Source organism: Colias eurytheme, chromosome 11 (genome assembly GCF_061535395.1).
Source record: "Colias eurytheme isolate Ceu_HAF_F1 chromosome 11, ilColEury1 Martin Lab GWU primary, whole genome shotgun sequence".
NCBI lineage: Eukaryota > Metazoa > Arthropoda > Insecta > Lepidoptera > Pieridae > Colias > Colias eurytheme.
Window position 1 is genome coordinate 10,112,129 of NC_142990.1, and position 72,089 is coordinate 10,184,217.

General features: G+C 34.7%; 5 protein-coding genes across 5 annotated transcripts in view; 3 read left to right on the forward strand and 2 right to left on the reverse strand.

Moving 5' to 3' along the window:
- Nucleotides 1–3,031, forward strand: part of Lk6 (MAPK interacting serine/threonine Lk6 kinase) — a 20,276-nt gene extending 17,245 nt beyond the window's left edge. Inside the window, exons 5-8 of the mRNA XM_090106768.1 lie at nt 974–1,195; nt 1,469–1,659; nt 2,191–2,357; nt 2,880–3,031. Coding sequence (XP_089962894.1) covers nt 974–1,195; nt 1,469–1,659; nt 2,191–2,357; nt 2,880–3,001 — 702 coding nt within the window. The 3' untranslated portion in view covers nt 3,002–3,031. The remainder of the gene's footprint in view (nt 1–973; nt 1,196–1,468; nt 1,660–2,190; nt 2,358–2,879) is intronic.
- A 4,207-nt stretch (nt 3,032–7,238) lies between these two features.
- Sec24AB (Protein transport protein Sec24AB) lies at nt 7,239–22,243 on the forward strand. Its single transcript, XM_090106828.1, has 16 exons — nt 7,239–7,406; nt 7,575–8,892; nt 10,896–10,998; nt 11,878–12,004; nt 12,345–12,532; nt 13,536–13,689; nt 14,023–14,180; nt 14,577–14,650; nt 14,963–15,114; nt 15,487–15,640; nt 16,173–16,348; nt 16,814–16,924; nt 17,357–17,535; nt 18,299–18,498; nt 19,588–19,824; nt 20,429–22,243. Exons 2-16 carry the CDS (start codon nt 7,586–7,588, stop codon nt 20,538–20,540), a joined length of 3,432 nt encoding a protein of 1,143 aa, XP_089962954.1. The 5' UTR covers nt 7,239–7,406; nt 7,575–7,585; the 3' UTR covers nt 20,541–22,243.
- A 1,233-nt stretch (nt 22,244–23,476) lies between these two features.
- On the reverse strand, nt 23,477–26,059 carry LOC149904828 (UPF0728 protein C10orf53 homolog). Its single transcript, XM_090107098.1, has 3 exons — nt 25,920–26,059; nt 24,809–24,894; nt 23,477–23,701 (listed from the first exon to the last, which is right to left on the reverse strand). The coding sequence occupies exons 1-3, from the start codon at nt 26,002–26,004 to the stop codon at nt 23,477–23,479; spliced, it is 396 nt and encodes a 131-aa protein (XP_089963224.1). The 5' UTR covers nt 26,005–26,059.
- A 1,207-nt stretch (nt 26,060–27,266) lies between these two features.
- Nucleotides 27,267–30,269, reverse strand: LOC149904829 (cytochrome P450 6a2-like). The gene is made up of 3 exons (XM_090106876.1): nt 29,178–30,269; nt 28,679–28,990; nt 27,267–27,512 (listed from the first exon to the last, which is right to left on the reverse strand). The coding sequence occupies exons 1-3, from the start codon at nt 30,217–30,219 to the stop codon at nt 27,337–27,339; spliced, it is 1,530 nt and encodes a 509-aa protein (XP_089963002.1). The 5' UTR covers nt 30,220–30,269; the 3' UTR covers nt 27,267–27,336.
- Nucleotides 30,270–38,934: 8,665 nt separating this feature from the next.
- LOC149904830 (dual specificity protein phosphatase 14-like) lies at nt 38,935–42,820 on the forward strand. Its single transcript, XM_090107029.1, has 4 exons — nt 38,935–39,196; nt 40,372–40,600; nt 41,614–41,750; nt 42,345–42,820. The coding sequence occupies exons 1-4, from the start codon at nt 39,093–39,095 to the stop codon at nt 42,532–42,534; spliced, it is 660 nt and encodes a 219-aa protein (XP_089963155.1). The 5' UTR covers nt 38,935–39,092; the 3' UTR covers nt 42,535–42,820.
- Nucleotides 42,821–72,089: the final 29,269 nt, after the last annotated feature.

Consider the following 72,089-nt stretch of genomic DNA (forward strand, 5'->3'; position numbering starts at 1 on the left):
ATATAAGTAAAATTTATTATATTTAAATAAACTTAAAACGTCTAAATGTCTGTTAGGTCCACATTTCATAAGTACAAACCCTTAATTATTTTTGAAGTGAAAACGTTTTTAGCGGCGTTGAGCACTTTTTCTGTAATGGGTATAAAATCTTAAACTCGCGTCTGGACACGTGACCTGATCGAAAAAGCGTAAGACGGATGGATATCAAACATGCTCAACGTTAATAATCAAGTTTTCACTTCTGCCGGCACTCCCGGAGTGCGTGCAACCCGTCTTTTTAGGGTTCCGTAGCCAAAATGGCAAAAACGGAACCCTTATAGTTTCGTCATGTCCGTCTGTCCGTCTGTCCGTCTGTCCGTCTGTCACAGCCGATTTACTCGGAAACTATAAGTACTACAGTGATGAAATTTGATGGGAATATGTGTTGTATGAACCGCTACAAAAATATGACACTAAATAGTAAAAAAAAGAATTGGGGGTGGGGCCCCCCATACATGTAACTGAGGGATGAAATTTTTTTTTTCGATGTACATACCCGTGTGGGGTATCAATGGAAAGGTCTTTTAAAATGATATAAAGTTTTCTAAAAAACATTTTTCTTAAAGTGAACGGTTTTTGAGATATCAGCTCTCAAAGTCGTAAAAAGTATGTCCCCCCCCCTCTATTTTTATAACTACGGGGTATAAAATTCTAAAAAAAATAGAGGTGATGCATGCTAATTAACTCTTTCAACGATTTTTGGTTTGATCAAAGTATCTCTTATAGTTTTTGAGATAGGTTGATTTAACTGTAATTTATTATATTTGCTGCTACGGAACCCTTTGTGCGCGAGCCCGACTCGCACTTGGCCGGTTTTTTTTAATATATGTATTCCAATGCAACCAGTTCTCAAGTCTTCAAAAGTTAAAGTCTACATTTCATCTAGAATTTGCGATAATTATGCAAATGTAAATAATTTTGTCCGTTGTCACAGGTCGGCAGCGCGGAGTTCATGGCGCCGGAGGTGGTGTCGCTGTTCGCGGGCTCCGCGGCGACGCACTACGACAAGCGCTGCGACCTGTGGTCGCTGGGCGTCATCGCGTACATCCTGCTGTGCGGCTACCCGCCCTTCCGCGCCAACTGCGGCGCCGACTGCGGCTGGGAGCGCGGCGAGAACTGCCGCGCCTGCCAGGACCTGCTCTTCACTTCTATACAGGTACTGTGTATGCAGGTGCAACATGTGGCAGTTAAAAGTTCTAACTAGCTTTCTGCCCGTGGCTTTGCTCGCTTTGTTTAAAACCTATTGAATTATATATTAAAAGCTTCCTCGATGATCACAATCTAGGAAAACGCGTTCAAACCTGTTGCGTTTTGTTTAATATAGGGACAGTAAGACAGCGACAGCGACTTTGCTTTCTACTATATATTGATATAATTTTTGTTTCTCTGAAAATCTTAACATATAATAATTTCAATGTTTTGTCCACAGGAGGGCAGATATACATTCCCGGACGAGGAGTGGGCGGGCATATCGCACGAGGCGAAGGACCTGATCCGGCAGCTGCTGGTGCGCGAGGCGTCGCACCGGCTGAGCGCCGAGCGCGTGCTGCAGCACGGCTGGCTGCGCGCCGCGCGCACCGCGCCCGCCGGCCCGCTGCAGACGCCGCTCAACATTAAGCGGTGAGTGTGCACCCGACTTTGGAGTAGCTGTAGCTATAAAGCCTTGTATCCACCTGAGCATGCTCAGGCGAATGAGCGGCTCATTTGGCCCTCATTCGCCTGAGCATGCTCAAGTGGATACAAGGCTTAATGCGAACGCGCGGCGGTGAGTCTGCATGGTGCACCCGCCCTTACAGACCTAGCGAGCTATGCGGACGTGCTGATATGACAACGATATTGGATTTCGATATATACACGTTAGATGCACGTTAGTGATACGGTCACGCGCTGTCTGCAGACGATGGTTGTATTAAGCCGTAGCTATACGGCAATATCAATGTACATATGATAGATGTAATGCAATCACGTCATGTACAGCCCCTGCAGACGTTAATGAAGTTTAGACAAACAACCCATTAATCAGTTATTGCAAAGTCACACTTATCGTCAAGTGTTTAGTATACAGCGGGTTCTTTACGTAAAGACAACAAGGCATTTTTAATGCATACTTATGTATCTATAATTAATAATTATCGTAAAACCGTCCAACAGGAACATGTCGGCGCGAAACTTATCGAACTTCGCGGAGTCAGCGATGGCGGTGAACCGAGTGATACAGCAGCACTTCTCGATGAACTACTCGTATATGGAGCGGCCGCCGCTGCGCTGCACTAAGTCGTGCCAGCCAGACCGGCTCATTGAGGAGATTGAGCGGGCAGGTGCGTTGTGAATTATGACTTTATTAAAGTAGTTTCATAGACTGTGAAACTTTGACAAAGATAAAAATAATTTCCTAATTGGGTCCAATATAAAATCATTTCCTTTGAAGTGAAACTTCTTTATTGGGGTTGGAAAAAAATTTAGTGTAACATTTTTCCGTTACGCGCCATCTTGTTTTTATCCCTACCACGCGTGATTGACGTATTTCTGTAAAGTTGCATAAAGTAAATTATTTTTTGAAAAATAAGGTCATAAAGAAGTTTCACTTCTTACGTGTGTACACTAGTATGTACACGCACACATTTTTTTGAAGTTTAGTTTACAGTCAAGTCAGGTCCTTATTATAGTAAGCAGTACAGATTGTTATTAGTTTTGCTAAAAAAGTATTACAAGAAACCAAATTTACAATGTCGAGATCTTTCTTGTAATTTTATCATTTATTTTTTGTATATACATATATTGTTTTTAATAATGTTAAAAATAAGTTGGGACATTATTTTGATACAAGTTTGTCTTTCTAGGTGTGGCCTTGCAAACCATGGCGGTGAGCGGCGACTACTGCGCGCCGCTGGGGCTGTCGCCGCCCACCGAGTCGCAGCTGCTGCGGCGCCGCCTGCAGGACAAGCCGCTGCCCGTGCACTAGCCGCCGGCTGCGTGCTGGCTGCTAGCCGCTAGCCACCGGGCACGTGCTACTAGCCGCCAGCTGCCGGCTAGCCACCGGGCACGTGCTGCTCGCTGCCGGCTAGCCACCGGGCACGTGCTGCTCGCTGCCGGCTAGCCACCGGGCACGTATTGTTAGCCGCCGGCTAGCCACCGGGCACGTACTACTGGCTGCTAGACGCCAGCTGCTGGACACCGGCGGCCCGCTAGCTGCAAGCTGCTAGCCGCTAGCCGCCACCCATCGGCCATGTGCCACCAGCCGCCAGCTGCTAACCGCTAGCCACTTGTCGTTAGCCGCCTTCCGCTAGCAGTCAGCCAGCAGTCAGCCGCCGTACTAGCCAGCTGCTCCCGCGACGCCCTAGCTTCACTGAACATTGATGATAATAACTAGTGTCTGGACAGATGAAAAAATATTCATTGATTTAAACTGTTCTATGTAGACGGTGAATTGAAAATAGAAATATTATTCACTACATAATATGTAACAGTTGAAAAACTAACTGTACCTGAAATAAAAGTTCATGTGCCTTTAATCTTCTGACTTGTACCTAAACAAATAGAATGGTACTTCTACACACTGATTTTGAACACAGAAAATTTTATCCGTGATGACGCTGCAGAATAGTGAAGCTAGGGTTCTATGTATAAATGCGTCAACATCGCTACGTTGTTAGAGCGAATCTTAACTGTAGAGCATCTACCGTCGCAAGATTACCGACTAGCCCGACACCGGGCGGCCGTCAGCGCTCATGTTGGTTAATATGAAAGACTAAAAATATACTAGATCACCGATTTTATGGCCAATACTGAGCGTCTGATCCAAATTCACCCTGTAAGCCGAGTGTGCGCAGTATTCGGCGAATGTTGAAGCGATGCGGCGAGACGCGGCTGTGCCCGTCACATTCCATCGAGCACACGTCCAATGTGATATCGAGTGACTTGCGATCCATCGCGCCACGTGACGCGATCCATCGTGCCACGTGACGCGATCCATCGTGCCACGTGACGCGATCCATCGTGCCACGTGACGCGATCCATCGTGCCACGTGACGCGATCCATCGTGAAACTAATCGACACGCGACGCGCCAGTCGCACTCCGGTCGCACGGCTGTGGAGTCGCATGTAGACTGTGCCAATGGTTATATCCACCAGTGATAGATCCGATCGCAATTCTACTGTGAACGGTACTTAGAACTGTAACAGTTTTATTTGAGCCTTTTAAAGATATATTTTTATGAATAAATAAAAACGACTGAATAGTTTTTATCGATGTAGAGTATTTTGTGAGTTTATGTTGAGGCGGCCCGCCGCCGAGACCGTCCCCGGTCGATAAAATCGTATTATATTGAGATAGTTGTGCTGATCTACATACTTTATTACTGCTACAGATAAATATTTTTTTTTTGGATTTATGAAATCCGTTATGAAATTGAGCTTGTGTGATTGCCTTTTGTTCGTGGCCTATCCAGCAATAAAATTAAATTTTTGTTTACTACGATAGCGTTTTCGGATACTAGTCTGTATATGTGATTGTTTTTGCATTTTTACCAACGATGGAAAAACCACATCTCATTAAGTAAGATTCAATCAATCTAAGTTTTTTATATGAGAGTTATAAGGACAATAAGTGACATTGATGCCTTCGTCAAATATTGTATGTCGTGTTTTGGTGCAATACTGCATTGCTTTATACATTAGAATATTAGTCCCCGGGCGTACTAACACTCGAATATGTAAAGGAATGTACGACGATCAAATAGTGGTTGTATATTTGGCGGAGTTTACGGAAATTCAGAGTGTAATTGTGCAAAGATCTTGTGACGTGTTTCGTTTACTTTGGGCACTGAAGGGCTGTAGAGATGTCATATGTTATTGACTTATACTGTGTTGGTTAAGTGTTGCATGGGGTTCCATGGGACTGCCATAATATTGTGATCAGTTTGAATACTTTTATATTGCTGAAAGAATGAAATGTTAAGCTAATGTTAAGATAGACATGCTAGATTGTAATCCTGCGTACACTGATTGGAAAAAGTAACACGTAGCGATATATTGTTGATATTGTTTTATATAAAATTATTGTCATTATTTTTCTCAAGTAAAATTTATTTACCCAACCCGGTGGCTTTATCCAATCAAATCTAATTATTTACGCAGAACTTGTTAAATTTTTTGTTTACAACTAAAATTTTGATTTAAAACTGTCATTGAAATACAAAATGTTTGAATTTCATCCTGTTTTTTATTTTAACTGTATTATTCCTATCATAAGTAGGTAGAAGTTTATCATACCATTTTTCTCGCATGATATACATTTCGATAATAAGTTACATACAACGCGGTAGTGCGTGGTACTTGTATACAGGGTGTGTCGTAATTAATTGATCATACTAGCTATGGTAGCTGCATGTTGAGTGTTTTTTATTTGGTTACTTTTCAGGTCACTTTGATGAATTTTAATTTTTAATTTATTAGCATAAAAAAAAACGAAATGATTATAAATATTTCTTGGAATAAAATTAATGAATAGAAGAAAAACAATAATGAATCTGCGTTCGAATCTACGTAGGTAGGTACTTCGCCGTACCACAATCACAGAACATATATTATATACTCTGACCACAATAGATAGATGGCCGCTCCGTGGCGACGCCTGACTTAGCTCTGCCACCCATGATCCCTGATGATAAAAATTTCAAAATTAAGCAATAAACCAAATCAACCATCTAATTATCATAAAATAATAGGTATATAAAAATAATTAATCCATAATAGTTAACCACCTACTAATGAGAAGGCAGAAGGTAAAACTTGTTCTATCTTATTATTTACTTATTAGTTACTAGCTTTCCACCCGCAGCTTCGCCCGCGCAGTCAAAGAAAAACCAGCATAGTTCCCGTTTCCGTGGGATTTCCGGGATAAAACCTATCCTATTTCCCGGGGTAAAAAGTAGCCTATGTCCTTTCTCGGGTATCAAAATATCTCTATACCAAATTTCATGCTAATTGGTTCAGTAGTTAAGGCGTGATTGAGTAACAGACAGACAGACAGAGTTACTTTCGCTTTTATAATATTAGTATGGATTGTCTCTTGGTTTTCCTTTTGCTACCATTTTAAAGCAGTATATTAAAAAAAGGTTTTTTGGGCACTTGATTGTAATTGATTACAGCTAATTTTTAAGAAATAATAAGCAAGCAACAATAATTAGGTATGGATTACTAGCTGTTGTGTGGGTTTCACCCACGGACGAACCCGCGGCATTAGCATGTATTAATTCTGTGTTACGAAAGTCGAAAGATAAACAAACTTATAGTAATTAGTAATTACGCAGTACGTGCCACGAAAAAAGTATACAAGTTGGCGTCTAAAATATATTGCCAGTATTATGTTTGTATTTTTTTATTTTATTCAAATACCCTCATTCTGAGGGGAGCACGAGGGGAGAATATTCGAGAAAAGGGTTATAGAATTTATTTATAGAATTTTTATTTATTATTTATAGAATTTTTATATTTTACTCAAGAGTAGAAAATATTAAGATTATAAATTTACTCTATTATGTATTATATTAGAAGGTTTATCAGTTTCCATAGTTTAGTTAATAGTGGTGGTTTCTTGTATATACAGTATTATCTATGGCGGTGTTGGTGTGTGAAGTGTGAATTAGTAGTATAGAATCTACTAGTTTTACACACATTTATTTAAGCATTTTAGTGCAATCGTTCGTTATAAAGAGCCCATTTTTACAATAGACACAGAATACATAATAGTAGCTAAACGCCACGAAGTATAAAATATATATTTGGTATATAATAATAATATATATATTTCCATGCTAAACGCTAAAGCTATAGACACAGAATAGTTAATGTCTTGTTAATATAGAGTCATTAGATCATTAACTAAGTATAGAGTTCAACTTGGAAGACTGGATATAATATTATACTGGTTAAATCAAAATAAAGAAGTCATCATGATCTCACGAAAGATATAAGAATTAATGGTAAAATATGGAAGAGTTACGATAAATATTATTAAGCATACGATTACGAATTACTAAATAAGACATAAAACTCAAAAAAATTTAATAATATTAAAATACTTTACTATAATATTATATGTCGGGTTGTTGTTGCGCCAGGCAACACATTTGTGAAACGAAACGCAATTGACATGACAACCTAAAAAGTAAAATCCTCGTAAAATCAATCTCGACCTCCGGTAGAGGGCGTTTTCATTCGCTCGGCCACGTAAGTCAGGGTCGAATTTCCTTCGTATTACAGATTTATCGCTTTATTTTTACGTGCTGTGGTAATATGTGAGAATGGTATAGCAGCAGAAAAAGTGTAACAAGTTTTTGTGTTTTTTCACCTCATCCCGTCAGTGGTAAGTTGGTCAGATTACATACACTTCTGTCATCCTTAGTGAATTAGCGTTAATTAAACATCCTTGTCGATATCGGATTCATTATCTAAATACAAATAAATTCATCGTCATAAATAGCGCGTACTGTCGTTTTGCGAGGTTCATCACTGATTTTTGGTTACTTTTCAGATCAACAAACCATGTCTAACATACCGACGTCTTACAATAGTAATTCGGGACCACAAAATACAAATTTAGGACCCTATCAATTCAATCAAATACCTCCTGGTCAATTGCCTGGATCATTGAAGCAGGATGCTAACTCAAATAATCCAGTGCCCCAACCTGGGTTCAACAATCAACCTAATCATTACAATCAGAGTGCAAATAGCTCGCCAGCCTTCAATAATTCGATGATGATGCCTCCACCCCAGCCTAGCTTGCAATCTTCGCCTATAAGACCTCCTATGAAAGCAATAAGTAACCAAAATCCAATTCAAAATATGCAGAATATCCCATCAAGCTCCACCTACCCAATGTATACCACTTCACCGTATCCTCCTAACCAGCCACCACGTCAAATAAATGACAATGCTCCACCTCTCATAGCATCTAGTCAATATCAACCTGTTATGAATGGCCCACCTCCAACCTCTAGGCCGCCAATTAATCAATATCCACCATCCAGTGCATTTGGACCTCCACCTCAGAATATGCTACCACCAGTAAACCCAAACAACCAAAGACCACCTTTTCCATTGACTTCTATGTCACCTGCACCTTTAACAAGTCAAGCTAATGTTCCATTCAGTAGCTCTGCAGCGGGGCCTCCTAGAAACAGTCCGTTAATACCTCCCTTGAATGCTTCCATGACTGGACCGAATATAGTTGGCCCGCCTTTAGGGCCACCTAGGAGCAATGCAGTTAATGGACCACCTATGCCTGGTCCGCCTGCAACTGCAATGCCTGGTCAAGAGCAACCAAAAAATCAAATGAGTGGGCCATCTTCATTGCCGCCTATGGTGCAACAAATACGGCCACCTGTGAGCCAGCCTATGCCACCACCACCTGCTGTGGGATATACAGCAGCACCACCACCAGTCAATAATATGAGCGGGCCACAGAGTTTACCACCTGGTCCTTTGCCTCCAATGGCACAGACAATGCCTGGCCCGCCAGGTGCGAGGAGTAATATGCAAAACAGATATCCACAAATGCCACCTAGTAATTTCCAGCAGCAAAGCATGGCACAAGGAATGCCACAACCAGGAATGCCACCTCAGGGAATGCCACCTCAAGGTCCTCAGATGCAAGCACAGAACAGAATGCCTGGGTTGACACAACAAATGGGTCAGTTGAGTGTGACTCAGCAAGGTTTCGATCAGATGTGGGGTCATCAAATGGTTGATCTGATGCAATGTAAACATATTTTGTCTGAATACCCCGAGGACCCACCAGAAATTAGATTGGGACCTCAGTTTGCGGATGCTCCGAATTGTAGTCATGAGTGAGTACCAAATATTATTATAAATCATATTATAGAATAGGTAAGGAATGTAATAAATAAATGTTTATTGCTAGTAATAGTCAATACAGGAAATTCTTCTAATAATTTTTGAAAAATAATAAATCTCTTTAGTCTATATAATTAATTTAGGTACCTACTTAACCGTATATTATCAACCTAGATGAAATGAATATTTAACAAGCAATTAAACTAAATACTGTAAATAAAGGTTAATGTATATCTTTATTATTTTGCTTTTAATTTGCTGTTCTCATATCTCAGTCCAATGAGTTGTCATAATTTATTTTTAGTGACTGTTGATTCAAATTGTATTGCTTATTTACAACTTCATATTGTATTTTATACTGAAACTTGTATGTTATCTCATTATGGATGCTGTTCATTATATTGATTTATTATTATAAATAAAAATATTAAATTTAAAAAAAGGAGTAATTTAAAGGTTACAAAAAGTAACATAAAAGAATTACATTAACTGGTATCCATGCACCATGCTACAGAATAAGTTAATTGTAGGTTTTTTTAATTCATTGGATTCGTTTTTCTTTTCACATTTCTTAAATATTATAATACAGGTACATTCTTGGTCTAATTATCTACGCAAATTGCTGTTATTATTATATTCCAAATGAGTTTTTGTGACACTTTCGCCATGATTTAGTAAGAATATGTTTTTTTTTACAAAGCAAATTATATTGAATCAATGACTGCAATAATTCTTTACTTAAATTACACTATTTTTCATGAAGCAGATGGAAAAGTTATTGAAACAGGTGCTTTGCCATTACCATTACACAATACATAAGTATATTTTATCTTTTAACTGGATGATAAAAATCTGTCGCTTTGATACAAGTTTGTTTATCTGACCATGAAGTGATTTTCGATTAACAAAATTATGGTAATAATGTGAAATTGAATTATAGCATGTTTTTGTGTGTTCTTTTCAATCACTACATAGTATAAAACAAAGTCGCTTTTTCTGTCCCTATGTATGCTTAAATCTTTAAAACTACGGAATGGATTTTGATGCGATTTTTTATAATAGATAAAGTGATTCAAGAGGAAGGTTTTAGAATATAATTTATTAGGTTTTAGATTTTAGGCAGAAAGCTAGTAAATAATAAAAAAAAAACTGAAATCAATGTGTAATTTTTGTTGATAACATATAAGTTATGTTCTATGAAATTGGATAAATAATAAATTTAGATAATGTATCAGATCAACATTGATCAGATCTTGATGGCATTTAAAAACTAGATATATTATTCATTTATTTATTTGTTGAATACAATAATAAACTGTCTTTTATGTAATAAAACTAAGCTTAGAATTATTAAAGTAAACAGTAGTCATACTTTACTTTATCTAAATCAGTAGGAATATTTTTTTAATATGATAGAACAACAAAAGTAATATTTAAGAAAAAAAAATTGACGTAAATATCAAAATTTGACTAGCAAATAACGACTAAAATCCCGATAATTATAGTTCATGCATCAAATTTATTCTGTTTTAATTTCGTAGTATACCTTTGTTAAGGTATTAATAACCTTCTAGATACATTGTCTCGCGTTACCTTCCGTTCATGTATTTCCCGTATTATTTGTCCTTAAATTCAACTAGTGTCCATGGTTACCAAGGTAGCTATTGGATATAGATATATAATTTTAAATTTTAATGTTGAAAAGAAAGATAATATTGGTTCATTACGTTTTAACTGAAGTGTGTAATTGCGTTTATATTTAATTATTTCAGTTTTACTGACTATATTTTCATACTATATTACTATAGTTCAAGTATAAAATTATACCAATTTTTGCACACAAATTAACATTAAAAGACAATCATATATATCAAATATGTACAAATTGCGATCTTATCACTTTCACACTGTCAAATGTGTTTAATTAGAACAAGATATTTAGAAAATAATATTATATTATGTATATGTAATATTTACATGTCTCTTTATTTTACAGAATATTCCGGTGTACCATAAATCGGATACCAGAGAACAATTCACTGCTACAGAAATCGAGATTACCTTTAGGAATTTTAATACATCCTTTCAAGGATTTGAATGTGAGTATATTTAGAAATCTATTCTAGATCTTATTATGTTTGAATATAAGCATTGTTGGCAAATGTTGGCTTGAATAAAATTTATATAGGATTCAAATAATAATTGATGTAGAATGGAATTTCTTCTCTAAAAATACTTATTTATAATTGAGAGAGAATATAGAGCTCAATACAAAACAGTGCAAAAAAGTATATACGTATTCAAACAGCTCTTTCAATTTCCTTTGTTAAAAACTTAAATAATAATTTACAACTGTTTTAAGTATGTATGTTTTTGTCAATAAACAATTTAAATGATGTGAAACTGGACAGTAGAATGCTTCTAATGGCATGTATATAGCAATTACAAAGCATAATGTTTGAAATTTTTTAACAAAAGACTATGTACTTATGTAATTTTGAGCTCATTTGATGATGAATGTTTGATGTCGAGTGCATTAGAATATGGAAAATTATTCGTCATTATTTTTTTATTATTTTATGCTTCTACGCAATCTTCAATATTTTTGATGTTATAAACATTCTTAGTGTTTATTATGTGTATGTTTGTGAAAAAAATTACTTTTTTCTGATGTAACATAACTAGGTAGTTGTATAAATTTGAAAGGAGATTATAGCATTTATTTATGCATTGCATTAGCAGTTATATGATTATTTAATTAAATAAATTATATAAACGGAGATAACTAATGTTTTATTAGTAATATTTATCAGAGCATTATATTTTTTAAATAAATATGGTAAATATGTAAAATACTTGTCACTGCCTTTTTTATCAATCTTTCAAAGTTTGCTTAAATTTATCGATAGACTTTCTAATCTATTTTTCAACCACATTTTGGTTCTTTTTCATAATAAATAACGCAATTATTATTTTAGCACCTGCCCGTGATCCAATGTACGACGATAGTGCGGTGCCGTGCATGCCGTACGTACATTAACCCGTTCGTGTACTTTGTCGACGCGAAGCGGTGGAAATGTAACCTGTGCTATAGGGTTAATGATTGTGAGTACACGATGTATAGTAATTAATTAATTTTTGTTGTTGTTGCTTAGAATGTAAGGGTGTTTTTCAATGATGTTATAATTAGTGTGTGTCGCTGTTCATCAAATTAAATTGTGTATCAGTCGTTCTAGTTTAATCCTTTAGTCTCAAGTTCAATCCTTTAGTAATATGTGCTGATTATTGCTGATTATTTTAATAATATTATTTTTAAAATGAATAAAGATGTGAGTCACTTCCCAGTCAATCGGCCTGCCAATTTTCATTCCTAATTTCACCACATTCGTTCGTTCCTTCGGTCTTATTTTTCCACAATAAACAACCAAATTTGCCACTATTCCAGTGCCCGAAGAGTTCCAATACGACCCGGTGAGCAAGTCATACGGCGACCCGACCCGCCGGCCGGAAATCAAATCCGCGACCATCGAGTTCATAGCGCCCAGCGAGTACATGCTGCGGCCGCCGCAACCGGCCGTGTATCTGTTCCTGTTCGACGTGTCGCAGATCGCGAGGGAGTCGGGGTACTTACGTGTAAGTGTCTTGTGTAAGTGTAACACTACACTTTAGATGTCACATTAAGTCAAATGTGTCAAAATAATGACTTTGTCTTTGTGAACAAAGACTGTTTCATAACTCTTATTAAATTTATGATTACACTTTACTTTAACGATTGAATTTATTACCCGTTACAGATTTTTTATCAGTGTATTATTACAGCCACAGATAAACTGCTAAATGTAGTCGCAATAGGCATGACGAAAGATTTTGAAATCCTCTTCCATAATGTGTGTATACGTTTACTATACAAGAAAAACCCTATATTTCGGTAATATACTTAAATTTAACGAAGATTAAAGCCATTTTTCAAAAAATATTTAATATCTGTGCCAAAACAGCTCGCAGGTGTCATGGCGTAGGCGTGACGTCAAACTTTGGTAAATACGTAATTATTTGTACGCATTGTGAAGAAAATTAAAAAAGTCTTTATTTAATATGTGTTATATAAACGAAATTCAAAGTTTATGAGTGGTGTGCAGCATTGCAGTATGAATCCACATAAAAATAATGCTCAAAAATGTGTTAGTAATTATTTCAAGCGAGAAATAATAAGAAATGATTGTATAAAGTTGGTGCGGAGAACCCCGAACCACGTATTCGTGAATTCCCAATTGTATTTATGTTCTGAGTCGATAAAGCATACGTGAAACAATAGAAAATAAATAAAAATGCGTATTCTCAACATATTCATAACATCAAAACACATATGACGCGAGTTGTTTACTTATGCGTGACGTCACGCGTGTTTTAGTCAAAATGGCTAACTGCAGAATTTCAATGTTTTATTTTATTGATAATCTCATTAATCTTAATGGTTTTAAGATTTCTAAGTCACTATATTGAATTTATTTATTGTACATTTTCCCTTAAAAACACTAATACGATCATTTATGGATACTGTCGTCATGCCTATTAACATAGTTTTTGAGTAAGTAAAAATTGTGTACAAAATTTAATCTATTTGTTTTCTTTCCAGATCGTGTGCGACGTACTAAAATCGAACCTGGACCAATTGCCCGGCGATGCGCGCACGCAGATCGGTTTCATTTGCTACGATGCGCACATACACTACTATCTGATGAGCGACGGTCTCACTAAGCCTAAAGAAATGACGGTGTTGGACATTGACGGTATGGGCTTCAGATTTTTAGACTGGAATAATAAGGAAGGGAAAATTTGTAGAAACATTTTTTTTGATATATATTTTTTTCTGTTTTAAATATTACTATTATTATTCGTGCTTACTTTTTGAGTCCGCGAAAAAAATATATTTATAATTAAGCTACTGCCATTCAAATGTGCTAATTTTTGATTAAGAACATTTTTCTTGACTCATTTTACGCTCATTAGAAAACTCTGCCTAATATATGCGGAGGCAGAGTTTTGCCCATACAATTTTTGTGAGATTTATTGTAAGTCAATATTAATATTGTACGTCAATATTAACCACATATATGTCACAGAGGTGTTCCTCCCGTCCCCCGAGGCGCTGCTGGTGAACCTGGGCGAGCACCGCGAGATGGTGCGCGAGCTGCTCTCAATACTGCCCGACCGGTTCTCTGCCCCCGGAGCCCCGGCTTCTGCGCTCGGAGCCGCGCTACAGGCAGCTTATAAGCTCATGGTAAGCCGATTTGTGCCTTCTGTCTATAGATATAGAGTTCATAGTTAATACTGACCGGTTCCCAGCCTTATGGCTAAGCGGCTTACGAGCTCATGGTAAGGCATTTTGTGCCTTATGTCTAAGAAAATAGTGTTCATAGTTACCGTCGACCGTACATCCTATATAAGTCAATATTGTAATAGATCAGACGTTATAACACTTTGTCTCGTTGTTTTACTGCGATAAAACAAAATCTGTCACAGTGAGTGTAAGCCGTTTTGAACCTTATTCCTGTGGACATTCCGATTATTATTGGGATCTAAAGCCCATTTTTTACCTATTGAAACATCCGCTAATAGCCAATGTGCAATTATTAATCTTTCACAAATTAAATTTATTACATATTTACATTTTTAGGCTCCTACGGGTGGCAGAATAACAGTATTCCAGACATGTCTACCAAATATTGGACCAGGAGCTCTCCAATCTAGGTAATTATTATCATTATATAAAATTATGTCATCTTCATATTCAAGCTATGTTTAGCAATATATACGATACTGCCTACTGAGCCGACGGTCCCGGGTTCGATCCCCGGTCAAGGCAAATATTTGTGTGATGAACTCAATTATTTGTTCTTGGGTCTGGGTGTTATTATCTATATATGTATTTATTAAATATTATATTTATCGTCGCCTAGTACCCACAACACAAGCCTTAATTGAGCTTACTGTGGGACTAGGTGGATTTTTGTAATAATGTCCTATAATATTTATTTATTTATTGTATCGTTTTACCAACAGAGAGGACCCGAACGCGCGTTCGTCTAAAGACGTTCAGCACTTAAGCCCAGCGACGGATTTCTACAAGCGGCTTGCTCTTGACTGTAGCGGCGCACAAGTGGCCGTCGATTTGTTCCTGCTTAGTTCCCAATACTGCGATCTGGCTACCTTGAGTAAGTAACATTTGAAGTATGGGGTCGATTTAATGATTATCATTGGATACGTTTTTATGTAAAAATGTAAAGAAAAGTTTTTGGTGTGGAATGGAACAAATTCAATATGTTATTTGATGTTATACGCATACGCAATAAGCGTATAGTCCACATGATAAATTCCATAGAAAACATAATTGAGTTTTTTTGCTCAATTGAACACAGTTTCATATGTTTTATTTCAAATGATTTCAGTTAACTTGAATTTCAGATTTTTTGAGTTATTTCAGTCAGTTTAATTTATCCCATCTTATTTATATCTTAAAGATAAGTCCTATATAACGAAAAAAATATATAATAGTTCAATGAAATCACATTGCTTTTACCTCGCAGGCGGCATGAGCAAGTTCAGCGCGGGCACAGTATACCACATGCCTGTATTCCTGGGTGCTCGAGCTTGGCAAGCGGCTAAACTTACCAACATGTTCACAAGATATCTAACAAGGAAGATCGGCTTTGAAGCGGTCATGCGTGTGCGCTGCACTAGGTATGGTTAATTTGAAGATTTAAGGATAAAAAAAGACATTAAAAAACATAGAGGGCCGGTTTCAAAGGCGATTTGGGTTTATATACTGATGATTGTATAATTTTGAGTAATGCTAAATGGGTAGTTTTGCAAAATACACCACTTAATTTTTGAAGTAATGTAACTGGTATTGCCACTATTGGGTGAGATAGAGTGTTGAGGACTGTTGACTATTTCTGTCCAATTGTTACACTATTCCACTATTGATACCTTCTATTTTTGACGTGACAACGTCTTATAAATTGGTTTGCCGGGTGACACTTCAAGAAACTGCGTTACGCTCCGCTCACGTTATGCGCTCACAATGAGAGCGAGTGAGAGGCACGCGGGCATGGTTAGCCCGCCTAAGAGCGAGAGAGACAGACATAAAAAGTCGTTGTCACGTAAAACTTTCGCCCGTATACCGACTTTACAGGCAACCAATTTTTTCTACTAGCTTTTCAAATATTAAGAAGTTAGTCTTTTATAAAATACATATTATCTTTAATTACAGAGGCATATCGATCCACACGTTCCACGGCAACTTCTTCGTGCGTTCCACCGACCTGCTATCTCTACCGAATGTATCGCCAGACGCAGGTTTCGGTATGCAGCTGGCGATCGACGAATCGCTTGGTGATTTGCAACACGCGTGCTTCCAGGCGGCTCTGCTGTATACTAGTAGTAAGGGTGAGTAGGCCTGCCTTTGGAATTATTCGTATTTTCATGTAATAAGTCACGTATAAGTACAGATTATATGAAAAGCAAGAATAGAATAGAATAGTGTATTGTGTGAATAATTTTATCTAAAAATATTTCTTTTATAGCATTACAATGCTTTTAAATATTAAAAAAATTGGTTGTCTGTAAAGTCGGTGTACTGACGATAGTTGATTGTGCTTCTTTGTCGCTCGTTCCGCGCTCTCGCTTGCACTTCAAGCCTCGGAACGCCTTTGAGCGAGGTAACGCCGCGTGAGTCATGTTTTTTCGTGCGTGCAGCCGGCTCTATCGAATTATAAGACGTTGTCACGTCAAAAAATTATAGATTAGAAAAAATCGGTGCCCGAGAGGTCAGGCGTAGCCGGCAGCTTATCATTGAATTTATTCTATTTCATAAGAATTTCTCAAGTTGACTAATTAATGTTTATTGTGCAGGCGAGCGGCGGATACGCGTGCACACGATGGCGATCCCGATAGCGAGCACGCTGCCCGACGTGCTGCACGCCGCCGACCAGCAGGCTATCGTCGGCCTGCTTAGCAAAATGGGTGAGGAATAAGGGATTTATCTTTAAAATAATACGGTGCGGTCGCGTCGGTTTTGACTGTCGAAACGTATGAAATCTATGAAGCGGTTTAGCGTGCTCGGCCGCTTACAAATTAGCGCACCACCCGCGACGGTCCGCGTGCAATCAACGTGACTCTACAACCTTTAGAGAAAGTGTTTGTTATTTATTTTATTTATAAATGGTTTACAAATTGTTCATACATTAATCTATTATGATGGGGGTAATGAGTCACAAACACTGATTACTTCCAAATTAACTTTATTTCTAAGTAAAAATACCGGGAACACATACAGTCGCTATAATGTCACGGAGCAGAGAGAGACCATAGATTATACACCGCGGAAGGCACGCAATTTAGAATAACACAGATAATAAATAAATTTACTTTAACATATTATATTGTACCTTCCAGCGGTGGACCGTTGCGTATCCGCATCTATGTCGGAAGCGCGCGAGGCGCTGATGACGGTGGCGGTGGACGTGCTGGGCGCGGCGCGGCTGGCGCACTCGCTGCCCGGCGCGGCCCCCGCGCTGCACGCGCCGCACGCGCTGCGCCTGCTGCCGCTCTACCTGCTCGCGCTGCTTAAAACTGTGAGTGTGTTGTACTCTACATGTTGTATGTAGAGTCGCTCTATCATTAATGATAAGCTGTGCGCGTAGGGACGCACTACCTGCTCGCGCTGCTTAAGACGGTACGTGTGTTCAGGGCTCTATACGAGAGAGATAGAGTCGCTCTACGTGCTAGCGCTGCTCGACCTCTTTAGCACAAGTTGAATGTAGAGTCGCTCTACCTACTCGCGCTGCTCAAAAGAGTGAGTGTGCTCAGCGCTCTATACGGGAGAGGTAGAGTCGCTCTACCTGCTCGCACTGTTCAAGACGGTACGTGTGCTATAGACGTTAAATGTAGAGTCGCTCTTCTTGAAATTGTACGTTTGTTCTACGACTTTAATATCACCTACATAAATAATGTAGAGTCGGTGTACCTGCCATTGATAATTTTATTTATAACTAGCGGTCCGCCCCGGCTCGTGGTACATGTTTACGTTTTCTCTACATAAGAACCATCCTCGTACTTCAAGGAATATAATAAAAAAAGAATTATCGAAATCGGTTCAGCCGTTCTCGAGTTATGCGCTTACCAACACATTTTGCGATTCATTTTTATATACATATAAGAAGATAAGAAGATAGAATGTGTCTTCTCCAAATTAACTGCTCAAAAAGGTACGTGTGCTCTAAATCTGGAATGATAAGTAGAATGCATTTGATGTTTAATCAATGGTAAGCTTGATGAGGACACTCTACTTATAAAAATCTAGTAATTTTTTATTTAATTTTAAATGATATATTGCAGAAAGCGCTCCGCACCGGCACGTCGACCCGGCTCGACGAGCGCGTGGCGGCCATGTGCGAGCTCAAGTGCCTGCCGCTGGCCCAGCTGCTGCGGCTCGTGTACCCCGAGCTGTACCCCGTGCATGCGCTCGCGCACCACGTGCCGCGCGACGAGCCCGAGCCAACGCCCGACCCGCCGCGCTTGCAGCTCACGTCCGAGAGGTAGCTCTGCTCTACACACACGCTCTTTAACATAAGTCTCTACCACCGGCTCTACACACACGCTCTTTAACATAAGTCTCTACCACCGGCTCTACACACACGCTCTTTAGCTCTACACACACGCTCTTTAACATAAGTCTCTACTACCGGCTCTATACACGCTCTTTAACACAAGTATCTACCACCGGCTCTACCTCCGCCAACAGTCGTCTCCTTGCTGCCGCCTCTACATCCGCGAACAGTAGGCCTCCTTGCTGTGTACGCGCATCTCTATCGCCGCTCTATCTCCGGCAACACAGCTCTACTCTATATTATAAGCTCTTGTTCACATGTCTCTACCGCCGGCTCTACCTCCGCCAACAGTCGCCTCATTGCTGCCGGCTCTACATCCGCGAACAGTCGCCTCCTTGCTGCCGACACTATCTATGCAAACAGTCTTCTCCTTAATGCCGACTCCACCTCTGCCTACTGTCGACTTATTACTGCCGGCTCTACATCCGCAAATAGTCACCTCTTTACTGCGGCCTCTACCTCTACAAACAGTCGCTTCGTTACTGCCTACTCTACCATAAAGGACAGTTTACACGTCATGTCTCTAGCGCCGGGTCTATTGTTGTTTGTAACTAATATGTCTGCCATTAGTTGTTATAGTGTATCTATCTTATTTCAAACACTGTTGCGTTGGGAACAGCAATGTATTTCATTCCATTTGCGATATAATCTTACGTAACATGTTCACTATACTATTATATATACAGGTTTTTCTATATACAATTACAGTATGAGTAGAATGTATACTTTAACCTTAACAAGTCATTCTATTAAATTAATTTTATGTAAACTACAAAAACAGTGATGTACTTTGAACCTTGACTCATCATACTCGTGGAAGACCTTGACGCAATAACTTTAATTACATCATGCGGACTTTGTACTCTGAACTCAACATGCAGTTAAATTTTCAAAAATTGCAAATCATACTGACAACATAGATTTTTATAAAAACCCACTTAATTTTTTCCACTTCGAGAATCTTTTATTATACCAAAAAAATTGTACTTTAAAATAACTTTAAACAATTTGTTCTAGGATCAACCTAAACGGCGCCTATCTCCTAGACGACGGAGAAACAATGATAATATATATTTGCAACGCGGTTAGTCCCGCTTTCCTCTCAGAGGTGTTTGGTGTGACGGCATTTTCACAACTACCCGACGAAGCAACAAGCTTACCCAAGTTAGAAAATGAGGGAAATGCGTTATTACACGCGTTTATAGAGAAGCTTAACGACGATCGTCCGTACCCATCGAATATTGTTATACTCAGGTATGTAATGTAGTATGATTTAGTTGGATATAAGTATTTATATTTAAAATTAGTATGAAAATGCTCACATTCATTTGAAACATTTAAAGAATAAGAGATAGTAGAAGATAACTGTTTTCCGCTTACAATTATTTATCTTGCATGTACCAGTTTTTGTAGTAAAATAACATCAATCATTGAGTTTACCACAAAAACTACTTTGTGGCTTTGCAAGGCAAAGCATTAACTAAGTTGCAATAACATAGTATGGGCTGAAACCACAGCTGAAACATATTTTTAGTTTTACATTCAAAACTTATTATTCATATAACATAAGGAACAATTATCTATGAAATTAATAAAGTCATCAAAATCAGTTCACTCTGTCGAAAATTCTGTCAGACTCAAAAAAAACGAGCGAGTGTGTGCCGAGCACGTGTCAGAAGTGAAGCTTCTTTGGCAAGATTCAAAGATACCAAAAACGTCGCCTTATTCCATGACGTGATGGTTTTGCCATTACGCGACCTTGAAATTTTATTCTCAACGCCCGAAAATTTCAAAATGATAATTTTTTTTAAGTTGGTCGAAAATTATATCTAAGTAAATGTACAATTTATATTCACAGGGATAACTCGCCAACAAGAACACGATTCACGGAACGTCTTGTAGAGGACAGAGTCGAGTCTGCGTTCTCTTACTATGAGTTCTTACAACACATCAAGACGCAAGTGAAATAATATAGTGTACAGTGAACAATTGTATGAACTTAGTGAAATGTGTTGTGATTTGGTGGCATCAAGATTTTATTATATAGAGATGGTGAGTTTTGTCGCTACAAATTAGAGTTAACCCATTGAGCCCCGAACGGCCCGATCAGTCCACGACACAATAGATTTTCTATTGTATCTGTGATTCCGGGGCCTGAGTTATTACTGCTCTAGTTATAAAATACATACAAATTTCTAACACTATTGTTTGACCTCCGTTTATAAACTATTGTGTGGAAATTTTCTATATTTGATCAGCTGTTAATTTGTGAATGTGTAATGGATTAGAATCTATTATCACATCATAAATTTATTTATCTATTTTCACATTTAGAACCCTCAGTTTATCAATTTTCAAGTGAGATTTACTTTTTTGTCGGTAAATGTACTAAATGTAATTGTTTTTGGGAGAAAGGAAAGAATTACCAGCAATAATTATGATATTCACCATTACATTGAATTACATAAATATTGGTTATTCATTTTATTGCTCTTTATCGGATTTAACACAATTTTGAACCTCTCAGCCTGGGATCACACACATTTATTATGAAAACAGTAAAAAAACTCAATTAAAACCTAGTTTTATAGAAAGAAAATTCCAAAAAATAAAGTATAAGTTTGTTATAAGATATCTCTATTTATAATAAAAACTTGATGTGTTCTAGCCAAGATTAACTGATTTCGAGTTGACAGAGTTAACTATATGATATAAACATAAAGACTCCTTAGTTTGTAAACTACCCTTTATACATTAATTGAAAAAGGGAATAGACTGAGTATTAGATAGGTACCTATCGAATTTTAACATATTTATTTAGCAATAGAAATGTTATTTAGATTAAATACAAGTTCAATTTTATATTCGGGACTTTTTAGTTTTAAAGTTACTTACTGTTTTGTATCAGTCTTTGTTAAATAGTGAAATACATAAAACACATAAAATTCTCTAAAAATAAAATATAAATGATTGTTTAGTAGCTAGCTTTTCACATTGAGATGTGCTTGGGAAAATTATTATTTTATTAATTCTGTTTTTATTATACACAATTTTTATCTCCTTGTAATGTAATTATTTATACTTGTATTGTGATCACTCACCTTTGAGTAAGCAACTCGGTCTATTCTCTTATATTGTAAAATATTTGTATGTATTTGGTTGGTTTATAATACAAAAATGTGCTTAACTATTCAAAAGTTAATGATTTGGTCGCAGCTCATGTAAATTTCAAGGTGATGTATGTGTTTTTTGGTGATTTGTTACTATTTATTTATTTTTAATTGGTACTATAAAAAATCGAATGAATATTTGCTAGGATTGTCTATGTATTGATTTTTTTAAACCACAGATATTCTATGAGTTCTTTCCAATATAGTTGTTTAAATGGTAATTTTAATGGAGTATTCCTTGTAAATTTATTATCATGTTACAGTTTAGGTAATTGTTAATTAGGGGGTCTATCAACCTGAATCTGTAGTAGTTAATTCATATTTAAGTATATTGTAATCATGTAAATTGGCTGTATTAGAATTGTCAAGTACAGTATTGGTCGACAGACACCCTAATGCACTGTTCGTATATTATAATACTTATGAGTATGGATATTTTATCTTAGAGGTGGAATATATTGTACAGATTTAATGCCGTACCTAATAAATGGTCTATTTATATACATTTACGTTTTATTTCATACCTACCTTTAGAATAATTCCTTTTTGGGATAAAATCATTATTTTTTTATGCAACTATAGAAATAGTTGTAACCAACATGATGGTTGCTTATAGGTGTTTCAACATATTTCATGGAAAATTCTCGATACAATTCTATAGAATGATTCACTGCAATCAAAATGTTATTAAATAAAATGACTATACAAGTTTATATTCCGACTAATAGTAACAAAAAATAAAATATTTCAAAAATTTCTGCTTGTCATGCCTGATTTGCAAATATTTTAGGATTAAGGCCTGAGTCCCAAACCTTAATGTTGGAATCTACCGGTACCTACGTATAGAGATCAAAATTAATAGAAAGATCGATCAGTGAAACAGTTAAAACATAATATCATTTGATAATAGTACCTGTTCTATCATACCACTGACTCATAAAGCATTTTGAGCATTGGCCATTGCATATAAAAATTGGATAATATGTTTGGAAACGGAGCTTTTACCTGTGGGTATATCACCTACAGAGTAATGCTTCAGGAATCTAAGAGCTAGCGCGCAAGAGCAACTTTTTTTTGTCTCTCCCATCAACTCTATGGGGAGTTGCGTCGCTACGTACGCGCACCTTATTGATGGGAGAGACAAAATAGTTGCGGTGACAAAAGTTGCTCTTGCGCGCTAGCTCTAAGCATCTTCTTGTATTTCAACATTCAGTATAATTTGCTCAAAAAAATGACTTGTGTACCTAGTACCTACTCATAAGTGTCTTGATAATCTTTTAATTACTGGCTTTGATAAAAATGTCTGACGGGCTTAGTACGTAGTAGTCGGAGCACGTCGTAGTATATATATATATTATCAAATGGTGTCAAATGACCGACAATTTTCAAGTACTTAGGTACTATTGTTTGTCGTGTTTACAAGATAATGGGTTCAAACAATAAGTACCTATTGTTAGCTGTCTGCCCTTACTTTAAATTTAATTATAATTGCTTCTTACTCCGATGACCTCGTGATGAAAGGAACAGCTGTAGAAAAGAATAGCAATTCTTTTCATTGAAACTGATTTTCTATCATATTAATTTATGATAATTAAAACAATAAAAAATGTATTTTACTTGCCAAACAAGATACCTTAGATATCTGATAGGTATCTTAAAAAAGAACTAAACTAAAAGAAGTCTGTAAAAATTGTAAACAAATAAAACTAAAGCTGGAAATGTATATTCATAAAAAATCATTTAACATTTAAATTGTCATCAAGAGCAAACGGCCAATATTCTTTTGGCGCGAATTCGCTTTTAAACACAGAGTCGTCAATGTAAGCCCATAACCACATGTATGTGCGAGCTCGAAGGAACTTTCCAGAAGATTCTACGACCGCGTTGATCGCGCGCCGGCACACGGGATCTTGTTCTGAGGGCGTGTTGAAACAGAGGTTTTTGATGTTGCACCTGAATACCTAAAACATATCTTATAAATACTAACCATATCATTACCTGAATGTTAAACGTACTAAAAGATTTATAACATTTTGATTTGTTAGTCGCTAACTCGTCAGTAGCCTTCTAATCATTTTATAATTAGGTACCTACCTAGGTATGTACTAGAAAAATTATTCCGTGCTACATGACATGATTCAACATTTTAGTGATAAGTAGGATATTAATACTGTGATAAACAATAGGTATCTAATTTGAATAGAAGCAAATATCTGTTCTATAGATATATAGATATATCAACGTATTATAGATATATAGACATCATAATTACGTATCTATTGTGTTATACCCTTCAATAACACATATAAACACCATTACCATTATATATAACTTTTAATACAAATACTATATGAATTTATATTTTAGGGCTCAAGATAGAATTATTATTTATGCTTTATTTTCAGAATACGTAGTACCTATAGGAATTACCGAATTAGAATCAGTAATATAATTTTATTTTTCGTAAATTATTCATCATAATTCATACATTGTTTCAAGTAGGTATTGTGTGAAACACATATGATATCATATCGCATATAATTGCTTTTTAAACAAAGGAAATTTCCTGATTTACAATTTGCACAGTGCACACTTTAAATCTAGATATCAATTATCACATCTAAATGTTCACAATCTCTACAATATATTATAATGGGCACATATTTGTTTATATTATGCATATTATGATAGTCTAATCTGTTACCACTACCAATTTCGCGAGATAATGCAGTACCTTCTACCTACCGATCTACATTTAAATAAAATTTACTTTTATTTTTATTGTGGAGTAAGAAAATAATATTGTTTCCATATTATGTAATTCGCAAATTATTTATATACGACAACGATAAGTGCACTGTGTTTGTAATCACAAACATTACTAATTAATTACGAATTAACTTAGTTAGGTACCTATATTTAAATTATAAGGAGTCAATTCTTACAATCTTTACGCCCGCTTGAAATGTAGGCATATCACATATTTTAGCTAGCTTAAAAGGCTGTAACTACTTTAAAAAGGTCAAAGAGAAGAAAATTCATCATTTTCATAAGAAAGGCGATTTTACCTCATGACCACACATTTCTATCATGCAGTAGTTCACGAAGTCCACGGGTATCAAGTCCACACGAAATCCCAATGTTTGCAGATATTCTATTTAAAATAAAGTATTTTTAATATCATAGCTTAATCAGTAACTTAGAGGTAGGATATATTTTCATTATAAACCTGAGTAGGTTTTATAGAAATCGTTACATTTTTCTATTCCTATACTGTATGTACATCATACCTTCATAGTTCATACATACTTCATATACATACACATAGACATTTTTAATACTTTGATAATTACAAACTACGCAATTTCTCATAGTAATCTATTCACACGTCGCTCTATTTCGAATCATCACACCGTTATAGGTAGGTGTAGACAAGATATTATGCATGCATTACATGCATTGATGCGCATGTATGCAAATTATGGTCTTCCACATAATCATACATTGATTAGTAGAATTCAAAGGATTGGGTAATTTACGGCAGGATAAACAGCATGTGAATATTAGAATAATTATTGAAAGCTAAAGAGAGGGCTTTTCCTCCGGCCTGCTCTATTTCTAAAACTACTACAGACAATAATTACTTCAACGGAGAATCATGTAGATACTGTAGAGAAGCATGTACTGTACTTGTGTATTTAAATGTACATACTTAGTAGAAAACGTTACGTGGTTACCCAGGAATGATGGGCATTGCACATTAGAATTATCTAATCTATTTAATATTTAATTATTAAATGAAATAAAAATAGCATTTCTACACTCTGCAGTATAATAATATGTATAAAGCGCGTCACACACGGTGAAGATGCTAAAATATTTTATGTTAAGATTCTCTACTATAAAATATTACAGTATCTTAAGGTATCCGGTATCAGCGTTCTACAAATGACCCGAAATTTTGTGTCAGTGTTTCGGGTCATTTGTAACAGGATGGCGGTTCTACAGGGGTCTTAGTACGCAATGACAAAAAGAAAAATGATGGTCAGAACGCTGAAACCGGATACCTTAAGATACTGTAATATTTTATAGTAGAGAATCTTAACAAAATATTATAGTATCTTCACCGTGTGTGACGCGCTTTACAAGATAATAATATTATTATCTTTGCTCTCGTACCTCTCAGGCCTCGCAGTTTTTGTGGTTTATGTGACAACGTGAAAAATGTATCACAAGGTCCGTAATATATTCGTACATATTGCATTGAGATAAATTATTTGGTTGTAAATGTTTATAAAAAGATTAAGAAAAACTTTATAAAATCGCTCTATCGCGAGATGGAATTGAAAGATGTCATATTTCGTAGATAGAGCGAATAATTTATGTATAGATAAACAATATAATATAATTATGGGCTTGGGAATATTTATTAATTTTGAATGCATTTTTTATTGTACTCTAATAAACAATACTGAAATTTTCAACTGATAACATTAACCTTCACATAGAGAAAGTCAAAGACGAATAAGAAACGAGAAAAAGTTATCCATGCGCGCTCATTTACCTAATAATTAATTAGTCATTACATAGGTAAATTTGACCTAAGGTTGCCTGGAAGAGGTCGTATATAAGTACCTAAATAAATAGCGCTCTAGGTGCGAGAGTATGCTCTGGCATAATTTGTTGTCCACCCAATGATTTGCCGTGTAGTTTATGACCTCAAGTTACTTTATGAATCAGGCATTAGATTTAATTTTTAATATAATTGGTATTGCTAAACAGTTGTAAGTAAATTACAGACATTCTCGCGCTTATTAGTGTTGTTTAAGATACAAAGTAAATATTTTGAGAAGTTTTAAAACAAAAAGTAGCCCATATCACTCCTAGGCTTTTTTTATATTGGTAATAGGGAAGCGCTTGACCACAATCTCGCATGATTTTTACTCCACAGTGAAAGATAAACAAACATACTTCCGCATTTTCAATATTAGTAAGGACCTTTCCTTTTCCACTTTGGGTACCAACATACATTTTTTATCTGTGTAGGTATTATCATTTTATCAGTTTGAAGACTTGTTTGATTGCTGTTGTTATCACACTGTTATTTTTATATTTTATAAAATGTAATTAAGATAATAATTTTTCTGTCTTAAGCCTTTTATGGCAATAGAATTTGTTTTGTTTACCCTTGTATTGTAACTGTGATTGTAACCTTTTGAGAAACAAAGAAAAAAATATGATTAATAATTCGATTTAAGAGCTTAGGTTTAATTATTAAATGATTTAATGTTTTTTGCCTTGAAATGCAAGTTAATATGTAAATGTTTTAAAGGCTAAATATTACCTACTTTGACTTAGAAACAAAACAAATTGTGAAGAGTTTAAACTTTTGAGAAATATAATAATACCTAGGTAGGTATATAATACAGGGATAGTTTAGATTTTTAGCAAATACAACACAACCCAAAAACTACGGTTATCGGTTATCGCTAACTAACATAACATACATGAAAAATAAAATAAAAATTAATAAATAAAAATCATTTATTCCTTATTAACAGCAAAAACTAGTGTTCGTCAAAAATTATGATAAAACTTATTCCTTTTTTCTTAAAGTCAATTTAAGGGGTATCCCCCCCTTTATGCCTTGAACGACATTCATCCAAGGGTTAAGTGGTAGTTCCAGGGGGGTATTCTCTGCTGGTTCAACGGAGAATCTTTGAAGAATTGCTGCCAGACCAGCTAAGGACTGCATCTGGCCCAAACGCGCACCTGTAAGGAATATACATTATTTTGGCAAACTTATTGTTATTTCGTAACTCGGGATATATCTTCTTTACCTTAATCGTAATGGAGAAAAATATGTCAGAGTATTTTTATTTTCTAAGACATTTTCTTAAAAATTCAAACAAATAGAGCTTATGCTCTAGGGTCTACCTGATGTATTTTTTGAATATAAGCCTAAAGTTAAAATTATGGTTAAAATAAATAACGTCTTCTTAAGAATTTTATGATGTATCAAATTATTATATACCTACCTAGCATATGATTTATGCTGATGTTGCATCAAGGTTATTACTATTAGGCTTTACAACTAATTTTTGACGATCTTAAATACATCGTAATTTTTTATACTTCACTACATAGTATAAAACAAAGTCGCTTTCTCTGTCCCTATGTCCCTATGTATGCTTAAATCTGCGGTTTTTTAATAGATAGAGTGATTCAAGAGGAAGGTTTTAGTATATAATTTATTATGTTTTAGACAAAGCGGGCGAAGCCGCGGGCGGAAAGCTAGTATGATATAATGATAAATTATGATATTGTACTCAACGTAAACAGTGACATTGACCATTATTGTCCTTTATATTATCATTTAAGTTATCATTATCATATATTAACAAAAATTTTACTCCTGGCTTAATGATTATCTTCTTTTTTGTTGAATGATATGAATGAAGCACAGACAATGAAGTAAATACATAATAGGTAATTATTGAAGATTTATAAATTATTCGATGTGTCATTAATTATAGTCTGAATCTAAATGTATTTTATTTATTGTTCGAGTTAATTCTATTTAAATTTTTAGTAATTATACTTGAGCTTTTTTGTTAATATTAATTTTAATAGAGCGTAACCTTTGAGCTTGTAGGAATGAAGTTATTGCACCTGCAATCTACATGTTAAATTTTCATGAATTGATGATTTTGATGGCATAATCTGATAACATGAGCCTTTTTTTGTCTTCAATTTAACATACAATAATATTATGTAATCTGTATATTTAGGTTCAATAACCTTAAATAAACATATCACTCGCGATACCATGATAAAACTTGTCTGTAATTTATAATTTCAAGCCTATATTGTATTTAATTTGAGTTAGTTTCGCGTAAAATTGAATTTACTTAAAAATTACATGTAAATTAACTCACCGATACAATTCCTCGGACCAGAACCGAACGGTAAATATGTGAATTTGTTGAGATCTTTTATTTCTGTTGCGAATCTTTCCGGCCAAAACTCATTGGGCCTATCGAAGTATTTCGCATCCTTTTGTATTGCTTGTATCGGGATGATCACTCTCACACCAGGATCTATTGTAATTCCTAACTGGGAGATTGTATAACTTTTAGTGCAAACCCGATTTAATATTCCCAAAGAAGGGAACAATCGCATGCCCTCTTTGAATGCCATATCTAGAAGGGTCATTTCTGCGATAGCGTCATAACATAGTTTATTATTATACTAGTGGTCCGCCCCGGCTTCGCCCGTGGTACATATTTCGCAATAAAAGGTAGCCTATGTCCTTTCTCGGGTATCAAAATATCTCCATACCAAATTTCATGCAAATTGGTTCAGTAGTTTAGGCGTGATTGAGTAACAGACAGACAGACAGACAGAGTTACTTTCGCATTTATAATATTAGTATGGATTTCGATAGAACTTGATCAATTTCGTTTTGGATTTTGACCTGTATGTCTGGATTGAAAGCAAGTTGGTGTAGCGTGAAACTGGTGGCCGAGGATGAAGTTTCGAAGCCAGCGGCGAAGAACACAAAAACTTGGGCAACAAGAATACGGATATCCATATCTAGCTCCGCAGGTTTCGGCGCACCGTTCTCATCGAAGTTCTCAATAGAATCTCCATAAATTTTACTTTTCTCAGACAACTCCAATAGAAGGTCTATGAAATCGTGTCTGCCTGACGGTTTGTAATTCCTCTGTTCAAATATCGATACAACAATATTAGTTATAGCTTCTTCTATATCCTTGTCCGAAAGATATAATTTGCTTCCTAGTTTTGGAAACAATTCCCAAAGACCTAATACGAGAATGTTGCGTATGGATCGCGTAAACATTTTTTTCCCTAAAGCTCTAAACGCGGAATGTTCGTTGTTAATGCTGTCCATTTCAATGCCGAAACCGCAAGCTCCAATGAATTCGGTCGTAAACCGCGCCATCAATTCTCTAACATCGCAAATTCCGCCATTTTTCACAGCATTATCACCTGCAACGTGCAGTTTCTCTGCACAATTCACAATTAAAGGAAACATAGCCTTTAATTTGGCCGTAGTGAAAGCCGGAGTCAACCTTTGACGCAGTAATTTCCACGCATCTCCTTCGATATGAAACAGACTTTTTGATAGAGTTTCTTTATCTTGATTTTTGCCAATACCTCTCACATAAAAGTGATTGAAATCGACATTGAGGATGTCTCGTGCGATTTCCAAATCTCGTATGATCAATTCCGGAGCAGAACCTCTGTAGTAGCCGACCACTTTCTCGTTTGGATATTTGTTGTACAACTCTCCAGATATTTGCGTTAAACTTTTGTATCCGAAGAGATTGTTGAAATGATTTCCAAATATCGGCAACGGTGGCTCATGTTTCACGTTTCTTTTACTCCAGTATCGATAATTTTGTGTTAAATATAATAAAGCAACCGCGATAAACAATAACACGAATATAAACATAATTAGACCGGTCGGCCTCGAGGCTGGTTCTACACTGCACGATTCTCATTTATGTTAGCTCTACCTCAGCTACAGATAAGTTGCGATCACAGATTGAATCATGTCGCAGTGAAATAATATAATTTGCCGTATGGTAAAACGTCTTTTATAATTTACTACTACATACCACATAGGTACTATATTATAATAAGTCCTGCCTGTCTGTCTAATCAAGCAATGATTCTCATTCTATTTTCACTAATGGTTAGCATGGTTCTCCAAGAAGTACAATTTGTTAAGTTTTAGAGCGTATACGCACTATGCGGGTAGCCGCATTGCGGGTAGCCGTCCGGCTGACCGCAAGCACAATTATGTACGGAATATTCATTTCTATGCGCACTGTGCGGTCTGCGGTAGCCGCATCGCACAGTGCGCATAGAAATGAATATTCGTAGCCGGACTACGGTCGGTACCTACCTTTAAATTAATATCATATGTTGCTCGACTCCTACACAGATATTATTGTTGTAAGGTTATTACTATAGTCAGTTTGCTGTTGTTTCTTTTTTGTATTTTTGTTTATGTAAAAACTGGGTTTAGATTAGCAGTTTTAAAGGATGACTCCATGATAATGAATGCAAGAATTAATAATAAATAAAAACAAAACACAAAGGATGCAGCATACAATTTTTATGGGCATCGAGATTACTCCCACTTGTTGTGGGAAAAAATGGTCTCTATGAAAAATGTAAATACCTACCTAACTATTTTCTCCTATAAATGATTATTTTGAATAGTTAGCATATGATAATAACTATCAACATTTATTGATGTTTGATTTTAAGTAAGTATAATATACCTCCTCCTCAAACCTATGGAAAATTTCAATTTTTAAAGTCTTATTTAAAATAGTAAAATAAAGTTTTATTATATTGTATATAAATAATTTTCAGATAATTAATGGAAAAGACAATTTATTTTTTGTACCTACTTACGTTCGTTTGGTGAGGAACCGCCGACTTTTTGAGTAATATGTGACCTCTGTTCCAAATTAAGTTAGGTTACGAAATATTTACACATGCTAAACATTAACATGGCATTGATGTAGTTATATCGGGGCCACCCGCAGTACATGCGAGCGATGTCATATTTGTTAACGCAGCAAACTATGGCCACCCTGCATCGCCTTAATGCATACGTATTGTATTTCTTCAAACGCTGCATTTTTGTTTAGAGATAAGTTTATTAGTTTAAGTATTATTTTATTTCATTCTGAATGTAGAAAGCACTAATTAAAGACGTGTAAATTAAATCTTGTGTTTTTAAAAATCGTCCTTCGGTCCGTCGAAATTTGAGTGGCGCAGCCGGTAGGATACTCGATAATATCCTGCTGCCGAGCTATCAGTAAAGCCATAATTAAGGACCTGTGATAGTGCGGTACAGACGAGTATCCTCGAACTAAATAAATAACTCCCGCGACGCGTACGCGTAAAAAACTGAATCGCTGCAGTGAAGCGCGTACGGAGACCTCAAGGACGAGCATTCAGGATCATAAGTGAAGGACATGGGAGCGAGCAGACTGTGAGTAGACCTCTTCACTCCTGTTTTTCATAGTCCCTGTTTTTCACGAAATCCCCGACCCAAAATAGTCGGCCTAATCATTACGTTTATTTGATTTTGTTCATTACAAGTATCGTGATAAGTCGTAATTTTTAGTGTTTAATTTTAATTGTTAGTTATTTAAGTTAGTGATTTCAAGTGTTATTTTAATTATTTCGTGTTTTAATCGATAAAACTACGCAAAATGGAAGAGATTAAGCTCATTCCTAGGGAAATACTATGTATCATCCCCAAATTTGATGGGGATGAAAAACTGTTAAACCTATTTATCAATAAAAGTGAATATATTATAAGGTCATTCCAAGATGCGAGTAATAACGCACAAAACTTATATGTATACCATGCCATAACGAGCAGGCTTATCGGTAAGGCAGCTTCACTGCTTAGTGATTACCAAAATATAACTTCATGGACTGAATTGAAAGAAATACTTACCCAACATTTCGGAGACCCGCGATCGGAAGAGTGTATAGCATTAGAGTTGGAAGGGTTAAAAATAAAACAAGGTGAAAGTTACATACAGTTTTGCCACAGAATACAAAACGTAAAAAGTTCCCTATTTTCAAAGGTGAACCGCTTCACGGATGAAGGGGTCAAAGCCGCGAAAATGATCATATACAATAATACTGCGTTAAATGTTTTTCTGTACAACCTCCCGGAGGACATGATCCGGATTGTTAGATTAAGGGGTTGTAAAAACTTAGAAAATGCACTTAGCGTAGTTACGGAAGAAGTAAATTTTATACAACAATATAATGCAAAGACTAGTAAGCCAAAACCTATAACCCAAAACACTTTTCAAAATTCATTCAAACCTAATTTTATTACAATGCCTTTAAATCAAAACTTTAAATACGGTAGCCCTCAACAACCAATTGGTTATAGACCTAATTTCGCACAACAATCCCAACCAGATTTGATACAACAACCTCGACCAAATTTTATGCAACAGTTAAGGCAAACACCACAAGCCCAAGGCTATAAATTTGGCACACAATCTAATAATAACCACCAATTGCGACCTTTTCAAAATACCGGTTATAAATTTGGAATCCCAAATCAACAAACAGCCCAACCTCGTTTTAAATTTGGCATACAACATGCCCAGGCACCGAACCCCGGCTTAAATAGCGATGTATCAATGCGTACGGCACCTATGAGGCAAAACGTAACTCATAACATATATTACTGCGATGAACCAAATTATGAAAATTACGATAACTCACCCTTAGATTATAAAGAAGACCCCGCGAACGAGTTATACGAGTATACCGATCCGGAAGTAACTGAAAGCAATTTTAATGACAATAACGAATTTCCTGTTACCGGCCTCCGACGAGACAGTGAAATAATAAATTTAAATTATTGTGACAGCTTCTTAAAATTACCACATATTATAGTTCCCGAAATAAAAGCAAAGTTTCTCATAGATACAGGAAGTAGTCGTTCCTTTATAAGTCCGGCCAAAGCAGAAGAATATTTTAGAGATCATAAACAGTATGAACAATTTACAGTTGTTAGTACCCATGCGCAAAGCACTCATAATGAGGTTATAGAAATTCCATTATTAAAAACTTTTAGAAGCTCACTTTCCCACAAATTTTATGTATACAATGTAGACAGTAAGTTTGATGGATTAATCGGATCTGATTTACTTAAGAAATTAGATGCAAATATCGATATGAAGCACCAAGTTTTAGAAACATTTAACGCCAAAATACCGATTATATATAACCCTCCGTTAAGAATCACCTTAGAGCCTCGATCAGAAACTAGTGTATCAATTCCAACTAACCTTCAGAACGGTGACGCTATATTAGATTTTCAGACTTTTTGTGAAAGCGTTCGTATGCCAGCAGCAATAGTCGACGTGTCAATGAAAGTTAATGTAGATGAAAAGGAGCGAAATCTTCAAAAACACTTAACCGATGAAAATATAGTAAAAGTTAGTAACGACCAGGCGGGAAAATGTGACCGACCCTTGACGCTAATTACAATTTCGTCTGATTCAGACCGAACAGTGCCTATCACTAAAAATAATCGCCCGAGGTCCCCATATTCGATTCCGTCACCTGATAGTAGTACAATAAGCGTGGAAAGCAGCACCTTGACCGCGTCTAGCAATAATAGCGAAAATACAGATACGGTTCATTCAGCTCGCGATCTTGATACGGAAGGCATGCTGATTCTAGATCAAGCTGTAGATTTTAATAGACAATTAACTCAACAATTTGTAAAAGATCACCACAAACGCACAAAATTCTTATACAAATATCTTACAGACAAAATTATTCATAAGAAACAGGTTATTAAGGATAAGCATGGCGGTGAAAATTATTTTAACATAGACATAGGAGATTCAGTTTACATTAAAGGATTTAACACGAGACGTGCTAAAGATAAGCCTAGGTATCAGAAAGCGATAGTCACGGGACCGATCCATAGAAATGTTGTGCCAGTAACGACACACAATCGTGAGACTAAAGTTCCAATTAAATACATTAAGCGTCCTCCGCAGGCTACTGCTTCTGACGATCCATGTGATCCAAAACCAGGGCCTTCAACTGCACCAGATTAAACGGAATCCCGGAATACTACCCCTCCGTGAAGGCTATGCAGTCGTCAGCAATGACACATGGAGAGTTATTAAGGTGTTAGATTTAAAGTTAATATATGACGATTTAGAATTTAATATAAATAGTTATCTATCATTTAGAAATCAGGTTCATAGTTGTATTGATGTAAAAGCGTTAGGTTCCGATTTTACTACAACCGAATTACAAACAGATTATCATATGAATTATACTATTGATAAATTTGAACAATTAATTCCGTCTTCTAGATCTAAACGTGGTTTATTAAATCCACTTGGTTCAGTTATAAAAATTATCACCGGTAACCTCGACAACGAAGATGCTATACAATTTGAAAACACTATTGAAAAATTAAAGACTAAACAAGACTCTATAATACATAAGATGACGATCGTTACTGAGATGGTGGGTTCGTTATTAAATGTGGCTGAAATATCTAATAACAATTTCATTGCAATCCAGAATAAGCTAAATGTAATTGATTCGCTTTTAAATGACACAAATTTACATCAAAAGACTAATGAAATTATACATACATATTCTGCATTTTTACATAATTTTATGTCTATTTACGTTAGATTAAGTGAAATTGAAACTGCTGTAGCTTTTAGTAAAATTAAACTTTTACACCAATCCGTTGTAGATACGAAGGAATTATTACTTTTATTAAAAAATATTGAAACTAGCTCTAAGTTACCATTTCCAGTAAATTTAGATAATGTTCTTAAAATCGAACAATTAATAGAAGTACAAACTTATGTAAAACAAAGTCAAATAAAATTCGTAATGACTATTCCATTAATTACTGATGATATTTACTCATATTTTAAAGTAATACCTTTACCTATATTTAACGAAGAAAAAGGTCAGACTTCCCTTATCCTTCCCAAATACCCATATGTCCTTGTGAAGGGGTTGAAAACGATGCCACTTTCACAACCATGCAAAGAAATTGATGAAGACCGGTTCCTATGCCCGGAAATACTGACATCAACATTATATAAAGATGATTGTTTAACCGATCTTCTGCGGCTATCCACAAATGTTTCCAGTTGTCAGCAGATTCCCATTTCCATAGATGACGTGAAAATCGACAATGTTCTACCAAATAGATGGATACTTTACGTAAATGTGGAAACAGTACTTACTAAGGTCTGTGAAAATGAGGTAACCCAAGAATTTCTTCGTGGTACTTATTTATTGGCGTTAGACGAGATTGGCTGCTACGTGAAAATCGGAGATATAACACTAAAAGAAATATGATGCGAATGGAAATGATATTATATACCCAAGTTTACCAAAAATTATATTACCAAATTTGATGAACTCCCAGACCGACAGGAAGCCTGTTAACCTGAAGGGTGCAAATTTAACTGACATAAATATGCTTAGGCATTTAATTGAAAATAGTGAAAATAGTGAAAACCAGTTTAATAGTACAGTGAATAGTGCCGTCGGAGTGATTAACATTATAACTTTTGTATTAATCGTAATTATAATTGTAATCGTCATAGTTATTAAGTCTAAATTAAGAAAAATATGTATTCAAGAAAACCCTTCAGATTTTCTTGAAACTGAGGATGGAGGAGTTATATCGGGGCCACCCGCAGTACATGCGAGCGATGTCATATTTGTTAACGCAGCAAACTATGGCCACCCTGCATCGCCTTAATGCATACGTATTGTATTTCTTCAAACGCTGCATTTTTGTTTAGAGATAAGTTTATTAGTTTAAGTATTATTTTATTTCATTCTGAATGTAGAAAGCACTAATTAAAGACGTGTAAATTAAATCTTGTGTTTTTAAAAATCGTCCTTCGGTCCGTCGAAATTTGAGTATGTATTCATAAAAATAATAATAATATTAGGCGGCACGTGTTGATTAAAGTTCGCTTTTTAATGTACATTGATATTACTAGGCAAAACACACAACATATTTGCGTAACTTTCAATAAAACCCTAGGTCAAAACATGTGTTTTGTTAAAATGCCAAACAAATATTACAAATAGTTGTAATGAGTACATAATTTCTATGCATTATATTTGATTATACTTAGGCGTATAATATCTCAACAATAGACGTCGTTAGAGAATTACATAGGTATATATCTATACTAATATTATAAAGAGGAAAGGTTTGTATGTATGTATGTATGGTTTTCACGCATAAACTACTGGACCGATTTTGATGAAATTTGGCACAGACAATCTTTAGACCCTGAGAAAGAACATAGGCTACCTTTTATTGCGAAATATGTACCACGGGCGAAGCCGGGGCGGACCACTAGTTGTTTATAAATTGATGATCGCAAATTCAATTATTAGAACACTAACAAATGTTACACATTTTATTATTGTACCTACTAGGTTTGTGGAGACGAATGTTTGTTAGTCGTTGACTCTACAGTCTACTCTCTAGTTGTTTCGAAGATTAGATCGAACAGATAAAAATGTTGAATGACATGTAAACAAATGCATAAACAGCTACAGTAGATAATATCTAAAATTGTTTATTAACCCTTGTTAGCAAAATGAGTTTTGTCACACTCTCTTTTTTTAATTTAGATATAGAGAAAAAAAACAAACATTATAGAATCCGTTTAAACAGCAATTACATAGGCACAATTTCGCATGACATACCCGAGACAATGTTATTTTATATATTTGTGGGTATATACTTAATCTCTTATATATAAAAATGAATCGCAAAATGTGTTGGTAAGCGCATAACTCGAGAACGGCTGAACCGATTTCGATAATTCTTTTTTTATTATATTCCTTGAAGTACGAGGATAGTTCTTATGTAGAGAAAACGTAAATATTATGTACCACGGGCGAAGCCGGGGCGGACCGCTAGTAGATAATATATATGTGTAGTCAAAATACAATAACAGTGCCTTTGTCAGACTGTAATGATTATCGTTTTTGTAGAGTTTTCAAATACCATTTGTCATTATAGCCTAAACCCACTGCTCGATTCGGCAGGTATCTGTTTTTTATGATTTTTTTTAAATTAATATTTAGGAGGTAGGTACACAACGGATTAGTGATAATTTGCTTGTAAAAAAATAGCTGCAAGTATTTGTAATTATTTTAATCATTTTGCTTATAGATATAAATTGCACTTGCAATTGTAAAATTAATTATTAACAGTCATTTTTGTTGAATATAAATACATTTTTTCCAATTATTCACAGGCTCATCGCTAATCCTCTGTGTAGAATATTAATTCTAGATTAATTTTAATAAAAAACAGATACCTGCAGAATTGAGCATTCGGATTTCAGGGTATAATCACAAATGGACATAAAAAAAAACTAGATAATTGTATTATCTTATATTATAAGCGCAGCGTAAATTAAATTCACCTCAACTCATTTACCACTTAGTATCATCATGGACAAATATATATTTATTGGGTCCATGGTAAACAATTCGAATGATAAGAAAATAACATCGCCTGCAGGAATATAACTGCAACTCTCTGTCTGCTGTTTCATTAATAGCTGCTACTACAAAACTCACAGTAAATATTTTTAACTAGAAATCTGCCCGCGGCTTCGCCCGCATTTTCAAAGGAAAACCCGCATAGTTCCCGTTCCCGTGAGATTTCCGGGATAAAACCTATCCTATGTGTTAATCCAAGTTACCCTCTATATGTGTGCTAAATTTCATTGTAATCGGTTCAGTAGTGTTTACGTGAAAGAGTAACAAACATCCATACATCCATACATCCATACAAACTTTCGCCTTTATAATAGTATTAAGATACTGTAAAAAAATCTGAATCACCAAGCCATTTATCTTTATCTTCATATATATTACATTAAGTACATGTGTTTTTTTTATTCATGACAAGATTCAAAATATTTCACACTATTTTTTTTACTGCCACCTAGGGGCTATCATGATGTTTTAAAGCAGTATTAACTCCTGTATGAGAAAGTGATGGCGCAAGATAACCTGTGTTATGTTAATATGTTCTTTTATTTTTCTACACTGGAAAAAACTCTACTGTGTACATAATGTTTTTAGATTTGATAGCTGAGAGTACCCCTGAAAGGTAAGTAGGTACCGACTTAAAATTTTTGGATATAAAATTTTACTCAATGAAAACACTCCAATATTTATAAAAAACATGAAACCTGCATTCAAAGATGCTGATAGTATTAAAAAATAATTCCAGCTGATAAGGAAATTATAATATTATTATGTATAATTTTTAATTTTCGCAAGAAAACACGTAAAAAAAGTTAACAAACATGTTATAGTTTTTTGACCACATAAACTCATTCGATCAATTATCAGGCAGGTAAACATACATAAATTGTAAAGTTCAAATGTTATCATCGCTTATGAGTTATGAAATGAGACCCATACAACTAGAATCAGCAAGAAAGTCAATAAAGGGCAAAGTAAACAAAACAAGAGTCACCGTAGTACAAGAATAACCCTGGAATGTCGGATATTGCAGGCATTCGAGATTTACAGGTGTTCATATTCTTGCTTCTGAATTCAGGCAGCAGGCTGCCAGTACGCGTTCACACGCCGGCGCGTACGCACGTGCCGATCGATTCGGAGTAGCATTGTTTACACGATACGTATTGAGACTCGATCGTGGATGGTGAAAATTGTGTGAAAGGAGTAGATACAATAAATTAAATAAGTTTTAACACCGAGATGAAGGTACTTACGGTAGAAGATAAAGTTGTTAGTGTGGGGAATGAGAGAGAGCCTACTGTAGACGTTGAAGTTCCGAAATCTATAAGAGAAGAATTAAACAGGTGAGGGTCTAGGATGCAAAATATTAAAAAATTAGTATCACATTGAAATTGGAAAGTAGACTTTTCCTCTAGAAAATAATTGACAACAGGTGCATTGTTTATAGTCCAGGTTTCTTTGAAATAATAAAAACTAAAGTGTTCTGATGTAGAGGAATGTTAATTTAAAACTTTTACGTATTAGATAACATAAAAACTGATTTTAAAACATTGGAAAAGAAAATAATTGTAAGATATACAAAAATTTAACATAAACAATAACTCCAAATAACAGACCTTAATTTAATTTAAAGAAACGTGAAAGCTTTAATATAAGAAACATAAAAAAAAGTTTAAGAGAGATTTTAATTGTGTGATGTGATTGATGATTGAAATAATGGACAATTGAAAATTATTAAGACAAGTATAGATATAAGATAATATAATAAATCAGCAATACCAAATAATAATAACCATATCTGCAAAAATTTCATAAAATGAGTTGTATATAAGCAAGTTCGTTAGGTCAGACGCTCTTGGCTCGTCTCCAAAATGATACAACCGCGTGGTATGCGCTGTTTACGCATTGTTGATGTTTTTCATAGTACCGATAATGGAATGCTGTTTAATTCATTTTAATTTTAACAGAAACATGTATAATATTGTAATATTATACGTTATCATGAATGCTGTTATATATAACATTATAAAATATAATATAAAATAGTTAAACATTTAAAAATAATTGCGATCTATTGATGAACGAAATCATCTGGAATGTGTTTAAAAATATACAAAAAAGCATCTAATCATTAATATAGGGAAGATTACATGTGTGACGGCACAGCCATTGCGAATCCCATTAAATAGATAAATTGGTACGAGATCAAATTAATGTGACAATCATGTATGAAGACTAGAAGTCGAGCTTTAAAACGATAGAGTATTATTCTAATCCAACGATATAACAGAAATCCCTTGTTGATGTATGACGATTTGTTTACGAATTTATAGTTCATCTTTGTTGGCGAACTTTCTCTTCAATAAATAATTTTGAGACACCATTTTTATAATAAAAATATTAAACAGTCTACTCTGCACTAAATAAATACACATCGACGGTGATTTATAAAATTTATCTTAAAGGTTAATACTGATCTTTCAGATTTTTTTTACCAAATTAAATTTATTGTCTACAGAGGTTGCCCCTTGGGAGTGTCCCGTGTGATCGACTCAGTATACATATGTGGTGCCCATGCGTTGCCTGGAGCTGTGAAGGCGTTACGACCAGGTCTTGTGGTCAATGCTGCACCAGAACTACCACCGCCACCAGAAGACTATGTTCCCAGGCATTATGTACCACTCCTGGACACACCTAATTCAGATATGCATCCTTATATGGAGAGCGTTGCAGACTTAATACATGAAGTGAGTAATCCATACTTATATCCATACTTATATTATAAATGCGAAAGTAACTCTGTCTGTCTGTCTGTTACTCAATCACGCCTAAACTACTGAACCAATTTGCATGAAATTTGATATGGAGATATTTTGATACCCGAGAAAGGACATAGGCTACCTTTTATTGCGAAATATGTACCACGGGTGAAGCCGGGGCGGACCACTAGTTTTCTATAAAAAATCATAAAGGAGAATGGGCATTTTACTATGGAAGTTGGGCCTGAACCCTTGAGTTGGACCAATACACATGAGATATTGTTTTTATAATAGATCATAACACATACATAACGGGAAAAATATATATAAAAAAATAATCAACCGGGTTTTTGTACAGTCACATCAAGTTTTATTACTTTGTGTATAATATTTTTTGCAATAAATAACTGTTATAAGACAATGACAATATCTTTATGTTACTCCAATTCACTTTCACTTACAAATATGTACTAATCTTAAGCCTTCTAATAACCGAAATACACTAATATTATGTTTTGTAACAGGTACCTATACCGTGTTTATTATAATTCAACGTAGTTAGACGTTTTTTATGGTTAAACTCAGTCACTCCAGTGACATTTAGATTTATATTTACTTCACTCGAATTAAAAACACCGTTATTGTGCGCAAAATAATAGCCAAATAAATAAAACTTTTTGCCTTGACTGTACAAGAACCCGGTTGATTTATTTTTTTATTTTATTTTTTTCGTAAGGTATGTGTAATGATCTATCACAAAAACAATATTTCGTGTGTATTGGTCTTAGCCCAAGTTTCAGGCCCAATTTGCCCATTCTCCTTTGCTTTTAATAGGAACATAAGGCTAACGTAAAATAACAGAAAACAGTATATAGTTTAAAACAGTATCAGATTCAATAGTTTCAAAAAATACCTTTTTTTGTTTACTTTCAGAAGATTACTAGTCATAAGCCATATCCACGTTCGTCAATTATATAATGACTACTTAATATTTGTTTCAGGTAGTTGCAAGAAACGAGGAAGTACTAGTACATTGTGTGGCGGGAGTATCTCGCTCAGTCACCCTTTGCTTGGCGTATCTGGTGAAATGGCACAAAATGACCCTGAGGGACGCTTACCATCACATGAAACGAAGAAGGTAAGGATTGTTAGTAATTTTGTATTTGATAACTTCATTAGGTGTTTTACTACTTTTAATCACTTAATTTGGTGATTAAGTTAGGTATCACTTGTCTGATTGAGTGTGGTCTGAAGAACAACGCATTCTTTATGAAGTTTGCCAATTCATTAGTAAGAAGTAGACCATCTTACCCAATGGTTGCAAATTATCTTAATTTTATAAATTACGCAAATGGTTCGAAAACCGATGAGTCATTCCTATCTGCATCAGTATCTGTGCATCTGAACGGATGGGTGACCGCATTTTTGGTTGGTTTGGTCTTAAAGATATAAATAAATTCTAGAACCTATAATAATGTTAGAAGTGAAGCTCATAAAGATATTTTAAATACCTACTGATGATAAAGGATAATATGTTGCCCATTTAAAATATGTTATAAATATTGAAATTGTCCAAGTCAAGTCCAAGGCATCTGAACAAATGAATGATTCAGAGAATGTTAACGACATAGACCTTGTTTATATTAGGTCAATTATAGACGGAGTATTACAAAAGCAAAACATAAAAATTGTATAATTTCAGCTAGATGTAAAAATTTACGGTATTTTGCAGGCCACAAATCCGACCGAACACAGGATTCTTCAAACAGCTCATAAAATACGAAGAGAGACTATTTGGAGAGGCGTCAGTTAAAATGGTGTACTGTGAAGCGATTGACAAAGAGATTCCTGATGTATACGAGCCAGATTACAGCGGCATGACGTGGTTCAGACAACGGTATGGACCTATTGAAAATAGCTAGCTGTACCAGTCGCGTTAATTATTCTACGATTATAAGGCACTGATGTAATAGTCTTAAGTTGAAATGCTTGGAGTAATTGGGTTATGCACGCTATTTATAAGACTGAGGAATGAGTGTGAACGATAATGCCTAGCTAACTTTAAGCAATTAAGGAATTATGAGTTATGTTACGTTTATGAAGAAGCGTTGTAAATTATTTGTGCTGTATATTAAAATTGTGATAATTTATGTAATTTTGTGTAAGCAATATTATGTTAAGGGACCAAATAAATGGAAATGATTTTTATGTTTGTATTTTTATTTATACCCAAAGAATACATACATGATAAATCCAAAATTCACCAATCAAAACACTTTATAGATAGAGACTGTTTCTGAAACAGTTTTGAAAATACAGCCTTGTAAAGAAAACTCATTGATTAAATTTGCCTTGATCCAAATATCATACTTACCAAATAGTAAGGGAGTAAAGAATAATGACTAATTCCATTGAAGCAATGTTGTTGGCCCCGTGGCATTGAGCGAGCGTTCAAAAATACATTGGCGCCGAAGTTAGGTACGCGTGTCATTCAGAGCTAATAGTAAGCTACCTATTGTTTTTAAGTTTTGCCCTTAAGTACTGGAAAATGAATACTGAAGAGCAGTTTCAGCAACGACAATAGCTTTAGTTGGAAGTACACATTGGTTTTTAGAGTTAGTAGGCGGTATACAAAGGGTCAAATTTGTATAATAGCTTGTGTAGCGCACGTCGTAGAAGCCTACATGACTTCTATTAGGTGCTACATACGATACGAAAGGAATCATTTCGAGCTAAGTAGTAGTTATAGACCATTGTTCACAAATATGCGCGATTGGCGTCATTTTGATTCAATTTTTTTGGTGTCAATAAATAAAATCTTCTATTTGAAGTAAGACTAAGACTTAATAAATTCAGATCATATTACATACAATTCTTGAATTGGATCTAGTCTTATTTTCTAGTAAGAAAGTATGCGAAATGATAGTTTTAGATATTATTAGCTTCGCGATCTGTTATACAGATGCTTTTAAACATTGTAGGAGACTGACAATGCAAATACTTCCTGATTGTGTAAGCGGGATTAAAATAAATTTTAGATCATACGAAACAGTCATGTGTTTCTTCATTATATTAGTCTAACCTGGTTGTTAAAAATTTTATATAGATTTTTTTGAAGGATGAACATAAATTAAGGTTTTTATTTAGTTTTTAAAATGTGTTTATGTGAATGTTTTATAATTATTATGGGCACTGGGTGTTATTAATGTTTGGATAAAATTTAAGATGTCTGAATTGTGTTTAAATTTTAAAAGCTCTTAAGTCTTCTAATGCTGTATTAAAATCCTTATGGAACACATAGTTAAAGCATTGAACATGTAGATGTTTTAGATAAAATATCTAATCACTATATATTATTATAAAACCAAGTCGCTTTCTCTGTATGCTTAAATATTGAAAACTACGCATCGAATTTTTGATGTGGTTTTTTTAATAGATAGATTGATTCTCAAGGTTCTCAAGGTTTTAGACAAATGTAAAATATAGCAATTCAATTGACACGTGTACGACTTTTTCAGTGCTAAATATAATTTTTTCAAGCAGTCTTCGCCAAACAAGTACAATGCGTATCCCTTATCTTCCACCCTGTCACATAGATTTTGACCACTTGCCAGATTGATGTGGTATGTCACATTTGACATGTTAATTTGGGAACTATGATTTATTGACAAAACGAAATGTGGTCTTATCTTGAGAACAATAAGTACTTATTTTGCTCGGTCATACTCACGTGACTTGGCAATGAAAATCAAGTTCAATGTTTTTGTTAATTAGCCATGCCACCCACATATACATGTCCATAATTAGAAATTGGCAACAATTTTAAAGGACCTTTGCGGCCAGTGACACCCTACAGTTACTTTAGAAAAGATAAAATACAAAAATGACATAGGAAAGATCAAAGAAGTTTGTAAGAAATTAATTGAATTGTTACCCTTAATTTGTACTAACGTTACATGTCCAATCCAGATAATATTATTTGAATGAAGTCAGTCACCGTAAGTACTGTTTTTTACAGACAAATTTTAGTTCAATCTGACAAATTACGCTGCATTTTATATTTAACATTGGAAATATTAAAAACACGCATATCCACAAAGCCGCGAACATTAAAATAAAATTAGAAAAGTAAAGAAATTTGTCCCACTTTTCCAATTTATGACACCTTTGCGAATAATATTCGCTCTGGATTAAAGAACTGAAAGATATAATTGCGGCCTTGTGGTCAGTTGATGTGTATACAGATTCCGGCTTATTATTTGGCAAACGGCACATACCTTCGTGAAGGTAACCAATAAATTGTATCTTGGATTAGTCCCAGAGACCTTGCCCTTGGCGGTAATTAAGGGCTCGTTACGGGACTGGGCTTGACAACGATAGTATTACGTTTTACTTTTGCTCTTAACTCATCACCATCCATACAACGTAATAGCTACTCTGTAATAAAGACATTAGGAAAATATGATAAATAAATTGGTCTCTTCTAAAAATGAAGTCTGGTGTTCCTATGTGGTTAGATACATTTTACAACCGTATCAATGATATGCGAAAAAGTAGTGCTAGATCAAGAGTTGAAAGTATTAGATAAGGCACATTTAAATACATCAATAAATCCATACTTAATATTATAAATGCGAAAGTAACTCTGTCTGTCTGTCTGTTACTCAATCACGCCTTAACTACTGAACCGATTTGCATGAAATTTGGTATAGAGATATTTTAATACCCGAGAAAGGACATAGGATAGGTTTTATCCCGGAAATCCTACGGGAACGGGTTTTTCTTTGAAAACGGGGGCGAAGCCGCGGGCGGAAAGCTAGTCAGTAAATAAACTGTCAACCATCAATCAGATGTAATCTGGACCTTCATTCACACATTGCTGGAAATTTGTTTATATAAGAGTTTCCAACATGTGTCCATTGCAAATTAACTTTTATTATACACTAGTGGTCCGCCCCGGCTTCACCCGTGGTACATATTTCGCAATAAAAGGTAGCCTATGTCCTTTCTCGGGTATCAAAATATCTCCATACCAAATTTTATGTAAATTGGTTCAGTAGTTTAGGCGTGATTGAGTAACAGGCAGACAGACAGAGTTACTTTCGCATTTATAATATTAGTATGGATTTGTCATGGAACCACTATAACTGATCAAAGATACAGATCAAGGGGTCAACCTTGCATAAATCAATCGTTTAATATAGCCATTAACCGTCTTGATATCCAGTCTAAAAACAAATCAGAAATGACCTTTATTTTGCGAATTCTTTACGTTTTTCCCGGCATCTTTATTTAAATAACCTTTATTCTGTCATGAGAAATATGAATATTTTTCAGTTTATTAATGAGGGAAGAAACGGAGGAAGTGAATAATTTAATTTCAGCCTTAAAATGTTTTAAAGTGAGACCATTCAGTGAAATCCTTCCTAATAATATTATAAATGCGAAAGTTTGTGAAGATGTGTGTGTGTGTGTGTGTTTGTTACTCTTTCACGCAAATACTACTGAACCGATTACAATGAAATTAAGCACACATATAGAGGGTAACTTGGATTAACACAAAGGATAGGTTTTATCCCGGAAATCTCACGGGAACGGGAACTATGCGGGTTTTTCTTTAAAATGCGGGCAAAGCCGCGGGCGGAAAGCTAGACGTTGATAATTCAATTATCACTGAAATTATTAGGAAGTCTTGCGGAAAGTCGATAAGAGAACAAATGAAGTGGATGTGTGAAATAATATGATTAGCGTACCTCTACGCTTTTGGTTCTTATTTTTATTGTTACAGAGCAGTAAACTTGAAACTTCATCTCAATAAAAACGTTCTTAAAATATCTCAAACAACAAACAAACAAAAAAGTCAAATATTTTAATATTTATTTGTTTACTTTGATTTCATGAGTTGTGTCTCTATTCGTGGGACGATTAAATTATTATTCTCGGACTTGAATACGGAATAAATTTTCCTTTCTTGAAATAATTCCACACAAATAACCGTTCGACTCACAGTAATTATTTAATTTAATAGTGTATCCAACCTTGAATAATTTTACAAGTACCGTCAAAATCACACAAACAAATAACACCTCACTATTTCATACAGTCTTCCTCTGTCTTTATAAAGAAAAGCACGAAGACCACTCAATGTGGCCGACATACCTTTCTACATTCCACTGTATTTATATCCAGCACTTAAATCGCTTCTCACAGCGACATTCTCGAATATTTTTAAAACGTCTTGCCTACTAGGTATTTGTATATGACATAATAGCGACGAGGAATGTTACGTGTCAACTATGAAAATTTGCTGATGGAATTTTAATTACTGTCAGTGCAGATGTGACACCTTCGCAATGCGTGTGAATTATCTGTTTCGACTGGGAAGATTAATTTGACGTATTCGTGATCAATTAATTTGTTGTTTGGTTACTAATAAAGATGTTTTATGTTTCAGAAACTTTGGTAAAGGACCTGCATTTAATATTGTTGTCGCATTTGAGAATTATCTAAATATTTTTTTTCTGACGATATCTCAAAACTCAACACCGAAAAATTATTCTCCCTGCACTGCAATTATTATTTTTATGTGAACATTCCAAAAACAAAACCAGCTTATTGATGTTCAGTTGTTTTATTTTTCCGAATTTTCGTCAACCACAACAATGAATTAGTAAAATAGAATGCTGAAGAACTTTCTAACCACATTTCAAAAGCAACCGCGATCGCTGACGCGCCATAATAAAAGCGGAGTGCTGAAAACATATACTTCAAAGAGTCCAATGTTTTGTTAATTGTGATTTACGATGAAGGGACAGGGATTGTTTTATAATAACTTTTAATAGAGAAACAATATATACTTACTTATTTTTATGTTAGGAATCTTAAAATGAATATAAAGAGCAAGGTGACGATTGTTGTTTAGCAAAGTATTGATAAATAGTAAAAACTTTTTGAAACGCCCAGTGCGTATATTTTAAAGCTCGGAATTTTTGTTTATTTACTTCTACACGCTGTTCAAACAACACGATGACATAATTAAATTGATACGCCAGAACATAAAATGAATTTAAAACTATATCTTGATAAAAAGTAGCCAAAAAAGTCCGTCTGCTAACAGCAGAGAGCATCTTATGATTTAATAAAAAATATGAACAGGAACTTAAGACACCGCTGTATTTGATCTTCATTAAAAGTAGCCAAAAATGTCCGTCTGCTAGAAGGAGAGATTATGATTCAATTAACAATAAAATTATTAGTCGAAATGTTACCTGTCTGACGTTTGTACTGCGTATCTCAACCCTCACTGCGGTATGTTGGCAGATCGCCAGGATGACACGGGCCGCAGGAATGTTATATTGATATCACTGAAATGTTAATGATGACTCGAAAGTATGAGTGTGAACTATGGTACTTCATATGAAGATGTGGTAGATGTATAGGAACTTTTTGCCTGTAAATGTTTTAGGTAAGGAAGGTAGTACGGGTTAGAAGATGATTCAATATGAAGATGGGTTCCTAAACCCAAAAATTTAATTGCCTATACTTTCCATTTTTCCTAGACATAATATTATTAATAGTGAGAAAATTTGGAATAGCAAATTGAAATAAGATTGCTTAGTTCTTCTGTGCTTGTGTCGCTGAAAGTTGGTGTTTATATTTTTTGCACATCAAAATTAAAGGTGCTTCTTTCCTACGTTTTCTTCGTGTTTTACTATATACAGATGTTGATTGCGAAAACTCTACACGTACTCATTTATTTATAAAGTCCACAGATTATGCTTGCGAAAGGTTCAGAATAATTACTTCAAATGTTTTCGAAACATTCCATATGAAAATCAGAGACGTGTTTATTTAGAAACGCTTCAATGTTACCATTGATAATTCCCAGACTCGCCCTATTTCAAGAACCTTTGAGGAATTTCATATACAAAATAAACCGTTGCGAATATCAAAATTAACCAGGTCATTCACCAGCAAATTACATACACGTGACAAAATTAAACAACTGTTAATGTAAAATAGAACGTTTTAAACTATTTATTGACTTGGCTAATGTCGTACCGATTTTTTGAATGGTAGCTCGTTGATGATTTCCAGTGCACCGATCGAGATGGTTGAGTTAACGCAGATTAATATATGACGTTCTGAAATATAATTGCATTCGTATAATTAAGTGAATGCTATATAATAAGAACGAGATAGTTACTTGAAATATCAGATCATTGACTACACTTGTACCGTAACAAACAGAAGATGGAAATGACATTTGGTGGGATGGATTTAAATTATGATCGTTCAGAAATTGCATGCTTCGTAACGTCTTAAATAATGATCCATAAATATTAAAGATATAGGTACCCGTCCACAATTCAAACGTTCTGTAATAACAAGAGTAAGATGTACATTTATTTAGTTTCGTCATTTCAAATATCACTTCATATCATGCACCACTCCTGAGCTTTTCTGAAACACAAGTGACATAAGTTTCCTGCAGTCGGATGGTATATTTCATACAAGATATAATTAGGGCCTTGATAATATGCAGGTCGAGGAATGTGTCGCATACCTGTTGATCGTATTTGGGTCAGCGACGGAATGCGTAAACATTTTTTTTACTATTTTTGAAGTTATTAATGCTGCTTGTATTTACGGAATGCATAGAGCTGTTCAGGCGTCTGTTGGATTAATATTTCTGGTCAAATTTTGGTACTGATTTTAGGGGGTGAGTTACTTTGCTATAATTGTTATCTTATATATAAAATTCTCGTGTCACAAATGTTAGTCTGCATACTCCTCCGAAACGGGTGGACCGATTCTCATGAAATTTTCTGTGCATATCGGGTAAGTCTGAGAATCGGCCAACATCTATTTTTCATATGTACCACGGGCGAAGCCGGGGCGGGCCGCTAGTATTTGTATATGAAAGCAAAGTTAACAGCTGTTTAATTAACGTTATAATCAGCTCTCTGAATTTACACTAAGGGCAATCGGGGCAAAAAATTTATTGTAGACTATAATCTACGATAAGTTTTTAATTTTTGGCAAAATGCGGAGGAGGTTAAATCCGCAGAGAAAAGCGTTTGTTTAAGGCCAACAAAACCAATAATTTGGCCACCAAAGGGTACATAATAAACAATAATACTAAACACTCATATAGAAATTAAATATTTTGCATAAATTTGCTCGAGTTGGATAATATCCAGATAATATCTGAATTTGAACACCAACACTGTTGAATATGAATTAGAAAGGACAAATCCATTAAATGCGAAAATAACACTATCCACTTCGTTTCGCATGTAAAACAGCACAAATTTTTACCATTTTAATAGATATAATACGAATTGATGACAGCTCAGCTCAAGGAATGATATGGATTACAAATTTTCAAGGTATGGAAATTTATTTCGGGAAACATAAAAGGTTCAGATATTAGTCTCCCGAATTGAGAACTACTGGTATTTTTAATGAAACATCGGTTAAAACAAGAGAATGTCAGTAATAACTAACTTTTAAAACGACAAATTCAATCAATCAAAAGCATTTATAGCTAAGCACACGTCATATCAATCAAAACAACTACATATCGTCATCCTTTTTATTCGTCATTCATTTATATTTCGTCATCGTATCATCATCACGTTTTTTAAACCAAAACTATGAAAAGAAAATACGTAAAAAGCATGCGTACTCTGTCCGTTAGTCCACATTCCTTCTCAATTTAGACTCATGTTATTAATTTGGCGCTGGCGCCGCATTTTATAAACAATATGCGTTTTTATAATCTACATGTTTATAAGATTATACAACAGAGAACTAATAGTGTTTTATGGGTAATTTTACAAGAAATAGTTTCATTCAAGTTGTAACAACACTGGTGTTGATACTATTCATGATCTTATTGAGGTAGTAAGAATCACGTGCTTCTGGGCGTTTGCGTCACATAAAATCAAATACTTTACAATTTCTTTGTTAAAATTTCCTATTGTATGATAAATTTATTTGAGGATTATTTTTGTTAAAACTAACCCAGCAGTCGCGAAACATAAATTTTATTCGTACTAGAATCTGCACAATCATGTAAATGTATCATTGCGACCTAATTTTATGCGATTTTTTCTGAAAATAATTGACCTCTTTTCACTTTGGTCACTCACTGGCGAATTATTTATTTTCACTGGTTTGTTTAAACTGTTATTTTCTGAACTTATTCTTGATTTTTTAAGGTTTAAAGGACGAGAAACAGATGATTTAAGGAGTTTATTCATTTTATGAAGGTCAATACTTTGGAGCTTTTCAAAGACTAAAAAATAAACAAGCGAACGACAGGTACTGAATATGTATAAACTTCAATATACTAATGGATACAATTTTACTACTATATTGAATGCAAATGCAATGCTGGGTCATAGTTAGTACTTACTAATTTCTACGGTTATAAAAAATATTTCATATTCTATTTAAATTGAACTTTTTATATTTCCTTTTTATTTTAAGTTCTCGCCTTCGGTTCTCGCGCATTTATTTATTATTAATAAATTATCCCACTTTAACCAATTTATATGGAACAAAGACGTAAATGAGGTGAAAATAAAAGGTTTATTGCGTCGCTATTTTAAAAGAGAAAGTGGACTTGAAAATTTATGATGTTCTTTTACAAAAAACCGATTGTAAATTTGTATTAAGTGATCACAATTATACGGATGGCTTCGTGTTATTCGGTGATGTCATGTTAATGGTTATTGGTCTTTTGCATCAGTTGGCGGGAATAATTGGTAGCATTTGTTTATCGGTCACGAGGTGATGCAGCCAAGATTTACTTCGAAAACGTTTTGTAGTGCAGTTGCTGTTAGCATCAGTATCTTTTCGATTTGTTTTTGTTTTAAATGGGTGTGGACTGTGGATGGATGGATAGGATGGTCAATTTGATAGTGATTAGGGTTCACACAATGCGGGCAGGCTGCCGAAGCAATTGTTGCGCGAGGCAACTCGGTCTCAGGACTCTGTGGACGTCTCTCGACCGAGGAAATTTATGTATTGTATGTGATTGGTATGTAATTATATGGAACATGTCTCAATATTATTACTAAGGTACTTTTTTATTTCTAACTTTCCACCACAGATTGTATATAATGGTTTCAATGAACTATTTTGTATATGACTAAAATGAATTAGGTATATCATTTTATGAAAAATTTTGTTCATAATTTATTTTTTAATAAATAATTAACTCTCGGAAATGATGGTAGTGATAAATTGTGTTGTTAAAGCACCTAATTGATGATTTACGGTGCCGCATATGACCGAGTTTCTTTGATAGTCGGGTCCCAATGTGAACTCGTTAAGTCGGATATGAAATATTAGTTTCGTATTTTAATATATTTGGAATTTGGCAAATTAAATGTTAATTATCCGTACGTTAATTGCCGAATTCTTTACGGCTGGAGAAGTACGCTATTTTCAAAACGGAATTTTTATTATAACACACTAAATATACTACCTATACAAGTAATTATAGTTTGTTTATCGTTTGTACTTTGTAAATAACTGGCAAAAGCAGGCGAGACATAGCCTTTAGAATGTATGTACCCTGTGTACTTGAAAATCCATAATTATGATAAGTGAGAAAGTTTGCGTCTGTTCGGTGTGAGTGGATTTAACCGCGAGGCAAAACTACATTACAATTATTCACGGAAGAAATGATTTATAGACTAATGATTATTCAATGCAACTGCATCCTTCAAATATTCTGTTTTCTTTTCTTAGTTTTTTTGAATTATAAATTAATAAAACTAAGATGAGGAAGCCAGCGGTGATCTACTCGATAAATAATTACGTAATATAAAATCGATTTAAAAATAACCAGTGTTAATACGTGATCTTTTGCAGGTATGTATTTTGTTTAGGCTCTTCTATTTTAGAAAGCAAGTGGGTGGTACATACTTATGTAAGATTTATATATCTACGCAGAAACAACTGTTAACTATTCTTAACTGAAACCCAAAAGTGGTCGTTGACCTTTAGTTTTCTGAATAGAAAAACTAAACTGTAATAAAATGGATTGGAGAGGAAGAATAATCTCTCTATCAATGACAATTTTTACAAATGATTACCTATGTGTTTTTGTAATACAGCACATTCGAAAGGTGAAAACAAAATATTTTACCGTAATATTTGATTATAAATAAATAAAATAAATAAAAATCGTTTATTTAGAAACAATACATACACACAAAACAATTTAGAGACCACGATCGCCTCAACTAGGAATACACCTGTGCTAGAGACGATCGACGCCTTCCTCCAGACTTAGCCAGTTTTGATAATTTAACTTTTAAACTATTATATATTTTTATAAAATAGAGAATTATATATTATACATTCTTTTTGTCATGAAACCTACGAACACGGCAGTGCTCCTCCTCTTATTAAAACATCCTCACAAGCTCGCTATGAATACCTACCAAGGCATGCATTATATTTCGAGCAACAATAAAAGCGCGATGAGATCACTTATCTAAACGTAGTGGCCGATAGTATGAACTTCTGAATGCCGGCTATTCTCGAGTGTGAATCACAATGCAAGCGCGCGGCTGAAACTTCGGTAAATGCAGATTGCAGGTGTAATAATAATTTGTTTCAATTTATTATATTGAGGTTATATTGAGAGGTTAAGAAAAGTATGTATTGCGTTGTTTAGAAATGCCCCCATTTGGTTATGAGTTTTAAAAGTTAGGTAAGTATTGAAATGGAAGGGAGACACTGAAAATTCTCACGACGATCTCTTTGTTTTCTTAAAAAAATAGTTTGCTTTTGTTTTATACGTAGAGAATTTTATACTTTAGCTTACCTTATCATCGGAGGACGGCTTAGATCATTTACCTACTTAATGATCTAAGGACCGTCCGGTCCAGGGTTATAAGTTTTTAACTAGAAATTCGAGAAAATCAATAATTTGTATGATTCGAACGACACTTATAAAATAAACAATCTACATCTCTCTATAATGCATTTGAGGTGCACAGTATTTTGAATGATTTAACTCTTTCAATTTAGACGTCGTAATTTCATGATTTCTGCAACATTAATAGAATAACATACGTGCATAAGAATAACATAACATACCTGCATCAAAAAGTAATATATTATTTCACCAACCATCCCGAACTAATATGTTTACATCGGCGCTTAATTTATATAATGGCCGCATAATAGCACTTATTTCTATTTTATTATCACCAATTAAATCCAAGATTGCAAATGAATGTATATCGTAATTTACTTTTGTTTTGATGGTCGGTCGAGCCAAGGGTGTTTGGGGCGTTCTGAACTATTTCAGTATCAAGAATAAAAAATAAACACATTTTACACCTATTGCGTCGTGTTTACACGGCTGAATATTTTGGCGCCAAGCACTAAGTCCGTTTGACGTTTTTGACATTTACCACAGACTATTGTAACATGGGTGTCAGCTGCATGAATTCTTTGTAAAATGCGCAATTTGCGTTTTTAATCTACTTTTATATAGTTTCTGTGGAAACAAATATCGAGTAGTTTTTAATAATATTTGCTATAGTAGAACATTGAGAGCATCATCAAATCTCACATGTGTAATGATTGAAAATCACGTAATTTTGTTAATTCTAACCTTGAATTTATTATTTATTTTATGTTGAAAACGAAAACACCGCCGCACATAAATGTTGGACATTGTCTAATGGATATGAACCCCAAGTAACCTCACTAATTCACGATTTGCTGGTTATAGTGACGGTGTATTTTTTATATAGGCTTAAATAAACAGACAGTTGTTTAAGCAGTTTTTGTTTAAGTCAGTGTTTGCAGCGGTCCGCCCCGGCTTCGCCCGTGATACATGTTTACGTTTTCTCTACATAAGAACCATCCTCGTACTTCCAGGAATATAATAAAAAAAGAAATATCGAAATCGGTTCAGCCGTTCTCGAGCTATGCGCTTACCAACACATTTTGCGATTCATTTTTATATATAAGATTTACATTAATTTACTTCTCACTGCCAGAAATTTAAATCATTTAAAGTTCACACTTTAACGTATATTAATTATGGGAAAACTTTCTTAAAATATGTTGGTGAAAAAGAGTGAAATTTACATTTCATAAACTTTTTATATTGTTACCATTTCTCTATTATTTATGAATAGCAAGTTATGACTAATATTGCGAATATTATAGCTCTTACAACTGTGAAAAACATTTTACGAGCGAAGTATCCATTTAGACATGTCGACTACAATAATATATTTTTGTCATTTAAATCTAAAAATATTTGAACGTATTTCAGTCGCATATCAAAAAGCACGGGACAGCTAAGGTGTGAGGAATTTGGCATGGATGCAAGGACACACATACATATTGGACAGGCGTGCCGATTGATACTATTATATTATATGTCATATAACAATCAGAATAAGACGTAATACACAGGTGTTCTTAGATATTAGTTACCAGCTAATCCTAGCGCATTTCGCTCGGCTTAATTTCGTATTAATATTGATACGCTCTAAATACTACGTTGGTTGGAATTCTTGTGTGATAGTTATCGAAAATAATTCTATAATAATCCATACTAATATTATAAACGCGAAAGTAACTCTGTCTGTCTGTCTGTTACTCAATCACGCCTGAACTACTGAACCAATTTGCATGAAATTTGGTATAGATATATTTTGATACCCGAGAAAGGACATAGGATAGGTTTTATCCCGGAAATCCTACGGGAACGGGTTTTTCTCTGAAAACGCGGGCGAAGCCGCGGGCGGAAAGCTAGTTATATAATAATTATATATAAATCTCGTGTCACAATGTTTGTCCTCAATGGACTCCTAAACCACTTAACCGATTATAATAAAATTCGCACACCATGTGCAGTTCGATCCAACTTGAGAGATAGGATAGTTTAAACATGTAGGTACCACATGCGAAGCCGGGGCGGACCGCTAGTATAATGTATAAAAAATATGTTTGTTAATATTGCAAATGTTTTGCCTTGTAAATACATAAAACACGAGATGTTTACAGAAAATAAACGAATTTACAGTTTCTGATTTATTATGCCTATTATATTAGCGTAAATCTATATATATATATATAAAACTCAAAGGTGACTGATATAGTGATCTATCAACGCACAGCCCAAACCACTGGACGTATCGGGCTGAAATTTGGCATGCAGGTAGATGTCATAACGTAGGCGTCCCCTAAGAAAGGATTTTAGAAAATTCATCCCCTAAAGGGGTAAAATAGGGGATGAAAGTTTATCGTTTCCACGCAGGTGACGCTGCGGGTAACAGCTAGTATCACATAAAATGGAATCGGCTATGGCCGACCAACGGTCGTTCATAATAACTGAAAGAAAATCCTTGATATCAATTTAAATACAGCTTATTCATTAAGTTAATTATGAATTCTTAAATTTATTCCGAAGCAGATTAAAATTCAATAAAAAAAATTACGCTTAATTAATTACATTTACCTTTTTATAATTTATAGGTATGTACTTATAATAATTTATATCTCAAAGGCACAGACTCTCAAAAAAATTATCTGTTTTAAGGTGTCTGTGCACAATCGTATCGTCATATTTTTTATAGATTAAGTACCTATGGTATAATAAAAAGATTTTCATCAAGAACCATAATAAAAGAGGAAACTTAATATTATAACTACCCTGGAATGCGACTTTTACGGTTTTCGCACGAACATAAGAACCTAGTAATAAAAACTATTTAATTGAAGTGCCAGATCGACCGCCAAGATTTAGACATTTACTAGCAGTAAACTTGGGAATTTGCACCTCGTGTTCTTTTGCGGATTATCTGTTTGACGTTCGGAAATAAGCGCCAATCTTATTTTTATTTTCTTTTTAGAGATCCGTTTCAATAGAACTACATCGTTTCAATAGTAGTACCTATTTTCTAGTGTTTGATTTTACGCGAGTATTATGCATTAGAAATTAAAGATTTTTTAACGGATTTTAAACGCGATTTATTCATTATATTATTTTCCCCACGTTTCGAACACTTTACAGCGAGCGTGGTCACGGGGAGACCGGTCAGGTCGTCGGGAAAATAATATAATGAATAAACCGTGTTTAAAATCCGTTAAAAAAATCTTAAATTTCTAAATTTACATCGTTTCAAGACAAACATAAAAACAGTTAATTAAATATTAAGTTAATAATGAAAATATCATAATTGAACCAATAATTGTATTTAGTTTTTTTATAATAAATTGATTGTTGACCGTTTGATTTTATTTCCATGGCTTAAGGTTGATGTTCCGACCGTCCCTCCATACATTTTTGATTACCTCTAAACACTTAACACAGACACTATTTCTTTAAAACTAATCATTTTATCACTTCTCTATAATGAAATGTGTGCGCGTTCGACCTTTTTAATCAATAATTTACAATATTTACTTAGAAAAACAACAGTAAAATACCGGAAAAATTTGACACTTCTACAGTAGTGTGCGTGACTTTTGCCAAGCGAAACACGACATAAAGCACGACATCTAGCGCATAGACTATATACTTATTACAGATCTAGCGCGTCAATGTCTAAACGAAAGGCGATGTTTAGACATTGACGCGCTAGATGTCGTGCATTCGCGTTCGTTATCTTATGCATAATGAGCATAATTCTAATAAATCAAAGTTCTGTGTAAAAATTGAGTAATTTCATTTCCAATCGTTCAAAGAAAATAACAATAAAATAAAATAAAACTAATGACCTTAGAAACTATGTTTTTTTTTATTTATTACTCATTATTGTTCGTCCGTCGTAGGTCTGTAAACTGTATTGTACACTGAAGGTAAATGGTACTGTAGGTACTTTAGTTCGGCGTCGTCGCTCGTCGGCTTGATATAAAATTACATTCTTGATTTCATTGACACGCGCTATGATTTGCGCGCGGAATTTCTTGTGTTGTGAATTTATTTTTGTATGCTATGCATTTTAATTGATTCAAATTGCAATGTTTCTCTAGTATGCATTTGAGACTATATTGTAAATTGTAATAATTGATCGTGGGTATAGTAATTAATTATTCTAATAACGCAATTAGTAATATATGTATTTTCGGTGGGATTCAAAACAAAAAATTGGCCCGTGATTTTTATGAAATTTCACCACATTGCAAATCACATCAATCATAGTTCATACACATGTATGACGAATCACGAAAGTGATTAGTATTGTGGCTAACATTGACTCATCAGTTCATCACTGAAACCAGTGACAAATCAGTACCTATATCATATTGTGTTTGAATATTTTTAAACAATGATATAAGTATACAATTATTATAAATCGGTAAACTATCAAAGTAATCACAAACTTGCAAACATTGGTAAAATGTCCAGTAGTTTATGAGCCTATTCATTACAATCAAACAAACAAACAAAGTTTTCCTCTTTATAATATTAGTGTAGACAAACACTATGAATACGATCACGAATGCAAATTCGGGGATTTTCTAATTATTGCTAAATAATAATTGAATTCGTTTTGAAATACTCTATAATTTTTAGTGTATAAATAGACATTTATAATGTGGTGCTCATTTTTTTTGTACTGCTAACGCTATTGTAGGTACCTATTTTCGTTGTTTTATTTCAAGTGAACACGGCCATACAATTTTGTCACGAGCCGCCTATGATTGTAGGTACTTTTGTTAGGCTCCTTCGTCGTCCGCGTCGGCTCGAAAGTTCTTGATTTCATTGTCACGCGCTATGATTTGCGCGCGGATTTTCTTGTGTTGTGAATTTATTTTTGTATTATTATTATTTTTTTTTTTTTTTTTTATTTTATTGATTCAAATAAAATATTTCACTAGTATGCATTTGAGACTATATTGTATTATGTATAATTTATCGTAGGTATAGTTATTCTTATAACGCAGTTATATTTTCGGTGGGACAATTTGACCCGTGATTTTTCTGAAATATCACCACGTTGCAAATCACATCAATCATACACACGTATGACGAAAGTATAGTGGCTATAATTGACTCATCAGTTCATCACTGAAACCAGTGATAAATCAGTACATATATCATATTTTATTGTGTTTGAATATTTTTTAAACAACGATATATACAATATTATTATAAATCGGTAAACTACCAAAGTACTTCCGAATTTTCAGACAGACAAACAAGTAGTTTGAACACGCAGTTTTCTTATACTAGTAGCAAAAATCAAAACCATAATATTATGTTTCCCTACTATATTTTACTAAAAGTCGAGTGCGTCGAAATCGTAAATAATAATATGTTTTTCACCTTCCTGGTTATTTTCCCATAGTAAATAGTGTTTTAGGTTTGTTGTTGTAGGTAGGAATAATAATAATTATTCTTATATGTTGGTTATGAAATGTATATTGAAATAATTTACTTTTACAAATCATTAGTGATATAAGTTTTGAGTGAAAATGCTTGGATCAGCATAATATTATATGGTACTTCAAATACATGTTTTGATAAAAAAAACAATAGTGTAATAAAATAAAACTGCGTTTTATTGTAATCAATGTTGACAATTTTAAATTCCAAAATTATTGATCAATAAAATAGTTTACACCAACAAATATAACTTTTATTTTTATAACAATCGTTCATAATATAAACCGTAGCAGGTGGCGTTTTGAAGTTCTGTCTACTCATACAGAAAAATGGAAAGCTTGTTTTTTTTGTAAACAATTTATTACTCATGTTGTTTGGCAACTCGAAGCGTGGTCGTCCGTCGTAGGTACTTTTGTTCGGCGTCGCGTCGTCGTCCGCGTCGGCTTGATATAAAACATTCTTGATTTCATTGACACGCGCTATGATTTGCGCGCGGAATTTCTTGTGTTGTGAATTTATTTTTGTATGCTATGCATTTTAATTGAATCAAATTGCAATATTTCTCTAGTATGCATTTGAGACTATATTGTAATAATTGATCGTGGGTAGGTATAGTAATTAATTATTCTAATAACGCAATTATATTTTCGGTGGGATTCAAAACAAAAAATTGGCCCGTGATTTTTATGAAATTTCACCACATTGCAAATTATATATTATACAATTACAATTACAATTATTATAAATCGGTAAACTATCAAAGTAATTACAAACTTGCAAAATATGCTTTTCCGAAATTCCAGACAGACACACAATTTTATTAGTTTGTTTTAGCAAAGTAGGTACCTATACCTATACGCTTACGTCGCGCGTCGCGTCGTCGAAAACGGTGCGCCCAGAAACAAACATACCTAATTCAGTTACAATCCTTTTTTTGTTCCGTAATTTATTGTATTTATTCTAATACGATTTTTTTTATTCGTCGGCCAGTTCTACTAGGTATAAAAAGATAAAATTGAAATATAATTATTGTAGCGACAGCCATATTATGTTACTATGTTTTCGTAAATATGTTTTTCACCTTCCTGGTTATTTTCACATAATCTTATCTTATATATAAAAATGAATCGCAAAATGTGTTGGTAAGCGCATAACTCGAGAACGGCTGAACCGATTTCGATCATTCTTTTTTTATTATATTCCTTGAAGTACGAGGATGGTTTTTATGTAGAGAAAACGTAAATATTATGTACCACGGGCGAAGCCGGGGCGGACCGCTAGTATATCTTCTTATATATAAAAATGAATCGCAAAATGTGTTGGTAAGCGCATAACTCGAGAACGGCTGAACCGATTTCGATAATTCTTTTTTTATTATATTCCTTGAAGTACGAGGATGGTTTTTATGTAGAGAAAACGTAAACATGTACCACGGGCGAAGCCGGGGCGGACCGCTAGTCTTATATATAAAAATGAATCGCAAAATGTGTTGATAAGCGCATAACTCGAGAACGGCTGAACCGATTTCGATAATTCTTTTTTTATTATATCCCTTGAAGTACGAGGATGGTTCTTATAGCTAGAGAGCTAGTTAGTTTAGTTTTAGTGCAGTGGCAGTGTAAATGTTGTTGTTGAGGTTATGTAAATTTAACACTTTAGTTAACTACCAAGATATAAAGAAATGAGGATAGGACACAATAACTATTGGTTGAGGTATTTATAAACTCATAATATACTTTTAAAAAAATCACGTTTTAATAAATTTCTAGAATTAAATTAGAACAGCTGATTCAAAATAGCCTAAAAAATCTTAATAATAATAATTACGCTTCACAGCAAGAAGAAATGTACCATATGTACCCGCACAAAGTCGATATTGTGTTGCCTACCGTTCGACTCAATGGCTAGGGTTGTAACTACCTTTAATAATTATTACCAAACTAATAAACCGAGTGATGCGAAATAACCATAATTCTTTTAGAGTTTGATAAAATGATCAGGCAGGTATTTTCTTTAATCCTCTGAATTCTCGGTTACTAAATTGTATCGTTGAAATTATTCTTAATCGCGTAAATTTAATAAATAATCATATGGAAAACACTTTTCATTTGTTTTTTTACTTTCACGCCCAACTACTATACAATAATTACGTTGTTTCGGTATTTTGACGAGAAAACGCAGGAAACATCCGTTGTATCATTTTAGATAGATTGTATATTTTGTATCTGTAGAATTGAAATCAAAGCTATGTATATGTTGTCTCCATTCTTTTCTTATCGGATTGTTGATCCCAATGCGAATGCGTCACTTAAATTTTATAAAAGACAATTAAGAACATCAAAAATAAAGTGATACGTAAATATTTCATTTTTTGTTTTTTTTTCGAGGGTAGGTGTGTGACAGTAAACACATGTTTAATCAGCTGTTTTATTAAAATTTTATTTTTTGTTTAATCCTAATTATTTAAAAAAAAGTTATTATGCTATAAATACCTTGGCCATTGGTTATTGTATCCTATAATTATTTCACTTTAACTTGGTAACTATTAAAATCAGTATCACAACATAACCTCACTTGGCACTATCACAACTTGAATTATGGAATCTATTGCACAGTCCATGGAGCAAATGGTTGAAACCTTCAATCACAGAATGGATGACTTCCAAAAAGATCTCCAAGCTATATCTGCAGCACCAATGGGTAGTCCCTCTTCAAAATTGGCCTCCGACTTCACTGTATTCCGAACCTTTGTGCTGACTTCATTACAGTGCCTTCAGTCCGAAGTTATTCTCCTTAATAAGCTTGTTGATCAACAAGAGATGCAAACCAGGAAGAAGATACTTTTAATACATGGAGTGAAGGAGGATAAAAATGAAAAAGTGGACTCTACAGTAGCTGGTATCTTAACCGAGCATCTGAATGTTCCCGATGCATCAATTAAATCTTTCAGCCGCTGCCATCGAATGGGACGAAGCAATAGTGATAGACCCCGGCCCATCGTAGTCAAGTTTAAAGACATATCACTAAAACGTAAGATCTGGTCTGCGAAAAAAGATTTGAAGGGATCTGGCATCACATTGTCTGAGTTTTTAACAAAGTCAAGGCATGACATATTCATGGCTGCTCGAAAGAGATTTGGTGTAGAACGCTGTTGGACCAGGGATGGCAATATTTTTCTGATTGGGCCGGATGGGAATCGGCACCAAATTAATGCACTTGCAGACTTGGATGATGTTCCCGTAAGTGACTCTGCCACAAGCCGGCCTGTTCACAAAGCTCCAACTACATCATCTGGATCCATCGTCTTGTCAAGAGATAAATTACCTCCTAGATCCAAAAGAATAATTAAGAAATAGATCTTCTATCAATGGTGATGTTCTTTACTCTTTTTTTTTTTTTTATTACTATTTTGTATTTAGTTATGCTCTCTTATTTCCTTTCTTGACTATCGCTTTGGTTTTTATATTATTTATAACTTCTGTTGCTTCTTTATATGCCACTGGACTTTTATATTTTATCTTATAACTTGATTTTCAAAAATGCTATTTTAAATCTCTCTTGGTGGTAGGCACGCTCCTTCTTTTAGATTCAACTTTTCTTTTTTATGGTGGTAGTTATAAATTATTAATTTTATATAATAAGGTTTCAATATGTAAAGAAAAAGTAAATTCAATTGGCATTTGGCACAATAATGTAAACAATTATGACATAACTGTCAACTGTCATGTATCAAATAGTCACTGTCATAAGTTTTTTTCTTTTGGTAACAATAATGTCATGGATACGTGCATTTTTGAATATTTGTTATTAGATCTAAGGTGTGTTTAGTAAATTATTATATTTATCTTAGTATGTTTGTTAAGTTGTTACCGTAATATCTAATGTCAAGGTAACTGATGGGTAAAGGATAAACTCTTATAGTTTGTTATTATTTTTAATTGCTTATATTCATATTTCATATTATTATATTATATATGTCGGCGCAACGACGATAAACGACTACCCTCAAACTACTAAATAATTATAACTAGCTAAAGTTTACTTTGATCTTTTTAAATAAGTGGTTGATTCATTAATCAACCACTAATGAAATAATTAAATTAACGAAATAATTAATGTTTGTTAAAACTGATGAAAATTCATTGTAAAAATTCGAGTGGCAACACTAACTAATTCTTGTGAGTCATTGTTTGCTTTAAATACGAGCGCCCGATGGCACAGAGCACATTCACTCGCCGGCCGTCGGAGCGTTCGGAGCTCTGTCTATAATTTCCACGTAGATTAAAAAGGCAGTAAAATACCTACGGGCGTTCTACTTCGAGTGTGAGCGCCTGCCCTGATGATGGTGACGTCGGAATTGCTGACGTCACTCTTTTTAAAATAGCCTTTGGGGCCCTTCTTCCGTCATCAGAAGTTGGATAGAATTCAAGCTCACTCTTTTTAAATGTTAAACGTTTACGTAGTTTTGTAACGGCATACTGGCGTTTGTGTTTTTTCGTGCGTTGTGTAAAGTAAAAGTTTGTTACGTGGATTATTGTAACGGGAGTGTAGTTCATCGAAGGAATTGTGTGTGTTATCTGAGCTGCGCCTCTCTTTGTGATAAGCATAAATCTACGAGAACCTCCGAGAAATCTACGAGAACCTTCGAGAATCTGCCTATATCACAAATGAGTAGGTGTTGATCACATGATACGCGAACGGACTGTGTCTGTCATGTGGAGTGTTCAGTATTCTGAAAGGTCAGTGTGGCCGAGGCAGTGTATTTTTGAAATCCTGAGATGAACTACCGTAGTGTTGTAATACGAAAAAAGGCGTACGAGGACGTACGATTGTCAATATGGCCGTGTTAGACTTAAAATCTACGAGAACCTCCGAGAAATCTACGAGAACCTTCGAGACTCTCAGAGAACCGACACAAAATACGCCGAGAATCGTTCTCTTCTTCTTTGTCGATTCACTCTTGGCAGAGTGGTCGTGGTCACGTTGAGACATCCACATTGGTAGTGGAGGCGGACACAGCTATCCGCACGATCTCCCGCCATGTCTTCCTGTTACTAGACTGTCTGGTGCAGTCTGATAAACAAATTCCTATAGCAGATTTCACTTGGTCAGTCCAGCGCATTAGTGACCTGCTTTTACAACGAGACATTTACAACGAGGCTGGTGCAGAGCGCGCACCGCCTGTCAGTATGGCCGTGTCGGCGCAACGACGATAAACGACTACCCTCAAACTACTAAATAATTATAACTAGCTAAAGTTTACTTTGATCTTTTTAAATAAGTGGTTGATTCATTAATCAACCACTAATGAAATAATTAAATTAACGAAATAATTAATGTTTGTTAAAACTGATGAAAATTCATTGTAAAAATTCGAGTGGCAACACTAACTAATTCTTGTGAGTCATTGTTTGCTTTAAATACGAGCGCCCGATGGCACAGAGCACATTCACTCGCCGGCCGTCGGAGCGTTCGGAGCTCTGTCTATAATTTCCACGTAGATTAAAAAGGCAGTAAAATACCTACGGGCGTTCTACTTCGAGTGTGAGCGCCTGCCCTGATGATGGTGACGTCGGAATTGCTGACGTCACTCTTTTTAAAATAGCCTTTGGGGCCCTTCTTCCGTCATATATTTATACATTATTATTTTTGTTTTGCTATTTTTTTATTTATTTAATACACTTATTTGTTTTTATTACTTTTATAGGTATTATTATATAATATTTAATTTTATTTTATTTACGATTTATTTATCAACTTCGTATTTTTATATATAAACATGTCAGACTCTAATAATGAAAGTTTTGTCTCAGTGTTATCGTCTGATTCAAGCACTTGCAGTACGAATGATAGCTTCCATAGTGCATCACACCCTTCTTTACAATCTCTACTCATAAACAACTTCACCGATTTTTCCAAAAATTTCAATGTCGTTCATATAAACGCACAAAGTATTCCAGCGCATTATCCAGATCTTTTATTATCCTTTGATTCCAATCCCAATATCCATGCAATACTGATATCTGAATCCTGGCTTAAGCCCACACTCCCATCTTCCTGCTACTCCATACCTGGATTCCGACTAATACGTAACGACCGTATTGGAAGAACGGGTGGTGGGGTAGCAATCTACCTGCGATCCCATATTCCTTTCTCAATTATTAGTTCTTCCTGTCAACCCCCTCCTCCTGATGTAGCCGAGCATCTCCTTGTCGAGTTATCCCTTTCTCACACCAAAATGCTCTTAGGAGTATTTTATAGTCCTTCGATGCATGTGGATTTCTTCGCGTCATTTGACCAATTATTAGAGAATTTTGTATCCTCTTATGACCACGTAATACTCATGGGTGATTTTAATACTTGCCTGGTTAAGGATGATTTGCGTGCTAAACGGTTTGTCTCAATTGTTGATTCTTTTAATCTCCACATACTACCTCTTGATCCTACTCATTACTTCCCTAACTGCTCTCCCTCCCTATTAGATTTAATCCTCGTTTCAAATCCTTCCCTTGTCTCTAAGCATGGCCAATATCCTGCGGAAGCTTTCTCATATCACGATCTCCTCTTCCTATCTTATAAACTGCGTGCTCCTAAAGTAAAACCTCAAATCCTGTTGCAGAGAAATTTTGCTGGAATGGACCTTGATAGATTGAGTCAGGATGCGTGTAAGATTGACTGGAGTCCTGTGTATGATGCTAACGACGTTAACGAAATGGTAAATGTGTTCAATTCTTTACTGGTGAATTTATATGACCACCATGCACCTGTCAAACGGGTAAAAGTAAAACACTTACCAGCTCCATGGCTAACTGACGACATTAAATCGGTAATAAATTCTAAAAATAGGGCTAAGGCAAAATTAAAATCAAATAACTCACCTGCTAACCGGGACAAATACAATAAGATCCGGAATCACTGCAATACACTATGTAGAGATGCTCAGCGGCGTCATATCTTTAATTCAGTCGAGGACGGCGACACAGCCAAGGTTTGGAAATTTCTAAAATCTTTAGGAGTTGGTAAACAGCAGCAACTTTCTCTTCCAAATAACACCAATATCGATCAAATGAACCAACATTTCACTAAAAATCTTGTAACCTTCGATTCAAATTTTAAATCACAAACTTTACATAATCTTTCTTCTTATCCAACTCCTAACTATCAACCGTTCCATTTCAGGCAATTCTCCGGTTGTGATGTTAAGAAGAGCATTTCATCGATTTCTTCCAAAGCCGTTGGTGGTGATAGTATTAGCCGTAGTATGATCCTTCCCATCATTGATATCCTTATACCTGTAATTACTTTTATATTTAACTTTTCAATCTCCTCTGGCATATTTCCGGATGCCTGGAAAAATGCAGACGTTCTTCCGTTACCTAAAAAAATCCATCCTGCATCCTTTTCCGATTATCGTCCAATCTCCATCCTCCCTTTTTTATCCAAAGCACTTGAACGTTTAGTCCACGAACAGTTAACCCGCTTCCTCAACAAAAACTGTATCTTAAATCCTTGTCAATCCGGCTTCCGTCCTGGACATAGTACGGCTACTGCTCTCACTAAGATCACAGACGATATTCGAGCGGGAATCGATGACAAGCAGCTCACTATTCTTACCTTACTGGATTTCAGTAATGCGTTCAACACTGTCGATTTTGATGTCCTAGTGAGCTTGCTTCGCTCAATTAACATATCTCCAACGGCGATTGCATGGTTTCGAAGTTACTTGTTGGGGCGTCGGCAGCGAATCAAAGCTGATAACACCTTCTCAACTTGGTCAAGCATCACTGCTGGCGTTCCACAAGGTGGCGTCCTTTCTCCTCTCCTCTTTTCTATATTTATAAATAATATCACTGTCTCCCTTACTTCGCTCTCACATATGTATGCAGATGATCTCCAGATTTATAGTCGTTCATCTCTTGAAGATTTACCATCTGCCATTCGTTTGATGAACAAGGATCTTGCTTCAATTGTAGCTTGGAGTAGATCATATGGCTTAGGAGTCAATCCGTCAAAAACTCAAGCTATTATCATCGGCAGTCCCGCTTTCATTTCGAAGATCGATTGGTCAAGTCTTCCACCTATTACTTTAGACAACACAATTATACCGTTAAGCGATTCGGTTAAAAATCTGGGTGTTATGTTTGATCGTACTTTATCGTGGCACAAACAAGTTAATGAACTGAATAAGAAAGTATTTGCAGCATCACACTCTCTAAGACGTATTCGGAATTTCTTACCCATTCCAACAAAAATTTCTCTTGCACAATCCCTCCTCCTTCCCATCCTCGATTATGCCGACATTTGCTATCCAGACCTTACCGAATTACAATTAGACAAACTCGAACGGCTACAAAATGTATGTATACGGTTCGTATTTGGCCTCCGCAAGTATGATCACGTCACAGAGTATCGTAACAGGCTGAAGTGGTTACCTATACGTTTACGTCGTAACATGCATATCCTAACATCATTGTACAAAATCCTATTCTATCCCCAAGCCCCTGTTTACCTTAAGGAAAAATTTGAATTCCGTTCGAATGTCGAGTTAAATCTACGATGCACTGGCAACCTGCTATTGAAAATCCCTCCCCACAAATCCAAATTTTACCACAAATCCTACCATGTACAGTCCATAGTCCTTTGGAATGCTCTACCTATAGAAATCAGACGTGCGAAATCGCTAAATATATTTAAAAATTTAATTTTCAATCATTTCTCCTCCCAGATAAATAGTTAGTATTTTCACTGTATTTGTTTATTTTTATTTATTTATTTATTTATTTTGTAAATATATGTATTATTAGTATATTGGTATTTATATATAAATATATATAAATTATATATGTATTTTTTTAAATCATATTCATTATGTATATATTTATAATATAAGTAGTTATTTGGTTTAAATGTATTATAATTAAATTTTTCATTACTGCACCACCTATTGTTTTTCCCCTTTTTAATTCAAAATCCTACCCATAGGTTGCCTGGTAGAAATCGCTCAGTAGCGATAAGGCCGCCTTTTTGGCTATATATTATATTGTCTTTTTTTTCTTTTGTTATATTGTCTGTTTTTATTTGGTGCTAAATAAAGTGTATTTATTATTATTATTTCCATAATACTCGGGTACCACCAGAAGGACAGTACCCGGATCTTTGGAAGGCTTACGTGGGGACACGGATCCAACACGCAGAGGCCCTTTCGAGAATTTTAATGTGTTGTGGGACACCAGCCGCAGCCTGCCCATGACTGCACTATAGAGATACAGCCCTGGGCAGTCCGCGGCCGATGTAGGACTATTGCAGGGTATGGAAATTTAATGATTGGGCTATGGATTGGGATGCTAAATGGACTGGTACTGAGGACTATGGGAAACTATGGCACCTGCCTTTCTACTAAAAGAAAGTAAAAATATGTTGGCAGGTGGTGACTCGCCCTCTCACTGTATGGGCCCCCGAAATAAGTCGCTGCAATAGTGCGACAAGGGGCAACATATTATTATTATTATTATTATTTCACAGTGCAATATATTATGTAATTAATAATAATTATATATTTATGAAAAAAATAATTACATCAGATTTAATAATAGCAATTGTTTTGAATGTACATAATATGAATAAATGATTACATCATAATAGTAATAATCACAATTGTTTTATTTCCCATTTGTTGCAACCCTAGCATATTTTCATGTAGCAGCAGAAGTACCTACACTGGCGGCGCGGCGGCATCGTGCGACATCAAAGGCATTGCCTTACTAGGTAAGTTTATAATGACTCATTTCTTTTATTATATAATTTACGTTTTACTTTTACAGAATCCGATTCAATGGATTATGAAGACGAGTCACACAACGCCATACGATAGTGATGATGAATGAACATTTCAATAAATGCATGCGTGTTTTTTTATGTTGTTTTGTAATTGTTAATTGTTTCTTAAATAAAGAAATAAACTAAATATTTAAATGATGATTTGTTATTTGCAACACAACTTTATATTTGAGATTCTTTACAAATGTATATTTAGTTTTGTATCATCAAATTTATAAATTTTATTCCATAGTTTTCAAAATTAAATGTAAATGACCATAAAAACATTAATAAAGTAAATCATTGATGTAAGGTCAGGGAACGTAATACATATATACATCTGACCATGTAGAAGCTAAGTCTTGTTGACTGCTGAAGTCTGTAAAGTTTTGTTGTCTGCTGAAGTCTGTACGCAATGAAAATGTCTGCCGTTTCGAAAATAAGTTTTTAAGACCCTAATAAATAAAATATATGAATGGCAGATCTGGTCAAATACTTTCAAAATTGTATTTTTTTCAGCACTTTCATAAGTGTCTGCCAGAATGTTATCCGCGTGATAATGGTCTGCCATTGTTATTTTCCGATAGTAATAATAATCTATTTTCAAATATCAAAATGGCAGACGTGGTCAAATGGTTTCAAAGTTCGCCAAAAATTTCCACCTGTCTTACCTAAGCGCGCGCCCCGTCCACCACTCTGGGCTTAGTGACTCCTCATCTCATGTATAGTAGGTATAGGGGAATCAACACACAAAAATCCAGGTCTGGTCAAATACATACAGGTAGCTTTGCGCTAGCTCTCTAGCTATTACTTCTTATGGAGAGAAAACGTAAACATGTACCACGGGCGAAGCCGGGGCGGACCGCTAGTAAATAATAAAATAATAAATAGTGTATTAGATTTGTTATTATAGGTATAGTTATTCTTATAACGCAGTTATATTTTCGGTGGGACAATTTGACCCGTGATTTTTCTGAAATATCACCACGTTGCAAATCACATCAATCATACACACGTATGACGAAAGTATAGTGGCTATAATTGACTCATCAGTTCATCACTGAAACCAGTGATAAATCAGTACATATATCATATTTTATTGTGTTTGAATATTTTTTAAACAACGATATATACAATATTATTATAAATCGGTAAACTACCAAAGTACTTCCGAATTTTCAGACAGACAAACAAGTAGTTTGAACACGCAGTTTTCTTATACTAGTAGCAAAAATCAAAACCATAATATTATGTTTCCCTACTATATTTTACTAAAAGTCGAGTGCGTCGAAATCGTAAATAATAATATGTTTTTCACCTTCCTGGTTATTTTCCCATAGTAAATAGTGTTTTAGGTTTGTTGTTGTAGGTAGGAATAATAATAATTATTCTTATATGTTGGTTATGAAATGTATATTGAAATAATTTACTTTTACAAATCATTAGTGATATAAGTTTTGAGTGAAAATGCTTGGATCAGCATAATATTATATGGTACTTCAAATACATGTTTTGATAAAAAAAACAATAGTGTAATAAAATAAAACTGCGTTTTATTGTAATCAATGTTGACAATTTTAAATTCCAAAATTATTGATCAATAAAATAGTTTACACCAACAAATATAACTTTTATTTTTATAACAATCGTTCATAATATAAACCGTAGCAGGTGGCGTTTTGAAGTTCTGTCTACTCATACAGAAAAATGGAAAGCTTGTTTTTTTTGTAAACAATTTATTACTCATGTTGTTTGGCAACTCGAAGCGTGGTCGTCCGTCGTAGGTACTTTTGTTCGGCGTCGCGTCGTCGTCCGCGTCGGCTTGATATAAAACATTCTTGATTTCATTGACACGCGCTATGATTTGCGCGCGGAATTTCTTGTGTTGTGAATTTATTTTTGTATGCTATGCATTTTAATTGAATCAAATTGCAATATTTCTCTAGTATGCATTTGAGACTATATTGTAATAATTGATCGTGGGTAGGTATAGTAATTAATTATTCTAATAACGCAATTATATTTTCGGTGGGATTCAAAACAAAAAATTGGCCCGTGATTTTTATGAAATTTCACCACATTGCAAATTATATATTATACAATTACAATTACAATTATTATAAATCGGTAAACTATCAAAGTAATTACAAACTTGCAAAATATGCTTTTCCGAAATTCCAGACAGACACACAATTTTATTAGTTTGTTTTAGCAAAGTAGGTACCTATACCTATACGCTTACGTCGCGCGTCGCGTCGTCGAAAACGGTGCGCCCAGAAACAAACATACCTAATTCAGTTACAATCCTTTTTTTGTTCCGTAATTTATTGTATTTATTCTAATACGATTTTTTTTATTCGTCGGCCAGTTCTACTAGGTATAAAAAGATAAAATTGAAATATAATTATTGTAGCGACAGCCATATTATGTTACTATGTTTTCGTAAATATGTTTTTCACCTTCCTGGTTATTTTCACATAATCTTATCTTATATATAAAAATGAATCGCAAAATGTGTTGGTAAGCGCATAACTCGAGAACGGCTGAACCGATTTCGATCATTCTTTTTTTATTATATTCCTTGAAGTACGAGGATGGTTTTTATGTAGAGAAAACGTAAATATTATGTACCACGGGCGAAGCCGGGGCGGACCGCTAGTATATCTTCTTATATATAAAAATGAATCGCAAAATGTGTTGGTAAGCGCATAACTCGAGAACGGCTGAACCGATTTCGATAATTCTTTTTTTATTATATTCCTTGAAGTACGAGGATGGTTTTTATGTAGAGAAAACGTAAACATGTACCACGGGCGAAGCCGGGGCGGACCGCTAGTCTTATATATAAAAATGAATCGCAAAATGTGTTGATAAGCGCATAACTCGAGAACGGCTGAACCGATTTCGATAATTCTTTTTTTATTATATCCCTTGAAGTACGAGGATGGTTCTTATAGCTAGAGAGCTAGTTAGTTTAGTTTTAGTGCAGTGGCAGTGTAAATGTTGTTGTTGAGGTTATGTAAATTTAACACTTTAGTTAACTACCAAGATATAAAGAAATGAGGATAGGACACAATAACTATTGGTTGAGGTATTTATAAACTCATAATATACTTTTAAAAAAATCACGTTTTAATAAATTTCTAGAATTAAATTAGAACAGCTGATTCAAAATAGCCTAAAAAATCTTAATAATAATAATTACGCTTCACAGCAAGAAGAAATGTACCATATGTACCCGCACAAAGTCGATATTGTGTTGCCTACCGTTCGACT

Coding starts and splice junctions, on each gene's coding strand:
- LOC149904830 (XM_090107029.1), top strand. CDS start 39,093: ATGAAGGTACTTACGGTAGAAGATAAAGTTGTTAGTGTGGGGAATGAG. Junction 39,197..40,371: donor ATAAGAGAAGAATTAAACAG/GTGAGGGTCTAG, acceptor TATTGTCTACAG/AGGTTGCCCCTTGGGAGTGT. Junction 40,601..41,613: donor TTGCAGACTTAATACATGAA/GTGAGTAATCCA, acceptor TATTTGTTTCAG/GTAGTTGCAAGAAACGAGGA.
- Sec24AB (XM_090106828.1), top strand. CDS start 7,586: ATGTCTAACATACCGACGTCTTACAATAGTAATTCGGGACCACAAAAT. Junction 13,690..14,022: donor GACGGTGTTGGACATTGACG/GTATGGGCTTCA, acceptor TATATGTCACAG/AGGTGTTCCTCCCGTCCCCC. Junction 14,181..14,576: donor AGGCAGCTTATAAGCTCATG/GTAAGCCGATTT, acceptor TTACATTTTTAG/GCTCCTACGGGTGGCAGAAT.
- LOC149904829 (XM_090106876.1), bottom strand. CDS start 30,219: ATGTTTATATTCGTGTTATTGTTTATCGCGGTTGCTTTATTATATTTA. Junction 28,991..29,177: donor TGATCAAGTTCTATCGAAAT/CCATACTAATAT, acceptor CGGACCACTAGT/ATAATAATAAACTATGTTAT. Junction 27,513..28,678: donor TGGTCCGAGGAATTGTATCG/GTGAGTTAATTT, acceptor TATTCCTTACAG/GTGCGCGTTTGGGCCAGATG.
- LOC149904828 (XM_090107098.1), bottom strand. CDS start 26,004: ATGCAATATGTACGAATATATTACGGACCTTGTGATACATTTTTCACG. Junction 24,895..25,919: donor AAAACTGCGAGGCCTGAGAG/GTACGAGAGCAA, acceptor TATTTTAAATAG/AATATCTGCAAACATTGGGA. Junction 23,702..24,808: donor TAGAAATGTGTGGTCATGAG/GTAAAATCGCCT, acceptor GATATGTTTTAG/GTATTCAGGTGCAACATCAA.